At 35.4% G+C, this 72,089-nt stretch overlaps 1 protein-coding gene and 1 long non-coding RNA gene across 2 annotated transcripts in view; both read right to left on the reverse strand.

The window, feature by feature from the left end:
* Positions 1–43,032: 43,032 nt before the first annotated feature.
* Positions 43,033–46,888, reverse strand: LOC110658860 (transcription factor bHLH95-like). Its single transcript, XM_021816625.2, has 3 exons — positions 46,356–46,888; positions 44,206–44,661; positions 43,033–43,382 (listed from the first exon to the last, which is right to left on the reverse strand). Exons 1-3 carry the CDS (start codon positions 46,749–46,751, stop codon positions 43,287–43,289), a joined length of 948 nt encoding a protein of 315 aa, XP_021672317.2. The 5' UTR covers positions 46,752–46,888; the 3' UTR covers positions 43,033–43,286.
* A 23,237-nt stretch (positions 46,889–70,125) lies between these two features.
* The window catches only part of LOC131173222 (uncharacterized), an 8,244-nt gene continuing 6,280 nt past the window's right edge, over positions 70,126–72,089 (reverse strand). The window contains exon 2 of the long non-coding RNA XR_009143446.1: positions 70,126–70,806. This is a non-coding gene — a long non-coding RNA (uncharacterized LOC131173222). The remainder of the gene's footprint in view (positions 70,807–72,089) is intronic.

The following is a 72,089-nucleotide window of genomic DNA, read 5'->3' on the forward strand; positions in this document are numbered from 1 at the left end:
GGGAGAAGATGAAGGGTTTTGTGTTTATGAAGGGTTTTAATGCTAGGGGTGCATTTAAAGAGCCGTTGGGACTCTTCGTTTCATGCGTTCTACACCCCAGGAATTGCGTCTGTGATGAAATACACGGGTCGTGTATCACTACACGGGTCCCGATATGTAGGGCCGTATAAATTTCTGCCCGAAATTTTCGAAATCTGTCATAGTACACGGCCCGTATAAATGAGCTCTGGGACCCGTGTAACTTTTTGTTTCTCGAGTTTCTTCACTGGATTTGTTACACGGCCCGTATAAAATACAAGAAGCCCCGTGCAACCTTCTGTGTCTTAGTTATTCTGCTAGAGACCATACATGGTCCGTGTAAATTGGGCTATGGACCCGTGTAATTTTCTGTCTCCTGAAGGGTTGAGATTGCATGAAATTTATGGGCTTCCAGAAAGTTACACGGGGTGTGTAAAACCAGTACACGACCCATGTATTTTTCCGATTTTTCAAATCTTTGGCAAATGAAAAGTTTTATCATCACAACACATGAAATGGATGTAAAGTTGAGTAATAGAGCTACTTCCCTGGTTTTCTCCAAATTTCCTTTTATGGTTTTGACTTGGTGATTCCTTCCCTCTCTTGATCTCTAGTCCCCTTTCTAAGAAATTCCTACAAATTGAAGTGCTAATGAGTACAAAATAAAAAATTCAATACGGAAAAGGAAAAGAAAAGGAAAGTTTAGAAAAATTTTGGGTTGCCTCCCAAAAAGCACTTGTTTATAGTCTTTAGCTGGACTTTGCTTCTTTATGGTCTATCAGTAGGAGGATCGAGAGTGTAATTGACTCCCGTTTCTATGAACTCTCCTTGAAAGTAAGGCTTCAGTCTCTACCCATTGACCTTGAATGCGCCTGAGGTTTCACTCCATACCTCTACTGCTCCATGTGGGAAGACTTGGGTGACCTTGAAAGGTCCAGACCATCTTGATTTCAGCTTCCCCGAAAAGAGTTTCAATCGATATTTGAATAAGAGGACAAAATCTCCTTCTTTTATCTCTTTCCATGCTATACGCCTAGCATGCCATCTTTTTGGTTTTTTCCTTGAAGATTCTGGCATTTTTGTATGCATCCTATTGAATTTCTTCCAATTCATTTAGTTGTAGGAGCCTTCTCTCACTAGCAGCTTTGAGGTCAAAATTTAGGATCTTAATTGCCCAATAAGCTTTATGCTCAAGTTCAACAGGGAGATGACATGATTTTCGATAACCCAGATGGAAGGGTATTGCGCCAATTGGGGTTTTATATGCAGTGCGGTATGCCCAAAGTGCATCATCTAACTTTATGCACTAGTCCTTTCTAGATCTGTTCACAATTTTCTCCAGAATCTTTTTTAGTTCCCTATTTGATATTTTTTCTTGACCGCTGGCTTGAGGATGGTAAGGTGTGACCACCTTGTGAGTCACTCCATACTTTTTTAGTAGTGTTTCGAATTATTGGTTACAGAAGTGACTTTCTCCATCACTGATTATTGTTCGTGGTGTGCCAAATCTTGTGAAGATGTTTTTCTTAAGGAACCTTGTGATAACTCTAGCATTGTTGGTTGGTGTCGCATTTGCTTCTACCCATTTTGATCCATAATCAACTCCAACTAGAATATACTTGTTTCCACGGAAAGAGGGAAATGGGCCCATGAAGTTTATTCCGCATACATCGAACAATTCTATCTCAAGTATACCATGCAGTGGCATTTCATTCTTTTTTGAATTTTTACCTATTCTTTGGCATTGATCACAACTTAGCATAAAGGATCTTACATCCTTAAACAGATGTGGCCAGTAAAACCCTGCTTGCAAAATTTTTGCTGCGATTTTTGTGGTGCCGAAATGTCCTCCATATAGTGATGAATGGCAGTGATAAATGACACTTTCCATATCTTCCTATGGTATGCATCTTCTTATCAGCCCATCATTACGTCTCTTGTATAGTAGAGGTTCCTCCCATAAGTAATATCTTACATCATATAGAAATTTCTTCCTTTGCTAATAAGTCATGTTTGGAGGTAATATCCTGCATACAAGAAAATTAACAAAATCAGCGTACCATAGAGCTTTGGAGAATGCAAGTAATTGTTTGTCAGGAAATGAATCATCAATTGGCAAATCTTCGAAGTCCTCCATGTACTCCAATTTTAGTCTGGAAAGATGGTCAGCTACTACATTTTTTGATCTCTTTTTATCCTTTATTTCAAGGTCAAATTCTTGTAGGAGTAGGATCCATCAAATCAGCCTTGGTTTTGCTTCTTTCTTGTTCAAAAGGTATCGAATTGCAGCATGATCTGTAAATATAATGACTTTTGACCCAATGAGGTAAGATTTGAACTTGTCCATTGCAAATACCACTGCTAGGAATTCCTTTTCTGTGGTGGCATAATTGATTTGCGTTTCATCTAATGTCTTATTAGCATAATAAATAGCATGGAGCTTTTTATCCTTTCTTTGCCTGAGCACTGCTCCAACTGTAAAGTCGCTCGCATCGCACATAACCTCGAATGGTAGCTTCCAATTCGGTGGTTGCATTATTGGTGTTGATATCAGGACTTCTTTTATCCTGTTAAAGGAAACAAAGCAATTTTCATTAAAATCAAAGGGCACATCTTGGGTTAACAAGTTAGTAAGTGGCTTAGTTATTTTGGAAAAGTCCTTGATAAATCTTCTGTAGAATCCTGCATATCCCAAAATGCTTCACATGTTGGTGGTGGCATGTTTTCAATGATCTCAATTTTTGCCTTATCTACTTTAATTCCTCTTTCTGATATCAAATGTCCCAGAACTATGCCTTCCCTTACCATAAAGTGGCATTTTTCCCAATTTAGGACCACGTTTGATTCTTCACATCTTTGCAACACCTTAGATAAATTAGCTAGGCAATTATCAAAAGTAGTTCCATAGATAGAAAAATCATCCATAAAAACTTCCATGATATCTTCAATATAATAAGAAAAGATAGCCATCATGTATCTTTGAAAGGTAGCAAGGGCATTACAAAGGCCAAAAGGCATTCTCCTATATGTAAATATTCCATAGGGACAAGTGAATGTTGTCTTTTCTTAATCTTCTGGGTGAATAGGAATTTGAAAGAATCTCGAATACCCATATAGATAACAGAATTAGGAGTGTTTTGCCAATCTTTCTAACATTTGGTCAATGAAGGGGAGAGGGAAATGGTCTTTTCTGGTGGCACTGTTCAATTTTTTATAGTCTATGCACATTCACCAATCAGTGACTACTCTAGTAAGGATTAGTTCATTGCTTGCATTTTGGATAACAGTTGTCCCACCTTTCTTAGGAACTACATGTACTGGACTAATCCATTTACTATCAGAGATTGGGTATATGATACCTGCATCTAGTAGTTTTAAAATTTCTTTCTTGACTACCTCTTTCATGTTTGGGTTAAGTTTTCTTTGGTGTTCGATTGTGGGTTTACTGTTTTCTTCCATGGGTATCCTATGCATGCAAATCGAAGGATTGATTCCCTTCAGGTCTTCTATCTTATATCCTATGGCTTTGCTATGGATCCTAAGTTCTCTTAGCAATTTTTTCTCTTCTAGCTTAGACAAGCTAGCATTGATTATAACAGGATATTTAGAATTTGAGTCCAGAAATGCATACCTTAGCGAGGAAGGGAGAGGTTTAAGCTCTACCTGTTTGGCATTTTCCTGAAGCTTACCTTTGGTTCGTTCCTCCTTCAACTCCTCCGTCTTGGAAGCTTTAGCTAATGGTAAGGGTGGGTGAGCTGCTAACTGTTGTGCACAGGCTGCTATTTCTATATTTGCATCATCCATCGTGTGGCTATGCACAATACATGTTCAAGAGGATCTTTAGGATGTGTCTCATGAAATTCCTTTTCAATTTGTTTGTTAATTATGTCGACCTTGAAGCATTCATCAGGTTTAAATTTGTGTTTCATTGTGTCGAACAAGTTGAACTCCACTTCTTCTTCTCCTACCTTGAGAGTTAGTCGCCCATTTTTGACGTCTATGATAGCTCCAGCAGTTGCCAAGAATGGTCTTCCTAAGATGATAGGAATTTTAACATCTTCTTCCATCTCAAGGATAATAAAGTCCACTGGAATGAAGAATTTCCCTACTTTGATAGGAATGTTCTCCAGTATTTCTACATGATATTTAACAGATCTATCAGCCAATTGCAATGAGATTGTTATGAGTTTCAATTCCCTGATCTCTAGCTTTTTGCATATTGATAGAGGCATTAAACTGACGCTTGCCCCAAGATTACAGAGAGCCTTGTCTATTTTCTTGTCACCAATGAGGCAAGGTATGAAGAAGCTTCCTGGATCCTTCAACTTTGGAGGCAGTTTGTTTTGAATGGCACTGCATTCCTCTGTTAGAGCTACTATTCCATAGTTTTCTAGCTTCCTTTTCTTTGACAGAATTTCCTTAAGAAATTTGGCATAGGATGGCATCTGAGAAAGTGCTTCAGTGAAAGGGATGTTGATGTAAAGTTTCTGTAACACTTCCAAAAACTTTCCAAACTGCTTGTCCAATTTGGCTTTTTGAAATCTCTAAGGAAAAGGTAGGGGAGGCTAGTATGGCTCTGGTAATTTCTTTGTCTTCCTCGCTTCCTCTTCCTGATCTTTCTTAGCTTCTTCCTCCTTTTTCTCTGCTTGGTCTTTAGATTTTTTTATGGTTCCCTATGTCGGTTCTACCTCTGGTTTCACCAGAGTTCTCCCACTCCTCAGTGTAACTGCCTTACAATGCTCACTTGGGTTCATTTCTGGTTGGCTAGGCATTTTGCCAGCAGTCTTACTTGAAGAGCTTGCTTGCTGAACGATATGATTCTCTAGCATCTTGTTGTGAGTAGCAAGTTGGTCCACTCTGGAAGTCAGTTGTCTAATCAATTCAGTTTGTTCTTGTTGAGCTACTAGGAATCCTTCCATCATGGTTTTCATAGTCATCTTCAGTTCAGGTTGTTGGTGCTAGAGAGGTAGTGGTGGCTGTGCAAAGTTTTGATCTCTGTTCTGAAATCCAGGGGGTGCTGGTGGTTTATACCCTTATTGCTTGTTTATTGGCTAGTTCTGCTGATTAGACCATGAGAAATTTGGGTGATTCCTCCATCTAGGGTTGTAAGTATTTGAATACAGATTGTTTGACTGCCTCTGGTTGAAGTTTCCTTCGTTATTTACATAATTCATCTGTTCTAAGGAGGGTTCATTAAAATTGTTGTATTCTGAACTCATGTATCCTCCTCCATAGCTGTCTTCATGTTGACTATTTGTACTAACTGCGTTGGCTTGCATCTTCTCGAGTTTCCTTGTGAGCTGATCAAATTGAGCATTTATCATGCTTAGGGCGTCTACTTCTAGTACCCCTGTAGTTTTCCTTGCATTTCTCTTTCATTTGACCACTCATAATTATGGTATGCCACCCTTTCTAGAAGTTCAAGTGCTTGTGGCACTGTTTTCTCCATTTGATCACCTTTTGCAGCTGAATCAACTGTGCTCCTTGTAGAGGATAGTAACCCATTATAGAAGTTTTGCACTAATAGCCAATCTTCTATACCATGGTGTGTACATTCTCTTTGTAGGTCTTTATATCTTTCCCATGCGTCATTGAGTGATTCTCCCTCCTTTTGTCTGAAGGTGTTGAGCTTAAGCCTTAGTTTTGCAGTCTTTATAGGTGGAAAATACCTTGCTAGAAAAGCTTGTGAGAGATTCTCCCAATTAGTGAATGTTCCAGCTGGTTGAGAAAGTAACCACTTCCTTGCTCTGTCCCAAAGGGAGAATGGGAATGCTCTGAGTCTTATTGCTTGATCAGACACTCCATTTATCTTGAATGTATCACATAGGGCAAGAAAGCACTAGAGGTGATAGTGTGGGTCTTCTGTGGGTGAACCTACAGACTGGGTTTATTGAATCATTTGGAGCCATGCTGGTTTTAATTCAAAGTTGTTGGCTTCCACTGTGGGTCTAGTGACACTGGGCTGAAATCCTTGGACAGATGGAGCTCCGTAATCTCTCAAGAGTCTTGGTCTGTCATTATTATCGCCCATAGTTGGAAATTTAGGATCTCCTTGACTGTGCTCTTGATGTTTCCTTTCTCTCCAGAGTTCTGTCTATCTTCGGATCACAGTCCAAAATTTCTTCTTCTGGCCTTGTTCTGGTCATATACCAGATTGAGTACCTGAGAGAAAGGAGAAAAAATATAACCAGCAAAATAAAATTAAATAATAAATATAATTGCTTAAATTAGCTAAATTCCCTATCGCTTGATATCACTATAGCCAAAGCAATCCCCGGTAATGGCGCCAAAAACTTGTTTGGCTGGTTTTACAACCCCGCAAGTACACGGATCACTAACAAGTAATAAAGTGATAAGTAGAGTATCGTTCCTATGAGAATTTTTCATTTAGCAAGTACCAATCAACACATTAATTTTGACTGTCTAGGCTTTCGAATATTTAGTGAGTGAAGTTGTTAACTTTAAATACTAGAATGGTAAACTTAAAATGAAGGAATCTATTTTTGGAACAATTATGGAGTTAAGATTTCACACTTGAATCTTATTAGGGATTTTATCTCGTTTATTTACTGAATTGAGGATCATTTTCCTTGATGGAAATTAGCCATAAGTTATCCTAAATCCTCTCTCAAGGCATCTAGGGTGTATTAATTAATTCAAACCCTACTTTCGTGGCAATCAAATTAATTAAAATCTTTTAAGACCTTTGACCAATTTTTAGGTTCCACAAAGGTATCAGCCTATGTCTAGGTCAGAATTCCTAGGTTCAAGATCTTGATTTTCTAATGTTAATTTTCACCTTTCAGTCCTTCAATCAACATCTACAATCATGTCTAAGTGGGTACCATCACATAGCATGCATTAGAATCACAAGAAATTAAATCAAGAAACGAATCTCAAATCCAGTAAATAAAACCTAATGTTCATCCATAATAATAATTACAAGCATTACTCTCCTAAATCCAGAATAAGGAAACTACTCACTCATGGTGAGTTCAGCAAACATCATGATAAAAAGTAAAGATAGTAAAAAGAAAACCATGTAAAGAAATAAAGCAATAGAAATCTGTCTAGGGAGATGAAATGAAGGAACCGAAGATAGTTTGCAGCTTTGATCTTGTGGAGCTTCAGCTGGAAAACTTCTTTTGGTACTGATGCAGAGCACGACAGCAACAGCCTTCAGCAACACTCCCGGCGACCGTCCCTCTTTTCTTTCACCCCCTCCTTTTGATGTTTTCTTTTCTATTTATATTGGTTGCTCTAGGGTTAGGTTGCTTTGAGTCCAAAGGGCCTTAGGAGTCTCATTTTTATCCGAAAACAAGAGGAAAATTCGAGTTATAAAACTAGCTGCGGCATAGTACACAGCCCGTGTGTCACTACACGGGTCCCGCAAAATAGGGCCGTGTAACTTGCTAGAGGAGAATCGCGTGGTCTTGTTTTAGCGTAGAAAGTTACACGGGTCTATGCCAACTACATGGGCCTGATTACACGGGCCGTGTACTATTGTTCCCATAAGGTTCTTCAAGCTTACGCTTGGCAGAGACTTACACGGGTCCCTGCAGATTACACGGGTCTACTTACACGATCCGTGTACTTGTGTTTCTCATTGATTCTCTTGGCTTTCTTCTGGCAGAGAGTTACACGGGTCTTAGGCTTGGTTTACACGACTCGTGTACTTTGTATCAGTAGCAATTCTCTGTCTCTTGACTCCTCCAAGCTTTCCTTTGTACTTTTATACTTTTGGGGCTTCACCCAAACACCTGAAATGATGCAGAAAACATGGAATTAAGGGCTTTACAATAGAAATTACTAAAACTATTGAAATCAACTATTATGCATGAAAATGCTTGCCTAAATGCTATGAAATAGTATGCAAATGTGCTTAAAAACATCTATACAATTCAAGTGTATCAGAGTTCAAGAAGAAGTATATTAGTCACGTGTATTTAGAGGCCAGAAGGAGAGAGTTTCTAACATTGAGACAGAGATAGCTGATGGTCTCTAAGTGTGAGAGGGAGTTTGTGAGGCTAGGTAAATATGCCCAGGAGATAATGCCTACAAAGGCAGATCGGTGTCATAGGTTCGAGGATGGATTAAATGATAATATTAGACTTCTGATGATGGCACATGGGTATACAGACTTCTCACAGTTAGTGGCTACAACTCTCAATGTAGAGAGAGTATGAAATGATGAGCAAACTCAGAAGGATGGGCAGCGTAAGAGGGGTTCTAGACCAAGCCAGTCTAGTGCAAAGAAGTCCAAGGGCCAGAAAGGTCAGTCTGGAGTGTCTATGGCTAGTTCTCCTAGCACAGTAACTAGGGGATCAGCCCCAGTGCCAGAGTGTATTCACTATGAGAGGAGGCACAAAGGAGAGTGCCGATTATTGACTGGAGGATGTTTTAGATGTAGATCTATGGATCATCTTTTGAGAGATTGCCCACAGAGGGGGTGCTTCCACTGTTCTACCACCGACTGAGAGATTTGCCCCTGTGGCCCCCGGGGGGTAGATGACCCACGAGGCCAGAGGTGACGGGTACCTCATAGAGACCAGCTTCTGAGATTATTGAGCGGCCTGAGGCTCGAGTAGCACCTCGAGTATATGCTATGGTTCGGGAGGAATCAGATCCAGCAGATGTTAGAAGAGGTATATTTTTATTTATAATGCTTTAGCATATGTATTAATAGACCCTGTAAATGAGATGAGAGAAAATAGGTGTAGAATTAGTTGAGAATAAGATCGTAAAAAACCAAAACTAGTAAGACAGACTAAAGAAATAGTAATTCCTTGACTATTTACACTGAGTAAATTTTGAGGACGAAATTTTTATTAGAGGGGGGGAATTGTAACGCCCTCACTTTAAGTAGTCCGTACATTCTACTGTTCTGACGACTAATGTCTTTTCGGATAGTTAGAATATTTGGAATTACACTCAAACTAGAGTGAAGAAACATAAATTGACTGAATAAAGACTAAGCAAAATTAAAGAAAAGTAAAAGAAGCAAAGTACAACTCGACTAAAAGAGCCAGGGTCACGGAAGTGGGTGATTGTATTGGGAAGCGACTGTAAAGACAGTTGCTGACCTCAGACCCGTGAAGAACCCTAAGAAATAATTTTTGGGACTTAATTAAAGGTCTACTGAGGCATAAATGACATTAGAAATGCAAAAGAAAATTCAGAGAATTTATTTATCGGTACAGATAAAAAATAACCCGATAAGCCTAATTAAGGGCATTTTGGTCATTTCAACCTCAGAGTTGGATTATGACCTATATGTCAATTAAAACGAGAGAGATTAAAACACACAAAATAAATTAAATCATGAATTATGGTATGAAAAATGAGAAAAGAAAAAGAAAAGAAAGAAAATCAAAATATATATGAGTTATTACATGAGCATGATGTCATAATGACATCATTAAAAGTTCTAACTAATTACAATTTAACAAAAACTATAAAGGGATAAGAAAGAAGTAAAATAGGATAACAATTTTCATCTTCTTCTTTTTTCCTTCTCCATGGCCGAATCCCTTTCATGGTGAACTCCCACCATTTTTGATCTTGCAACCTTGAAATCCTCCCTTTTCTCACCATAATTCCCATAAATTCCTTCATTAAAAATTATCCTTACACCTGGTCAAAGTGATTAGCAACCAAGAAAGAAGAGAATAGTGAGGTTTTGGCAAAATGAAGAAGTTGATCAAAGAGGTTAGTGCCTAATTCTTCTCTTTTCTTTTATTAAACATTGAATTAGAGTTGAGATGAGTAGGAATTACAAGAAATTAAAAGAAATTGATAAGTTTATGAAAGAGTTGAAATTTCGGCAGCTTAGGGAAGCTTAGGAGTTTGAAAATTTTGACTTACCTAAATTTGATTAGTGATGTTGATGAATGAAATTAAATGTATTAGAAGTTAATTTACATAAGTGTGCTTGAGAATTGAATCTTGAAATTAGGGTTTGATCATAAATTAGGGCTTTTGTGAAATTGTTTGAAATTAGAAAATTGAGATTAATTGATGATATTTAGAAGTGCTATGTATGCCAATTGAAGTAAGAGAGTTGGAGGAAATTGAAAATTTGGTAGTGCTCTCTTGTGCAGGTTATGGGACTCAATGAGTCCATTTTGGTTTTTGACTTATAACTGAAATTGTGTGGGTCAAATTGGTATGAGGCTAATTGAAGGTGAAACTAGACCCAAAACACTCCATTTTTTTTATGAAGAAACCATACTTAAATTCTATCCAAAACTTGACCAAATTACTGTTCCAATTCGGATGACCATATAATGAACCCATAAAAATGACCAAATAAATAGTGCCCATTCATTTGGCAATAACTCCCTCTAGCCAAGTCCAAATGACCTGAATTTTATACCATTGGAAAGCTTAGACATAGGACTACAACTTCATGAAGGACACAGAGCCCAGAAATGCCTCTAACCAAACCAAATTTCTAGCCCAATTTGGGACACAAAACTATTCAGAATCATATTGTCCAGAAATTACTGGACATAGGTTTACTCGACCAGTTGTGGAAAAAAGGCCATAGCTTGGTCTACAAAAATCCAAATGCAATGAAATTAGTGGAAAAATTTCTATAAGAAATAGATCTATAATATTGATGTTTTGACCAGAATATAGAACCTAGGGGAACTAGGCCAAATTGCTAGAACAATTCAGCACATCAAAACCTAGAATTTGACTAAACCTCCACTTGACCCTAGAATAGTTTTTATAGCATATCTCCCACTAGGAAATCCCAAATGAGATAAGCCATACTATTATGGAAACCTAAAAGATAGGGCTTCAACTTTGATTTAGAAACATTTCTCAAAATGTGAGTGTAAGAACCCTAAAATGGGAGTCAAATTCACTGACCTGAACCTAGAATCCTGTAGACATGGGGTACTGGAGTTTAGGCTAGTTAATTGGTTATAACTAATTCTACAAAACTTGAAAAATTGTGATTCAAAATTCTGAGTGACCACAAGACATAGGGCAACAACTTCTATGAAGAATATTAAGCCTAAAAGTGACTGTGACATATCCAAATAATTAGGGAAAGATGAACTCCATAATCTGCCTGAATCTGGACCCAGAAAGAGACCATGAACCAGTTGTGGTTATTTAACAATAACTTGAGTTCTAAAACTCCAAATGACACGATTCAAAAAGGAAAACAAAGACAAGACATATTAGAACAACTTCTATGGAGGAAGTGTGGCCAAACAGTGGCCTCATCCTAAACAATTTGCTAGATGAATTTAGGACACCAAATCTGGACCTTGAGAAAGGTTCATAAAATGACTTGGTATATGACATGGAATGAATGAAAATAATTTGTTAAACATAAGAATAACATGAATAGACATGTAGTGGTATGAAAATGCCATGGAAACACAATTAGAACATACTATGAAATTATAAATACTTAATAATTCTATTTTGCCTAAAGTACACATAGACTTATTTATATAATGTAGATCGATTGATATACTAATGAGGATCCACAGGAATAATCATTGATAGACAATATATGTCTAAGATGGTTGTTATACTGGCTTTATGCCTGCCCGTTGGCCATTGTGCTTAATTTTATTTCTGGCTTTATGCCTGCCTGCTGGCCTTGTGCCTGACATGACAGATGTATACATGTTAGACATACGGATGTTTAACTAGTATACTCTCGTGTATCCAGTCTTTATAGTTTGTTATAGGTTACTTGGGCACAGATATCAATAATAAACCTTAAATTTTAAATAATTACATGAAGAGATCACAGATATGAGTAATAAGACTGAACATGAAATAAATGAACAGAAAAGATCCTGATTAACTTAATTGCTTCCAAAGTTCTATAAACATGTAAACGACTATAAACTCATGAAATCTATATTTCTTTATAAAGTTATACATAGAATAAATATTTCAATTATTTAGTTAATTTTATTTCAAATTATTACACCACTAAGTAGAAATGCTTAGCACAATGGATTGTTTCCTCGCGTAGGTACAGGAGACCACCACCAGTAGCAACAGTAGCAGTAGAGCGCGGATAGAGAGTTGATCAGATCTGCTCGAGTGTTGGTCACCTTAGCAGACCATTTTGGTAGGGCTCATGTATATTTAGGTTTTTGCATTTTGGTTATTGTATGTAAGTAAACTATGTACATCAATTTGTGAATGTAAATAAATTGTAAATTATTGTGTACAAATTTTATATGAATGTATGAAGTTTATATGAATGAAATCAAATTTATTTTGTTGAAATTTTATATGAGCTATGATAGGATATAATGCATGGAAATTGATATGAGCAACGAGATGATGTATGAGAATATAAAATAGATATAAAATGTTTTTAACAGGTAACAGTGGAATCCACCATACACTGAATAAAATAAAAGAGACTTTGTCTGGGTCTCCATAAAAATGAAATGGAAATAAAAAAAAAAATTTCTGCACGTAAGATAATATAATTAAATAGACATTAAATTAATATTGTACACGATAAGACATGATAAGGTACTCCGGCACTGAATGTAGCATACCTTGCTCGACTACACTATAGACGGGTGAGGGGTGTTACAATAATCTTAAACTTCTAGTAGTTAACATATATGAGTTAACTGCACCACAAGTTAACTGTCTCATTCTTTCTCATCTTATCTATGTATGCTGACTCAACAGTCATTACATAGATAGACTCTAATTTTTGTCCCTCTATAATGGGCTTGCCACAAAGTGACAAGCTTCTGAATACCTTAGCATGATCTGGTCCAAACACTACATAATTTTTAGAAGATGTCACTTGTAAAACTAATAATAAATTCTTCTTCATACTTGGGACATGGAGAACTTTCTGTAATTGCACTTGATTGGGGCTAAAGTGTGGCACAATCATAGTACTGCCAACATTTGCGATAGGCAACTTTGAATTATCCTCAGTTATAACTACCCTTCCTCTTTTATATTCAGACATGTTGCAAAGCTTCTTTCTATCTCCCATCATGTGATTGGAGCATCTAGAGTCTATGATCTAGTTTTTGTTGTAGTCAACTGCCTTGTCATTACAGGTGATGAGTGACACCTTTTCTATCTCCTTACTAGTGTCATCGAACATTGCATTTGCAAAGGATGCAAGGAAATCCCATTCCTCATTGCTCTCTTATGCATTGGTTGCTAAATTCTCTTCAACAGATTGTTTCTTCAATATACAATCTCAAGCTAAGTGACTAAGCTTACCACGGTTGAAGCAGCTTCTATCATACTGTTTATGATTTCTTTGATGTTGACCTCCTCTTCCAGGACTTTGTTGAGCTCCCCCTGATTGAGAGCTCCCTTGTTGTTGATCCTTTGATTGTTATTTATTTTTCTTCGGTCGCCTACTAGGGTGGCACCCTTGTCTACCTCTACCTCTTTTGCTGAACAAAGCTTCTCCTTCTTCTTTTGAAGAAGTCTCCTTATTTTTCTTGTCCAGCATTTCCTGTGCCACTAATAGATTTTCCAATTCTAATAATGATGGTTGGGTTGCCCAACCACGTATTGTAATGACAATAGGATTAACTCTTGTATCAAGTCATGAATAATAATTCTCTTCATTCGTGCTTCACTAATTTTAGACTTAGGATCTAATTTAAAAATTTCATGGCAAAGATACTTAATTTTTGTAAAACACTTATTTGCCATCATCTCTTTTTGCGAGGTAGATAGGAGCTTATTCTCCAACAACTATAGATGAGCATCATTTCTCCTCGAGAATAAAGCGGCATAGGCACCCCATATCTCCTTAGGCAACTTTGCATCTATGATGTGCTCGAGCAAGTCTTCCTCTACAAAGGTCTCGAGTGTAAACATGGCCTTCCCCACTTTGATCATCCATGCTTCTTTTTCCTTGTCGTTACTGGGTGGTGTTATCTCTGCTCCATCAATTAGGCTCTACAAATTATGGCCTTGTAAATAAGATTGCATGCATGTGCGCTAATACTTGTAATTGGCACCATTCAGCTTTTTAATGCTCCCTACAATGCCAGCTTAATCTGCATCGTGACTTGGTATAATCTCAATTATAATACCAAGCAAGTGTGGGCCCTGACCAATAAGAATCACAGTCCTAGACTGTACACGAGCAAAACTTTGAGCAACACCTTAGGCAATACACTAACCAACGGTCCTAGACAACCAGGCTCTGATACCAAACTATTGAAAAATTGGGAGCAAAAGAAATAAAAAGCCCAAAACTTAGAAGGAATTTAGTGAACAAAACTTTTATTGAAAGAGGACTAAAGTGATATTTTATAATTCATACTCACTTTTCACTCACTTACTCACTCACTTACTTACATGCGCATACACACAAGAGGCACCACTCACTCACACACTACTCACTTGCACTCTTTCACACTTTAATGTTTCCCTAACTTACATCTCACTCTGCTCTCTTCACTTGCACATAACACCTGCACACATAAACACCTATTTATAGCACACTAAATCAGCAATCACAACAAAAATGGCCACAAGTTAGAGATGGTGATAAAATCTTCTAGTATGGTGGTATGAGCTTTTCCTAGATTCTTGATAATTCTGCAATCTTATAGGATTTTTTAAAGGGAGATGTCGCAAGGGATTTTACGGTCGCCTGGACGATCACTCACCGAAGTGGGAAAAATGAGGAGTCGCCACCTTAGTTTTGAGGGAAACTAAAGAAAACCATTTGGGAAAATAAATTTAAAATGAAACCACTTCAAAACAGAGATTCTAGGTTCGGGGTCCGTAAACGGGTGGGGAAGGTGTTAGGCACCCCACCTCGCCCCTTAATAAGGGTAAGTAGATTTAATTTTGCGTTCTTTATAAATTAGTTAAGAGGGCTCGGATGGAAATGTTAATCCTTTTTTTTCAAAAGGAAATTTTGATCTTTCACTAAATTCGGATCACTCAGATACACAAGTAAATGAGACCACCTTAGTGAATTGACGTTACGAATTTTTTAGTTCTGAGATTATTTTGCGTACGGGTTCAGATTTGGTGTGAGAATCGGATAAGAACTCTCCTCTAATCTCTTTTAAGTTATTTATTGAAATTTTGGAGGGAGATCGGATAAGAACCCTCCTCCGATCTCCTCTAGATGTTTATTAAAACTTTTGAGTTGAGACCGGATAAGAACTCTCCTCCGATCTCTTTTTAACGTTTATTAAAATTTTGAGGGGAGATCGGATAAGAACTCTCCTCCGATCTCCTCTAGACATTTATCAAAATTTTTGAGTTGAGATCGGATAAGAACTCTCCTCCGATCTCTTTTTAACGTCTATCAAAATTTTGAGGGGAGATCGGATAAGAACTCTCCTCCGATCTCTTTTAGATTAACAGGAGCCTGAAAGGGACTTTTCCGATCTCCCGGATTTTAATTTCGGCTATATGACATAAGAGCCTAAAGCTAAGGATTCTGGCATTCAAAGATGCTGGGGATAAGGCTTCTCGATACCTTTTGGCTAGATGGGGATAACTAGGCTTGATTTACCGACCTTCCATGTATTCATTTTACCAATATCTATTAATGACCGATCTATTCTGTTTTGCTTATTTTGGTTTTATTCCACTTTATGACCTCTTTGTCGAATCGCTGTTCACGTCAGCCTAATAGTTTGGCTATCTTCTTGACGCGTTATTCAGGTTCTCTCTTTTAAAAGAGACCCCTAAATTGCAGTTACCTATGTCTTGCCTGACCATTTACACGCTACTAGGAACCAGAAAAACTTGCATGACGAAGATTAATAAAATGACGGACTAATCACTAAAGAGATAACTCGAGAGTAACATTCTTTTGGGTCCTTTTGCACAAAATGAACTTGGAGAAAATCACATACGTAAGAAGAAACAAAGAAAGTGCGAAAAATAAATGTAAACACTTAGTAAAAAAGCAATATGAGCTCTTACCTGTGAGGAGCCAAATCTACTGAAATAGCTACGGGGTGGCAAATAGAGATAAGACAGTGGGTGATTAGCTTTGAGAGCGATGTTCGTCGGGAAGTGAAGGAGCTCGGCTAAAATATAATCGATTAAGATAAAAGCCGAGTGGAATGAAGTTTAGCTTATACGATGGGAATGAAAGCAGAGATGATAAAGGGTGAAAGTGAGGTGTGACGGATAATGAACAAACTGGAAATGTGGAGTTCAGATTATCAGAATCCTTTTCAAGAAACACTTCAGAAAACTAGTTTCAAAAGTTTTTCCAATCAACACTTCAAAGTAGCGGAATAACAAACTAAATGAAGTTTTCAGAGTTCTTCCGCTATAATAACAACCTCTCCTTTTATGTCCGTCTGTCCCCTTGAACAGTTTTTCATACTGGTATTTATAGGAATCGGGTGCTCCCCATGAAGGGTCAGGATTTATTTTGAGGGAGATGGAGGGTCAAGATTTCGAAGGACATGATCGGATGTCCAGGAATTAAAGAGAATCAAAATGAATGGCTGAGATCTCTCTTCAGAATATTTGTCCTTTTCTTCTTTCGATCTAACGGTCCCAAATATTTTTGTCCGGAACGATCTGAGGGCTAAGAGCAAAAGGCGCTGGTATTGTCGTCTTCTCTTTTGATCCAAGGGTTCCAGATTTGTCCTTACAAGTGAGATCAACGATGGGGATTGGGATATACAGGACTGTCATGACATACCCTGGCGCTGTCGACGTGCGAGGCGATTCTTAGGCGTGCGGTGGAGATCTCGCCTGCAACGCTTTAACTACCTCGGCTCTGATTCTGACAACGGTTATTTGGGATTTGTCTTATTCCTTTTGTCTTCCGATCCCTCTTCTTGACACGCTCCTATTTCGATATCTCATGTTAATCTCCCGTCTTCCGATTTATTATTCCGATCTCTCCTTTTCTCTGGTCCGGTCTGGTCAAAGCATTAATTTCCCCTTGATTCTCGAGGCGTTCGCTTCGTTTTCTGCTCAGCAATAAATGCTCATTTTCCCCTATATATACCCCTGTCGACAGAGACATTTCCTTCATCTGATTTTCCTCTCTTCCTTCTTACTTTTCTTGTTCTAGCTGCTCCGGTGGAAGTTCCGGCCATGATGGTGGTTTTTGATCCCTTTCCGATGAGCTTCTTTAACCACCGGCTGAAAATTTACGATCCCGGTGATCGCATAACCCTAACTGACGATGGTGAGAGAACTGGATTTGACCGATCTGTATTGCGGACCTCGGTTGTACCGATCTCGAGTCGCTCAACTGAGTTCATTCGGCTTCTCATCACATTGAGTGTTCCGACAGCGGCTTTCCTCCACATTGGGTGTTCCGACAGCGCCTCGGTTACAGTGGTGACACCCCTTTGGATCAGTCACAATGTGACATTCCGATCCCTAGAGATCGCCCAAATGATGTATTTTATTTTCAATGCAATCCGATCTCTAGAGATCACAGAAATGATGTAATCCAATTTTAGTGTAATCCGATCCCTAGAGATCGCCCAAATGATGTAATCCGATCTTTTGAAAATAAAGACTTTATTTTGTCGATTATCATCTTATTATTTTTGCATTGATTATTTTTCGATCTCTAATGTGATTATCCGATCTGGTTCTTTACCCGAATGACACTTAACTAATCCTTTATTCAAAATATTTAACTTATTATGCCGATCTCCAATTAACCGATCTCGGAACATTCGAATATTTGAGAGAAGTGTCAGAACAGCTGTCGAGTCCCACCAATCGATGCGTTGCCTAGAGCCTCGCGAGCATTAAATGCTCGAACTAGTATAAATAGGGGTGGGAGGGTTAGCCAGTTGTTCTCTTATTCCATTTTCAATCCCCTGCTCACAACTTCGAAGTTCTCTCGTTTTCTCAAGTTCTTCCGACGACGATCAGACTCTGGTAAGGGCTTTGATCTTCTTTTTTAGTTTAAGTTCTTTATTTCTTTTGAAAATGAGCGGTGCCGAAGGTCAAAGAGCGGCGAGCCCTCCTTCCATTCAGTTCTCATGGTCGTCCGATGAAGAATATGTATTAGGTCCAAGCACGCAACATGAACCTCCTAGGGCTTACGTTCAGTCGGGCGAGTCATACCATCGGCGTGCACTGTTTGAGGAGGAGACTCTCCTATAGATGAGCTTCGTCGGTTCTTCGAGTATCCGATGCGCAATCGTTTAGCCAAGAATACAACATTCGGCCTGATTAAATGCGAGCTAATCAAGTGCCACGGCGATCTTCGTGTCGATCACTCCTTTGAAGAGAATGACATGGTTATGGTGTACGAGGAACAGTTAAAGGCGGTCTTCGGTTCCCTCTAGATGACTTCTATAAGGAGGTCCTAAAGCTTCATCGAGCGTGCATTGCTCAAATTCACCCTAACTCGTGGTGGATCTTGGTAGCCTTCCGAGGTCTATGCCGAGCTAAGGGAATCAGACCTACGGCTAAGGTGTTCGCCGAACTGCACAGACTAACTCGCCGAAAGGATGACGAACACTGGTTCTTTCAGGCGAAGCCTCATTGCGGGCTCTTTTCCGATCTGCCCTCATCCCTTAAGAATTGGAAGAACCGTTTCTTCATTCTGAGGAGCAAAGATCCGAGCTGCTTTGAGGACTTCCCCCGCAGCTGGTGGTACCAGGGGCCTTTGCTTCCGAAGCATATTACCCTGAACCAAGAGGAAAGCTTAATAGTGATGGATCTGAAGAGTCTGGCCGCCACTCAAAAGTATTCTTGTTTGGATGCGGTGACTGCCGAGTTGCACCATTGGACCATTCAACTGCTCACCGGCCAAGACCGCGAACTTCCGCTCTCTGACCTCGGCATTGGTATTTTCTATATCTCAGCTCTCAGGACCTTAGCGATCTCACTGACCTTTTCTTTGTGCAGGTATGGCGGGGGGTGAGGGTTCTAGGAAGCGGAAGAAGGACAAAGAGATCTCCCGGAAAATAAAGGAGATGAAGCGTTCGGAAATGCTTCGAACACCTGGTCATGAATCTGGGGAAGTACAAGGACCGCCTCAACCTTCGGATCTGCCGACCGGCCTGAAGCCGTCCGATCTCCTCCTAGATTGGAAGAGCGACCTCCGGCTCTTCCAGCTTGTTCCAAGCACGTAAAGGGGTCCTTCTCAATTTTACGGAGGGCCTCTTCTCGTGGCGCTCAAAAGCTAATCGAGTCCCTGAAGAATAACCGGACTGTTCGGGAGAACCCCGGTTTTGCCCAAGTCTTGGGGTCTTCCATCTTCCTTCGGGAGGATCGGGACAGGCTATCCTCGAACAGCCTTGATGATATCTTGACTCAATCCATGAGCCTGAACGTGGAGTGCCTGGTGAATCAGACCATGGTTTGGGAAAAGGTTCAGTGTCTGGGTAAGCAGATCGGGACGAAAAATCAGAAATGGCTTCCCTCGATCCCAACTCTCATCCGCTCAAGATTATATATCTCAAGTTGAGGCGGGCGAAGTTTTATGAGGACGGTGGCGAACTGAATCTTGTTCTGGCTGAAAGGAATCGGGTTCTCGGAGAAGTCCAGGCGCTACAGGCCAACGAAGCTGCTCAGGTCGCCCAACTCATCGAAGAGCTTAAAGAGAAAGACGGGGAGCTTAAGGAGAAAGATGAAGAGATGGTGACGGGAATAGCCGGGGCCTATGTGAATGCTCACAAGGACCTCTTGGTCGAACTCCAGAAGCGTTACCCAGGGGAGGACTTCTCTTGGATGGCCGACCTGGCTCCTGAGGGCGACGGTGAGGATAGTGAGGAGGAAGCCGAGGGTGAGAGAGAGAGTGAGCAAAATGTAAATCAGGCTGGGGGTGACCCTCCAGCTGAATAGCTTGTACAAAAAAATGAAATGAAATGGGCTGTCTCTTTTGTTCAATGAATGGATGTGATTGGAAAATCTCTGAATTGCCTAAGTATTTGATTGTATGGGCATAGCGAAACAAGAACTAAATGCAATTATTAATCTAAGTATAAGAGATCGGAAAGCACAATAAGCATGAGATCGGTGGGGAAGAAATGTTGAATGGGACTTGATTAAAATTGAAAATTTAACTTGAACACTTAAGATTGGAATCCTTATTAAACAGAACCAAAACCTTAACTCTTAAACTTTCGAAAGGGAGATCGGCAATAAAACTGGTAGGAAAAGATCTAGTGCCAGTTCATTTATCAGGAATATACTTGACGGGTCCTGAGTTTCGACAATGGGTTTGAGAGATCAGTGAGCGATAGACTGGTAAAGCTTTGACTGATGCGAGAACTTAACAATTTGATTTAATTCTTTGTGAGGAGAGATTGGAATTGTGACAGCCTATCAAAGAGGGATCGGAAATGTGATTAGCTGTCCGAATGAGACTTAGTACCGGGGATCGGTTTCAAAGTTTTATTGATTTTGAGGATCGGCCAAAATATGGTGTCGACAGGAGAGAGAGACGATGATGGAGTCTTCATCCAAATAATGAAATACATTCAAATATGAGAAAATTATAATCTCTTTAAACAAAAAAAAAAGTTATAAATATAGTGTACTCCATTAGAATGCAATGAAATCTCCAAGAAATTGTTTTCATTAAAAATGATATAGATATGTTGTGTTTCTTCAACATGTGATATATAGATAGATCTCAACATGTTCTAATTGCTAAGAAAATTTTAAAAATGCTAAAATACTTTAAAGGCATCTTTTCTAAGAAAAAGAGAAGTTTCAAAGAAAATGATATTCTCGATATTTCAAAACCTTAGCACTAGGGCCAAGGCGTAAAAAAGCCATTATCCATAAATATTGTTGACTCCATGAATAGTCAGATGCATGCCTTCAAGAAGCTATTCCTATAAAAGGTTGGTGGTTCCTTACATAAAACTAGAGCTGGCCTCAACAAAATGGTGCAAGGGTTAAGGTGTAATAAGAACCCTTAACCATGGATGATTACTATATAAAAAGTCAAATGCATGCCTATGAGAGGCTATTCCCATGGAAGGTTGTTAGTTCCTCACACAAAATTGAAGCTAGCCTTAGCAAGCCATCACAATGGTTAAGGTGTAAGAGGCTATTCCCGTGAAAGGTTATTGATCCCTTATACAAAACCAAAGTTGGTCTCAGCAAGTTGGTGTAATGGTCAAGGTGTAATAAGAACCCTTAACTGTGGATGATTGTTAACTCCATGAGGAGTTAGATGAGAGATTATTCCAATGGAAGGTTGTTAGTCCCTCAAACAAAATTGGAGATGGCTTAAACAAGCTGTGCAAGATTTAAGTTGTAACTAGAACCTTAATCTCTGGTGGTACTAAACTCTAATATAAATCAAATACATGCCTTTAAAAATCTAGTCATATGAAAACAATCGATTCCATATATGAATATGGTACTATCTTAATTGACCAACACTTAGCCTATAAATGGCAAAGATTTTATAATAACTACAAAGTGTCAGTAAAGAATGAGATCATTCAAATTCTTTTTCTAAATGAAAAGGAGGGTTTTTTTTTTTCTTCAAATAAGAATGACTTCTTATAATTCTAACAAAAAAAATGGGTCATCTAATCAGAGCTCTTGATAGAGGAAAACACTTAGAAACATGCCACCATCCAATTAAAAAAAAAAGAAGTCTTACCAAAGCGAAACAATACTACATTTTTCTAAATAAAATAGGCAAAAATGGTTATGTCTCCAAAGGAATTCCAAATGGTTCTTCATGAAACTACTCTTGAAATGCAAGAATAAGTGCCTCAAACGCAAATGACACTAGTCCGAATAACTCAATTTGAAAGATCAACCTTTAACGTTTGAATGAACATTTGAGTAGTCAACAAAATGATTTGTAAATGGTCTCATCATAAGGAAAATATCACCAACAATCTCCCACGTACTCAAATTTGATTATTTCAATATTTAATACTTGATTGAATTAAAATTCAATAATGTGATACCACTCCATTAAAAGGGAACAATGGAAAGTTCTTTATGAGAAGTACTTTCAAAGTAATTAGTACATAAGCAAAAGGTCTCTTTTATCATTAGAAGAAAACTTCATTACTTAGACAAATAGTCACCTAGAAGTGTACAATAATAATATTCCATTAAGAAACAATCGATATAAAACAACTAAATACAAAAGGATGAAAAATTCTTGGTCAAGCTCTTAAAGTTGAGATGAATACTAAGAGTATATTCAAAACGCACCATTATTAATTCATAAATGAGCCATGAGAAATAACAACCAAATGTCTATGCTTGAGATCTCTTTCAAAAATATGCTACGGGAAGATTTTTACTATGACATTAGAAGCATATGATGAAAAAGAACATCTCTCAAAACATACATAAGGAGATCTATGGCAACTCAGAATAGGCATATCATACAATATCACAGTGTTTGAGCTATGTTCAAAATAATTCTCTGATATAAACACACTACTTTCTCATTTAGTAAGAGCATGAAAAGAAGCAAATGTTTAAGTATCTCTAAATTGACCAACTCATGGTGATCAATTTCCTCTAAATACTCCATAAAGCATGGCACCAAATGATCTCCCATGGAATGAAAATAAAAAGGCTATAGGACTTTCATAGTTAGATTATGGCAATTCAAACATTGTCTCGATCAAACAAAAGTCTTATGAGTTATGAAGGCATGTAGGATTCTCAAAAGGCAACAATTTTCAAAAAGTTGATCCGAAAAATAGTGCAATAATGACATGCCATGCATGCAGTGTGTTGTGTATAAGCAAATAATTGCAAATTAAATGATTTCAACTTATGAAGTTAGAAAGGCTCTATAATACCCACCATTCTTCGATGTTAGAATATCTATCCCTGATGGAATATTCTAGTGAAAATTGGGACTTCACCGATAAGAAAGTGACAGTAAGATGTAAAGATATATTCATGTATCTGAGTTTAAAATGTTCAAAATGTATTTAAGAATGAAAGAATGTTTTAAGGGTTTTATTCTTTAAAAGTTTTAAAGAAGCATTTTGGGTAGAAGGAACTTTTACAGCCGAAGATAGATTTTTGACAGCCGAAATCTCTTTTTGGTTTGAATGCCCAATTGGGCAGAATTGACTCTGGCAGCCAAAAGTGTGAACTTCAGCAGTCAAAAGTCCCTCGACTATCTAGGGTATAAAAGAGACTACAGCTTATTTTCAACTCAAAATACTTAGGGTTTTCTTTTTTCCTCTTTCTCTTAACTATTGGGGCATACAAAGAACTCTTTGAAGAGGTTCCTTTGAGTTTTTTTTTTTATATTTAGAGGTGGATTCTTCCATTTAGGAGTGTGGAAGAGTTTATTCAAGTTTTGAAATTTGGAGCTCCAAGAAAAGAGGTGACCTTCTTTTCTTCTTGATCTAATAGATAGATATAAGAGAGTTGATGAGGAATTAGATTTTTAAAGCTTTAATTTCATGAAAAATTATTTTAAGTTTTTGATGAAGTTTATGCATGGGTTTGGGAGAAATCTAGGATTTGAGTTTTGATGAATGTATGTAGTTATTAAGCATGTTTTCTAGTTATTTTAGTCCCTAGAGATGTGTATATGTGATGAAATTGTGTTTTGGAACTTTGAAATGAGTTTTGAGGCTATTGGGAGAATAGATCTACAAGTTTTCGACTTGGAAATTCTAGAAATTCTCAGGTTTGGCTGCTAAATGCTAGAGGTTCTGGTTGAAGAGTATATCCTTTTTAGGGCATATAGTGTTAAAGAATGGAATTGAAATGGATCCTAAAAAGGTAGAAGCAGTAATAGATTAGCCAAGGCCAACGATGGAAATGGAGATCAAGAGTTTCATAGGTTTGGTTGGTTATTATAGGAGATTTATACTTGATTTCTATAAGATAGCTGCTCCAATGACTAGGCTGACTTAGAAGAATAAGGAGTTTGAATGGAGTGATGAATGTGAGGAGAGCTTTTAGAAGCTTAAGGAGTGCCTAATTTCAGCACTAGTATTGGCTTTGCCTGTAGGCAATGAAGATTTCACTGCCTACTGCTATGCTTCCAGAGTGGGTTTGGGATGTGTTCTCATGCAGAAGGGAAGAGTAATAGCTTAACCTTTAAGACAGTTGAAGAAGCATGAAGCTAACTATCTCACTTATGACTTAGACATGGCAGCCATAGTTTTTACTTTAAAGATATGGAGGCATTATCTTTGTGGAGCAAAGTGCAAAATCTTCTTAGGCTACAAGAGTCTACAATACATCTTTAACCAGAAAGGGCTGAATCTTAGACAAAGAAGATGGGTAGAACTACTAAGTGATTATGATTGTACAATCCAGTACCATCCAGGAAAAGCAAATGTTGTTGTAGATGCCCTCAGTCAGAAATCATTTGGCAGTTTGGCACATATATCCATAAAAAGACTATCCATCTTGAAGGAGTTACACTAGCTAATTAGAGAAGGGTTGCAGCTAGAGTTATTAGCCAAGGGTACTTGGATAGCTCAAATGAAGTTGACACCAGTGTATCTAAGGCAAATAACAGAGAAATAGTATGAAGACACTGAGTTGGTGAAAATAACAGAAACGATATAGAAAGGAAAGGGCAGTGAATTATTTTTCAATGGAAAAGGAGTGTTAAGGTATAACAACTGGTTGTGTGTACCAAATGATACCTAACTCAAGGGAGACATTATGAAGGAAGCTCATAATACTAAGTATAGTGTGCAACCTAGAGCCACCAAAATATATTATGACTTAAAGAAGATGTATTGGTGTCCTTCCAAAAAAAAGGAGATTGCACAGTTTGTGTCTACTTGTGAGGTCTATCAGAGAGTAAAGCTGGAGCATTAGAAGCTAGCAAGAATGCTCAACCCACTACTCATTCCATAATGAAAATGGAAAAATTTGGCCATGAATTTTATTGTGGGGTTACTAGTCGCCTCCAACAGACATGACTCGATATGGGTTAAGGTGGACAAGTTAACCAAGACTGCTTACTTCATTCATGTTAAAGCTAACTACTCAGTAGATAAGTTAGCTCAGGTATACGTGGCCGAGATAATAAGATTGCATGAAGCTCTAGTAACAATAGTTTTCAACAGATAACTATAGTTCACATCAAGGTGTTGGCACTGTCTTCAAAATGATTTAGGCACCAGGTTAGACTTTAGCACAGTTTTTTACCCTCAAACAAATGGATAGTCAGAAAGGACCATACAAACTTTGGAGGATATGCTGAGAATGTGTGTACTTGACTTTGGTAGATTATGAAAAAAGTACTTTCCTCTAGTTGAGTTTGCATATAACAATAGCTATCACTCTAGTATCAGAATGGCACCATATAAAGCTTTGTATGAGAGGAACTGTAGGTCTCCTGTGTGTTAGTAAGAAGTTGGTAAAAGAGCCTTAACAGGAATGGAGTTGGTAGAAGTTACCAATCAAGCTATGCCCTTAATTAAAACAAGATTGAAGACAGCAGCCAGTAGAAAAAAAAAGTTATGTAGATCTCCGAAGGAGAGAAGTGGTTTTTAAAAGGGGGACAGGGTTCTTCTGAAGGTATTTCCAATGAAGGGTGTCATCCAGTCTGGAAACAAAGGGCAAGCTAGCTCCAAGGTACATTGGATCTTATGAAGTGCTGCAAAGGATTAGCAATATGTCTTATAAGTTATCTTTGCCATCAGAAATGGAGAAGATATATCCAGTGTTCCATATTTCTATGTTGAAAAAGTTCGTGTCAAATCCAAATAAGGTTATGAGCGAACCAGACATGAAAATTTCAAAAGATCTTTCTTGTGTTGAATAACCTATCCAGATTGTAAACACTCAAGTAAGGAAGCTAAGGAACAAGGAGATACTGGTGGTCAAGGTATTATGGAACTGCCACAACATAAAAGAGTACACATGGGAAACCCGAGATTCCATAATACAACAATATCCCCATCTTTTTTAGGTATGTTCTGTATGTTATGTTTGTTATGTTTTTTTTTATGTGTTTGTTTTAACATTTGAGGATGAATGTTCTTAAGGGGGGGAGAATGTAATATCCGCCATTCTCTAATGTTGAAATATCTGTCCTTGAAGGAATAGTCTAGTAAAAATTGAGACTTTACTAACAAGAGAGTGGCGGTAAGATGTAAAGATATGTTTATGTATGTATGTTTAAATTGTTCAAAATATATTTAAGAATGAAAGAATGCTTTAAGAGTTTTGTTCTTTAAAAGTTTTAAAGAAGTGTTTTGGGCAGAAGGAACATCGGTAGCCGAAAGATAAATTTTTGGCAGTCGAAGTCCCTTTTTGGTCCAAATGCCCAATTGGGCAGAATTGACTTCGGCAGCCAAAAGTCCCCTGATTATCAAGAGTATAAAAGGGACTACAACTCATTTTTAACTCAAAACACTTAGGGTTTTCTTCTTTCCTCTCTCTCTTAACCATTGGGGCATACAAGGAACTCTTTGAAGAGTTTCCTTTGAGTTTTTAAAGATTTAGAGGTAGATTCTTCCATTTAAAAGTGTAAAAGAGTTGATTCAAGTTTTGAAGTTTTAGTTTTCCTGCCTCCAAGCTCTAAGAAAATAGGTAACTTTCTTTTCTTCTCAATTTAATAGATAGATCTAAAAGAGTTGATGAGGAATTAGGTTTTTAAAGCTTTAATTTCATAAAAAGTTGTTTTAAGTTAAGTTTTTGATGGAGTTTATGCATGTTGGGTTTGAGGGAAATCTAGGATTTGAGTTTTGATGAATTTATATGGGTATTAAGCATGTTTTCTAGTTGTTCTAGGCCCTAAAAATGTGTATATGTGATGAGATTGTGTTTTGAAACTTTGAAATGAGTTTTGAGGCTTTTGGGAGAATGACTCTGTAGGTTTTCAATTTGGGAATTCTGAAAATTCCCATGTTTGGCTGTCGAAAGCCAGAAGTTTGACAGATGAAGCTTGCATTTTCTCAAAAAATCTAGAAGTTTTCTAGGTTCAGTAGCTGAAGTCCCAAACTTTGGCAGCTGCAATGGTTACTGCCCAAAATTGGATACCTGATGTTCCAAGGTTCGGCAGCCAAAGTCCAAGGTTTGGCAGCCGAACTTGGTTTTGCCCACTTATTTTCTCCTTTGATTTTAAGATTCCAAAACCTAATTTCACTATTCCTAAGGGCCTGAAATAGAATGTTTATGTTATGTATAGTATTTTAAAGCCTTGTATAACAGTCTAGGATCTGATTTTATAGGATTGGGCTTGAGGGACTTATAAGAGTAAGGATCCGAGGATAGCTCCCATTCGAGTAAGGAGGTTGATAGGCTAAAGAGGTAAGTAACTCTAACCTTAATAAAATGAAAACTATTTATAGGTAATTAATGAGCATCTTCATACATCATATCATATTTATTTAGGATGTATGTATCTAGAACATGAAGATGTTGCATAATTACATAAATTATTGTTGGTGCATTGCTGGATATTGGATGACCCATTACTCCCCCCATGTTATGTTATGTAATGTTATGGATCCGTAAGTAAATCTTAAGGGGAGATCTTGACATTGCCCTTCAAGAAAAATCTAATAGTTACCCCTGGATACATAACACAGGTTATGTTTAAAAGGAAAGTTTGGGGAGTTATTGGTGATAATATCCATCTTACGTAAAATGTTTATGATGTGAAAATCCATGTAAATGATGCATTGCACATGTATGAATGAATGATGAAATTAATGACGGTTAGTTTACTCACTGAGATTGTGTAAGTTTACCCCATTCCTCTAACCCCCAAGTGTAATGGCCTAGCCCACTAGTGATATTGTCCACTCTGGGCCAAAGCCCTCACGGTTTTAAAACGCGTCAATAGGGTTTACGAACCATCAACTTATAAACCCAGCATCTCTCCCGTGTTTTGCAGATGTGGGATTTGCCTAGGGTGTTACAATCCACCCCCCTTATGGGACTCAGAGTCCTCGCTGAGGTTTGCCCCACCATCGTTCAAGGTTGCACGCGGAGCGGCTCTGATACCACTAAAACATGTCACACCTTATCCCTGGTAAGGCATGACATGTTCCCGTAGCATACCTAATGAATTACCGAACTACACCTACCGATAACCCATTAGTTATGCTACAAGGGATTTTAAAACAAATCATAGCTTTTTGTCTTATCAATTCTATTGCGGAAAATTGCATGAGAATAGTTAAAATTCAAAGTAAACATTCATTGGAAATAGTATTAGAATAAATATTACAAAAGTTACATTTTCATAAGTCTCAAAGTGAAATACAAAATAGTTACAAACTCAAAATGTGATAGCAATGCAGTGCTTTTAAATACAAACTGCTCAATGTCCGTACATCCATACATATAGGTACAAAATACATCAAAAGGAAATTATAGAGGTATACCTACTATATATACCCATAATCAAAACCAAAATGTTGCTTCCAAGTCTCTCACTCAACAGCCTTGAGGGAGTCTAGCTCTTATACCACAAATGTAATGGCCTGGCCCACTAGTGATATTGTCTGCTCTGGGCCGAAGCCCTCACGGTTTTAAAACGCGTCAATAGGGGTTACGAACCACCAACTTATAAACCCAGCATCTCTCCCATGTTTTGCTGATGTGGGATTTGCCTAGGGTGTTACACCAAGTGCAGGGTTGCAGGACTAGAAGAGTTCTTTGAAGAGAGAGTAGTTCAAAGAGAGAGCTTTAGGGGTAGTCTTAGCTCTTCCTTATGTATGATGTATGGGTAGATGAACATATAACTTATGAATGGATAGTATTATGCTGCTGGTGATTTAAGAAAAAATGTAGTAACCGTTTAAAGTATAATGATGTATATGTTGTATAAACCCCTTAAATGGTATGTATGTGAAACCATTACACTTTTGATGTTATGTATGTTAATATTCAAATTATGAACTATTATTATGTTAAGAATGATTATGTATGGATGAAAAGACTAAGGTATAATGGTTTGATGTATGTTAAAATTGTGAGATATAAGAATGTATGTATGTTTTTCAGGTTTTAGGCTTGCTATAGGTTTCGGCAGCCTTAAGTTAACCTGATTCCTAGTGCTTGTAACAGTCTCTAGTTTGGGTCGTTACAGGCTCTCCATTAAAAAACAATTCTTAAAGAAATTAAAAAATAAAACATTTCCATCCTAAATATTGATGGCTTTACATATCCATTGCAAATAAATAAATAAATAAATAAATAAAACACTTCTACAACAAGGGTGAGATTAGCTCTGATCTCCATTTTGATTTAAAAATGGCTTGGACCTTTATCGAATGGAAGTTTTGATGAGGGTTGATTAGTGGAAGAATTATTTCTTGAAGCACTAGACGAATGGGTCAGCAAGACGAAAAAGCCCAGAAAGGTCTAAATGAAAATATCTTTGTAGACCTCATCTAAGCACATACTCCAACCAGAATTGTCAAAACAACTGGCTTGGCATTCAAGTAAGTCTAGGAACTCATCAAAATGAATCCATTCATCTAATAATCTCACCTCCCATTCCCTAATGGTCTCATCCAAGCAACGTTATAACCACTTGGATTTGTCTTATAACTCACCATTTTTTCAGGATAATTGAGCATTCTATAATCATAGAAAATCTAATTGAATTCTTGAGTAGAGACTTTAAAGTCAAATTAGATTTCTATCTCGACGAGCAAAAACTCTCTTAAATTTCAAAGGTGAGACTCAGCTAAAGATAAGGCTTGTAAAATAGAGTCTTATGAAGAGGTTAATTTAGCAATTCTCTTGTTAATGACATTCCTCTTTAAAGCACACTCATCCTAGAGAAAAGCCTTTGTAACCCTTAGCCTCATTTGAAGATCGAATGAATCTACTTCAATTTACTAATAAAACTATTAAAAATCAAGGAGAAAAGGAAAAATAGTCTTTTGGCAAAAAACTTTATCTTGAAAGAATGGTCTATATGATGATTAACCAATGTTGTCATGTCAACTCTCTGGACCTTGGACCCTTTAGGTGTACCCCGGGTGATATGTCCCAGAATCGCTCTTAAGTATTCATCTTCTAAAGTGGCTCAAAAAGCAAGATGTGTCAAAGCCAATTTAGCTCTCCCCTATGAACTAATAGTCAAAGAATCGACTATGATAATGCTACTTGATATATTCGTCAAAGGCTCTAATGTGCCCCTTATATCTTTAGTCATCTAAGACCTTTGTGAAATAGGAATAGAAGTTCTCTCCTCAATAATGTCTATAGTCCTCCGAATTTTGATTGAAGGACTTATTGAAGTTCTGGGCATCTCCATCTCTACACTCTTTGATAAAGGAGAAAGACTTTCAACATCAGGATGAGTTTTAGGCGAGGAAACTCTTCCAGGACTTCAATTATGAGAGGATGAAGACATAAATTTCAAATTCAAAATGTCTCCATAACAAATTAATGCCAAAACTTCCCATATGAATTTCATTCTCTTTGATAAAAACAAGAGAAGGAAACATCTATGATAAATACTATTCTAGATGGATTTTGGAAAGCCAAAAATTATTCTCTTCCCTTAGAAAAATCATGTAAGCCATCATCACTCGCAAAGGTGTTAGTTCAAGATCTCCTTACAATAAAAGAAGATTGTACCTCAAGTGTCCTTTGAAATTGAACTCTTTGGTGGAACAATTAATATGGGTCAAAATAATTCAACTTCTGAGATGATCATAAGTGTCCATATCTCTGAATGATTTGAAAGCACTAGTAAAGTTCAATTTAAGAGAAAAAACTTCTTCAATATGAGTTATAAATTTTGACACTAAACCCAACTCTTGAATCCCATTGCAAGAATCCTTTAGGAAAACCAACCCAAAATATTAAGCTCATTCACTGAGTGTTAGAAACTTAGAATTAAGATCTCTTGGTTTGAAAAGGCATTTGGCCTCATGATCTCAAATGACAGGACATTGTCCTCACCTAATCTCACTAAATCTTCAATCATCACTGAATAAATTCTAATTTTAATAAATGTGCTCTCAATGTCTTCTACTTAAGACACAATAACCCCAATAAATAGTAGATCTTGGCAAAGTGTCCTATTACCTAGGAGCTATCCTAGGAATGAACTTGTAGTCAAAAGAATGACGAATCACATTGTAACACTCCACCTCTTGAGAAATTGACATTTGACCAATCATAAGAGAGATACATAAGTATAAATACTGCTAAGTTTCAAACTAGAGAGGTAAGGTGGAACAACCTTGATAATAGTTGTTATAACAAGTACGCAAATCTAAGGCACACACACAAATCGCATAATTACACAGTATTAAAAAGAGAAGAAGAATAACACAGGATTTAATGTGGTTCAATCGTAAGGTCTACATCCACGGGCAAGAGAAGAGAAAAAAGTTCCACTATGATGAAAAGAGCAAGATACAATCAATCAGAACTCTTAAACCATAACCCTAGTGTGTTTCTCGAATATCTCACAACTCTACCGTAAAGGTTAGAATATTACAATATTTATACTAGTCCATACCGCGGGGGCGTTGCCCCTGCACCCTTACAGAGATTAGTGGTGGGCTTTGGGCCCAGGCTTATCGGCCCGTGCCTTCCGCTATCACCACAGATCTCACTTTTTATCCCAATTGGGTAGCAACGTGAAACTTTCGGGTTAGATCACAATTCGAGCACATGAAAACATATCCAAAAATTTAAGCCACAAAAAATAACAATTCTTCCCCTTGGCTTGAATTCTCTCAATCATCAATAAAATAACCACAAAACACTATGTCTTGCCATTTGCCCTCGTAAGGGCACTACTAAGCACTACAAATACCAACCAAGTCTAGGAAATGCCTAAACTTGCTGACTGGGACTCCCTTGGTCATCATATCTGCTAGATTATTATGTGTAGAGACTTTTTGCATAACTACAGTCCCCTGAGATATAATGTATCGAACGAAATGATATCTGATATCAATGTGCTTAGTTCGCTCATGGTACATCTGATTCTTTGTGAGATGTATTGGTCTCTGGCTGTCACAAAATACTGTTGCCTTATTCTGTATCAACCCAAGATCACCCACCAAACCTTGTAACCATAGAACTTCTTTTACTATCTCTGCTAAGGCCATATATTCAGCCTCTGTGGTAAACAAAGTAACTGTAGCTTGCAATGTTGCCTTCCAACTGATAGCACTTCCAAAAAGAGTAAACAAATAACCTGTCAAAGATCTCCTCTTGTCGAAGTCCCCTGCAAAATTTGAATCCACATAGCCAACAACTGAATAACTCATCTTGGCCCTGTCAAATGTCAGACTAACATTTGTAGTACCCTTCAAATACCTCAAAATCTATTTCACTGCCTGCCAATGCTCTTTCCCAGGATACGCCATGTATCTACTCACAACACTAACTACAAGTGAAATGTCAGGTTGGGTGCATACCATAGCATACATGATGCTACCAACAACACTCGAATAGGGAACACTAGACATGTGCTCCATCTCCTCATCTATTTTTAGTGACATGTCTGCAGATAATTTGAAATGGGCAGCAAATGGAACAGTCACAGGCTTAGCATTATTCATGTTGAAACGCTTAAGCACTTTCTCAACACAGGCCTATTAAGACAAGAAAAGCTTCCTAACACTTCTATCCCTGGTAATTTCCATTCCCAATATCTTCTTTGCAACACCCAAATCCTTCATTTCAAACTCATCACTCAACTACTTTTTTAGAATGTTAATTTGTGACATGCTTTTAGCAGCAATAAGCATGTCATCCACATACAATAGCAAATAAACAAAGGAATCATTTGAAAGCTTCTTATGATACACATAACTGTCATATGAACTATGATTAAAGCCATTACAAATTATGAATGTATCAAATCTTTTGTACCACTACCTAGGAGACTGTTTCAGACCATATAAAGATTTCATAAGCAAGCAAACACGGTTTTCCATACCTAGAATGACAAATCCCTCAGGCTGACTCATATAAATTTGCTCCTCCAACTCACCATGCAAAAATACTATCTTCACATCTAGTTGCTCAAGCTCTAGATCATGAAGAGCAACCATAGCAAGTAAGACTCTGATAGAACTGTGCTTCACAACTGGAGAAAACAATTCATTAAAGTCAATCCCCTCCCTCTGAGTAAAGCCTTTTGCTACCAACCGTGCCTTATATTGAGGTGCTTTAACCTCTGGAGTGCCTTCCTTTTTCTTGAACACCCATTTGTAACCTACCACTTTTTGTCCCTTAGGCAATGTTACAAGCTCCCAAGTTTGATTCTTGTGAAGAGATTCAATTTCTTCACTCATAGCACCGACCCACTGATCTGTATCTGAACAAGAAATAGCTTCTCTATAATTGCTGGGTTCATGCACATCAACTATTTTAGCAACTGACAAGGCAAACGCAACTAGATCTGCATACTCATATCTCTGCGATGGTCTAATATGTCTTCTCTCTCTACCAGTTGCAATGCTATATGGTTCTTGTTGCTGTTGCTCAGGTGCATCCTCTTGTTGATCAGGATCTTGCAACTCATCCTCTGAATCACTGGACTGAACTGTTGAAGTATCAATATCAAGCTCCACCTATTCTCTGACACAGTGATCTGATTCTGCTATTGACTTCTCCCTCTAACTGTCTAATGAAGCAGACTCATTAAATGTCACATCACTGTTGATAATTAATCCTGGAGACTTTGGATCATTGCACCACAACCTGTAGCCTTTCACTCCAGATGCATACCCTAGTGTCGACACCATATTTTGGCCGATCCCCAGAATTAATAAACTTTGAAACCGATCCCCAGTACTAAGTCTCCCTTTGACAGCTAACCACATTTCCGATCTCTCTTTGCTAGATGACCACATTTCCGATCTCTCCTCACAAGGAATTGAATCAATACTAAGTCCTCACATCAGTCAAAGCTTTACCGGTCTATTAAATCACTCACCGATCTCTCAAACCCATTGTCGAATCTCCTGACCAGTCAAGTATATTCCTGATCTCTGTTGACAAACGAAATTGAACTGACACTAGATCTTTGTTACCATTTTTGTTGCCGATCTCCCTTTCAAAAGTTTAAGAACAATCAAAGGTTCCATTCCGGTTTAATGATGATCCCGATCTTAAATGTTCAAGCCAAATTTCTAATTTTAATCAAGTCCCGTTTAGCATTGGTTCCCTACCGATCTCATGCTCATTGTGTTTTCCGATCTCTCACACTTAGGTTAATAATCACTTTCAGTTATTTCAACATACTGCACAATCAAGTGTTTAAATAATTTAGAAATTTTCCGATCACAACCATTCATCGAATAAAAGAGGTATTCCATTTCATTTCATTTCAAAAATTTGTACAAGTTATTCACCGGAGGATCACCCCACTGATCTACATTTTGTCCGTCTCCCCTCACCTCACTCTCCTCGCCTTCATCCCTGGAGCCGTTGGCCATCCAGGAGAAGTCCTCCTCAGGGTAACGCTTCTTGAGCTCAGCCAGGAGATCTCTGTGGGCATTTACATAAGCGCCGACCACTCCAGTTACCATCTCTTCCTCTTTCGCCTTGAGCTCCTCAGCAAGGTGAGCAAGTTGAGCAGCTTCATCAGCCCGGAGTGCTTGCACTTCCTCAAGAGCATGATCCCACTCAGCCAGAACATGAGCTTGCTCGGCCAGCTTGTCCTCATAATACTTCGATCGCCCCTCAAGTTGAGATATGTAGTCCCGAGCGGATGATAGTTGGGATTGGAGGGAAGCTGCTTCATGACCTATCCTCTCGACCTCTTTACCCAGCCGATGCGCCTTCTCCCGGATCATGTGCTGATTCACCAGATACTCAACGTTCAAGCTCATAGATCTAGTCAAGATATCATCAAGGCTATCCGGAGACAGCCTATCCCGATCTTCTCGAAGGCAGATAGAGGACGCTAGCACCTTGGCGAAACCAGGATTTTCCCGAACCGTGCGATTTTTCTCCAGTGAACGGACCAAGACTTGGGCACCGCGAGAAAGGGGCCTCACCTGTTGTTAGGAAGGACCCCCTTCCGCGCCCGGAACAACTGGAGGAGGCGGAGGTGGCTCTTCCCTCCGAGGAGGAGATCGGATCACTTCCACCTCGGAGATCGGTGGTCCCGATGGTTGAGACGAGCCTTCTCGTATTTCCTCGGGCTCGTGACGAGGTGTTTGCATCTCCTTGGCCCGCTTCATCTCTCGTACCTTCCGGGAGATCTCCCTCTTTCGCTTTCGGCTCTCCTTGGAGGCTTCGCCGCTTGCCATAGCTGCACAAAGAAGAGGTAAGTGAGATCGCTAAGGTCCTGAGATCTGAGATGTAGAAATACCGATGCCGAGGTCAGAGAGCGGAAGCCCGCGATCTTTGCCGGTGATCAATTCCATAGTCCAATGGTGCGGCTCGGCAGTCACCGTATCCAGGCAAGAGAACTTCTCTCTGCTCGCCTGCTCTTTCAAATCCATCACCATTGCGCCCTCTTCCCTATTCAGGGTAAGGTGCCTCGGAATTAATGGCCCTAGTGCAGCCAACTGCGTGGGAAACCCTCAAAACCGTTTGGGATTTTGCTTCTCAGGATAAAAAAGTGGTTCTTCCAATTCTTAAGGGAGAACGGCAGATCGGTAAAAAGCCCGCAGTGGGGTTTCGCCTGGAAAAACCAATACTCGTCGTCCTTTGGACGAGTTAACCTATGAAGGTCGGCGAACACCTTGGCAGTAGGACTAATTCCCTTAGCTCGGCACAAGCCACGGAAGGCCACAAGGATCCGCCATGAGTTCGGGTGAACTTGGGCGATGCATACTTGGTGAAATTTCAGAACTTCTTTGAAGAAGTCGTCTAAAGGGAACCGCAGCCCGGCTTTTAACTGCTCTTCGTACACCATGATCATGTCATTCCCCTCAAAGAAGTGATCGGCTCGAAGATCGCCGTGACACTTAATGAGTTCGAATAAGTCAGGGTGAATGTTGTATTCTTGGCTGAACGACTGTAGGTCGGTTTCTTTAAGAATGGACGGTAGCTCATCCATGGGGAGGTTTTCTCTCCCTGAAGAATGTGTTCGTTTCGAAGATGTCACCTACCCCTGAATTGGGGCAGAGGCCCTAACAGGTTCAGTCCGAACGCTCAGTCCGACCACCTCTACCTCATCGGATGACCACGAGACCTGAACGGAAGGGGGGCTTTCCGCTCTCTGACCCTCGGCACCGCTCATTTTCAAAGGAAATAAAGAATTTAAAACTAAAAGAAAGATCAAAGCCCTTACCGAAGTCTGATAGGCGTCGGAAGAACTTGAGAAAATGAGAGAATTTTGAAGTTGTGAGCGAGAGACTGAAAATGACATACGGGAGCAATTGGCTAACCCCACCCCTATTTATACTCGTCCGAGCATTTAATGCTCACGATGTTCCAGGCACTGCATCGGTTAGCGGGACTCGCCAGCTGTTCTGACACATCTCACGAATATTCCAAAATTCCATAAGGAGGGACCGGATAGTTAGGGATCGGCTAATTAAAAACGATGTTTGGAAGTATGGATCGGATAAAGACTGTTCAGTTGGGAACCAGATCGGACAAACACTTCAGAGATCGGAAGCAACAATAATAAAATGATAACTGTTAAAATAAAATTTTATTTCCAAAAGCCAGATTACATCATTTGGGCGATCCCAAGAGATCGGATTACATTTCCAAAAGTCAGATTACATCATTTGGGCGATTTCAAGAGATCGGATTACATTTAAGGACCTAACTACATCAAAAGCCGATCTCTAGCGATCAGCGGAACATCCCATCTAAAGGGCCTATGTCAAAGCCCAGGCTGTGACTGATCCAAAGGATGTGTTAGACCAGAAGACCGGCCGATGACATCGGATAGATGTACAGCTTAGATGGCGGTGACAACGACTCTCATGAGAATGAGAGAGATCGTCACCAGATACCGCTCGTAACCGAGCCTTGCCGGAACACCCAGTGTGGAGGAAAGTCGCTGTCGGAACACCCAATGCGGTGAGAAGCCGAATAAACTTGGAAGGGCAACCGCCAAGGGTCGGCGGAACATTAGCAGTTTTCTCGGCCAAAATCGGTTCACCGGTTATACCGATCGAACAGCTCGAGATCGGCACGATCAAGGTCCTCGACTCGGATCGGTTAGTTAGTCCAGTTCTCTCACCATCATCAGATAAGGTCATCATAATTCCTCGATCACCGGGATCGTAAATTTTCAGTCGGGGAATAAAGAGGTCCATCGGAAAAAGATCAAAAGCCACAATCGTGGTTTAACTTCACGAGCAAATAGAATCGAAAGTAAGAAGGAAGAGAGGAAAATCGAATGAGGAAAGTCTCTTCCATCAGGGGTATATATAGGGGAAAATCGGGCATTTATTGCTAAGCAGAAAATGAAGCGGACGCTTCGGGAATCGAGGGGAATTAATGCTTTGACCGGATCGGGCCTGATTAAGGAAAATATTGGAATAATAGAGATCGGAAGAGGGGAGACCGGTATGAAAGATCAGAGAAGGATCATGTTAAGAAGATCAGAAAGGAAGAGAGAGCAGAAAACAAAAAGAATAAGGCGCCTACTGCCGTCGCCATGATCAGAGCCGAGGTAGTTAAAGCGTTGCAGGTAAAATCTCAACCGCACGCCCCAGAATCGCCCGCACATCGACAGTGCGAATATGTCATGACAAATACTGTACCTCCCAATCTCCACCGTTGATCCAACTTGTAAGGATGAGCCCAAGGCCCTTGGATCAAAGAAGAAGACGACAAAACCAGCGCCTTTCACTCCTAGCCCTTGGATCGCCCCGGACAAGAGAATTTTGGACCGTCAGATTAGAGGAGGAAAAAGACAAATATTCTGAAGTGGATCTCGGCCGTCTATTCTGATTCTCTTTAATTCTTGAACTTAGGATTATGTCCTTTGAAATCTTAACCCTCCATCTCCCTCAAGATAGATCCTGACCCTTCAAGGGGAACACCCGGTCCCTATAAATACCTGCATGAAAAACTGTTTAAAGGACGGACAAAAAAAGGAGGAAGTTACTATAGTGGAAGAACTCTGAAATTTAATTCAGATCGTTACTCTGCTTTCATAAGAAGAACTTTTGGAACCAGTTTTCTGAAGTGTTTTCTTAAAAGATTTTGAACACTGAAACTCTCCATTTTCAGCTCGTTCATTATCCCATAGCGTTCACATTTTTCAATTCCTTGTTATCTTTATTTTCACTTCCATCGCCCATGCTCAATCTCATTTAAACTCGGGTATAATTCTGACTCGATTGCATTTAGTGAAGCACTCTTTGTTCAAGGGCGAACCTTAGTCTCCCGGCTATCAACTTGCAATCTTATTACGTTTTGTGATTCCCGGTTAGTTCACTAGAATCGACTCCTTACAGGTCAGTATTCATGTTGCCATTTTATTAAGTTTAGTTCTTGTTTTACATATTTCCATTTTTCTTTCTTTACGTATGTTATTTTCTTTAAGTTCATATCACGCTAGAAAGATACAGAGAAAGGTTGTGCTCTAGTTTATTTCTGTGTCGATACCTTTGTTAATCTTTATTATTTCTGAGCGTAAGTCATCTAGTTCCAAGCAATACATAAGTGGTTGGATGAGATGTGGGTAACGGCAACTTAAGAGTCCTTTTGAAATAATGAAAGGTCTGAATAATAAGCCTGGAAAATGGTAAAGCTGAGTCACTAGAATGACTCAGTAGGTCATAGAGCAAGACGTCATAAGACAGAGTAAAACCAAACCCTGGATAACTAAATGGAATAGATCGGCTACCAAAAATGCTGGTGAGGCGACCATATAGGAAGGTCGGAGGATTCGGTTTGGAATCCCCTGCCCAGTCCTAAGGTACCAATAAGTTAAAGAAGTCTTGCGCAGACCCCCTGACACCTTTGAATGTCAGAACCCTTAGCCTTAGGCCCTCTCGATAGGTAAAATTTAGAGAGATCGAAAAAATCCTTATCCGACTACCATTTAATTAAAAGAGGTCGGAGGAGGGTTCTTATCCGATTCTCAATCTAAAATTTTAACAAATATTTTAAAGGAGATCGGAGGAGAGTTCTTATCCTGTTCTCAAGCTTAAAAAATTTAATAAATATTAAAAGAGATCGGAGGAGGGTTCTTATCCGGTTTTCAAACTTAAAAATTTTAATAAATATTAAAAGAGATCGGAGGAGAGTTCTTATCCGATTCTCTATCTAAAATTTTAACAAATATTTTAAAGGAGATCGGAGGAGAGTTCTTATCCGGTTCTCAAGCTTAAAAATTTTAATATATATTAAAAGAGATCGGAGGAGAGTTCTTATCCGATTCTCTATCCAAAAATTTTAATAAATATTAAAAGAGATCGGAGGAGAGTTCTTATCCGATTCTCAATCCAAAAATTTTAATAAATATTAAAAGAGATCGGAGGAGAGTTCTTATCCAGTTCTCAATCTAAAATTTAAATAAATATTTAAAAGAGATCGGAGGAGAGTTCTCATCCAATTTCAAAAATTGGATTCTAATAAAATAGCCCTTCAAACAAAACTAACATACAACAGTAACTCACTAAGGTTGTCTCATTTACTTATGTATCTGGGTAATCCGAATTAGTGAAAAATCAAATATTCCTTTTGTCAAAAGGATTAACATTTCCACTCAAGTCCTCGTAACTAATTTATAAAGAGTGCGAAGTTAAATCTACTTACCCTAATTAAGGGACGAGGTGGGGTGCCTAACACCTTCCCCACCCGTTTACGGACCCCGAACTTAGAATCTCTGTTTTGAAGTGGTTTTATTTCAATTTATCTTCACAAATGGTTTTCTTTTTTTCCCCTCAAAACTAAAGTGGCGACTCCTCATTCTTTTCCACTTCGGTGAGGGTTTGTTCAGGCGACCGCAAAACACCTTGCGACACCTAGAAATATGCATTTTCTTGCCCTCGGCTCAAGCTTACCATCTCTCACATGAGCATAAGCAGGGCAACCAACTACTCTCAGCTGAGAGTAATCAATAGGTGAATCAGACTAGATCTCAAAAGGAGTTTTGCACTCAATAGCTGTAGATGGAGATCTATTCACTAAGAAACAGGCTGTATTAATTGGTTCAACCCATAAATCCTTTCCCAATCCTGAATGTGAGAGCATGCTTCGTGCTTTATCACAAAGCATTATGTTCATGCGTTCTACAATACCATTATATTGTGGTGTCCTTGTACAAGTGTGATGTCTCACTATACCTTCATTACTGCAGAATGCATCAAACTCACGATTGCAAAATTCCAACTTATTATCAATTCTAAGATGCTTAACCTTCTTTTCTGTCTGCTTCTCAATCATCGTCTTCCACTTTACAAAGGTTGAAAATGCCTCATCTTTTGTTTTCAGAAAATACACTCACACCATCTGAGAGTAATCATCAATCAAAGTCATAAAGTACCTGGCATCGCTCCTGGAAGGGATTCTGTTAGGACCCCATAAATCTGAGTGGATATAATCCACTGTTCCTCTGGTCTTGCACATTGTCTTTTTGTCAAACTTCACCCTGGTCTGTTTGCTAAACACACAGTGTTCACAAAAGTCCATAGATTCTGTTTTCTGCCAGTCTAATAAATCCTGCTTTCTTAATACAGATAATATTCTTTCACTCATATGACCAAGACGCATATGTCAAAATTGAGTTTGATTATGATAATTGCTTCTGGATGCTACTACAGCTTCCCCTGAAACTGTACTGCCCTGAAGAAAATACAATCCTGAAACCAAACTGCTCTTCATGAGTACCATAGAGCCCTTGCACACTTTGAGAACTCCATTCTCTGCATGGTATCTGAATCTATAAGAGTCAAGTATCCCAAGAGAAATCGGGTTCCTCTTTAGTCCTAGAACATGCCAACACTCTAAAGTTCTGACAGCGCCATCAAACATCCTCAATCTGATGTTACCAATTCCTTCAATAGATAATGCACGATCATTGCCCAGAAACACCTTGCCACTCATTTGTTTATAAGTGACAAACTAGTTTCTGTGTGGACACATGTTATAAGTAGCACTAGTGTTAATAATCTAAGAATTTTGTCCATGATGTGAACTCAGATAAAATTTCTCTAGCACTGTCATCACCATTAGAATCAATAAAACTATCAACCACATTCGCAGAACTTTCTAGTTGCTTTCCCTTTTTATTTTTCAACTTTGAACAGTATCTCCTGTAGTGACCTTGCTCCCTGCACTCAAAATAGTTGGCCTTTTTCATTATTGACTTAGATCTGGCCTTAGATTTCTTCCTGTTGGAAGAACCCTCCCTTAAATGTGCTCTTCCTCTACTCACCAAACCTTCCCCCTCAAATCTTTCTCTATTATCTAGAAATTTCTTTTTCAACTCCTTCGATTTTAGAGAATTACTAACATTGTCTAGTGAAATATTATCTGTCTCATACAACAGAGTATCAACAAAAGTTTCATAGGAGGGTGGTAAAGAACATAACATAATAAGGGCCTGATCCTCACTATCAATCTTAATATCAATATTCTTCAGGTCCATAATGACTGAATTGAATTCATCCAGATGTTCTTTAATGGGCGTACATTCGCTCATTCTCAGATTGTAAAGCCTTTTCTTCAGATACAGGCGGTTGGTCAATGATTTGGCAAAGTACAACTCCTCTAATTTCTTCCATGCCGCAGATGCTGAACTTTCACCAGCAATCTCATGTAGGACATTATTAGTTATGCTCATGAAAATCGCACTCAAGGCTTTCTCCTTTAGATTAGCCTTTTCCGTCTCTTTCATACCTTCTGGAAAGTTATCCTCGATTGCCTTCCATAGACCTTGTAGGATCAAGGAAGATTTAATTTTAATCTTCTACAGACTGAAACTCGGTCCACCATCAAACTTCTCCATCTCATACTTTATTGAACATGACGCCATCTGTAAACCCTAGGTTTTACACACAAAGCTCTGATACCTGTTTGTTATAATAAGCATGTAAATCTAAGGCACACACACAAATCGTACAATCACACAGTATTGAAAAGAGAAGAAGAATAACACAGGATTTAACGTGGTTCAACTGTAAGGTCTACGTCCACGTCCACGGGCAAGACAAGAGAAAAAAGTTTCACTATGATGAAAAGAACAAGATACAATCAATCAGAACTCTCAAACTCTAACTCCAGTATTTCCTGAATATCTCACAACTCTACCGCAAATGGTAGAATATTACAATATTTATATTGGTCCATACCGGGAGGGCGTTGCCCCTGCACCCCAAAGGAGATCAGTGGTGGGCTTCAAGCCTGGGCCTACCGCCACAAATCTCATTTTTTATCCCAATTGGGTCATAGCGAGAAAACTTTTAGATCAGATCACAATTCGGACCCATGAAAACATATCCAAAAATTCAAGCCACAAAAATATAACAATAGCTTTCAATATCTTAGAAGGGACTAGAATTTAGCTAACCCTCTAAAGGGAACGGACTCCCTTTTTATGTTCAAAGCCACTTTTCTCCAATAACAAATTTATAACTTAATTCTTGGAAGCCCTAGAATGGGAAACCTTCTTTCACACCATAACCTTCGTTAATTTGTATGCAAGTTCTACACGGCTATCATTCAATGGTCCACCTAATTCTTGGAAGCCCTACAATGGGAAACCTCCTTTCACACCATAACCTTTGTTAATTTGTATGCAAGTTCTACACGGCTATCATTCAATGGTCTGCCGAAAAAGAACCCATCAATAGGTTTCAATCCACCCAATAAATCTTATTTACTTGCTTCCACTTGGTGCATCACCAAGCCTAAAATGAGAGAGCTTCCATTACATAGTTTTCCTCTCTCCACCTATTTTAGAAGATTTAACAGACTTTTTTATTTTTCATATATTTTTTTCCATCATCTGCCTACTTTCTTCTAGTTATTTTTGGATGCAAGAATTGAGTATTCAATCCATGAACTTGGCTAAGATTTTCTTAGGTGTATATACTCACAAGATTGATCAATATCAATTTTTTTTTTCTTATACGAATCAAATAGAAAAAGAAGAAAATTGAGATGAATAAATGGATTTGAATGAAGTTGAAGTTGTCATACATTAAAATTTCATTTGCATAATATTGTTCAAAACTGAATGATGCTAAGAACTGTTTCGCTGAAACTTTTATGATCATATATCATCAAGATGCAACTACATATATTGAAGTACATAGACCAACTGGCCTCCAAGGTAACAAATTAAAACCCTAGCATGCTACCTACTTCAAAGTATAAAGGCTTACATATATATGTATATTTGCTACTGTATATATGAAGAGTTCTTGCTTTCCTTTGGAGAAAACAAAACCCACGCATAAGAAGATCCAGGCTTGGGCAATACTCTCCTATGAAACAGTTTTAGGGTTTGCGTTTCCAAGTAATGATCATGAAGATACCCAGCACATTATCTCACCTGCAGCTTGTCTGTATATTTCTTCTACTGGCATTGCCTCTGAGAAATGATCAGAAGTTCTGTTTACCTGCATTAGTTTTAAACATGTAAGTTTTTTTCTGCTCGAATAAGGTAAATAAAATAGTACATGATTACTGTTTTTAAGACACAACAGATGGATTAATTACTAGTTTTCTTGTATTTTTTTTTTCCTTTTAATTCCTTCATTCATTTCTTCAAAGAAACTTCATAAATGTTTTGATAATTAGGTTGATATATAATCCCAAAATTTGAATATATTATTCATTAATTATTTTCTAAATAATTAAAAATTTTACCTTATATGACTTGAAACTCATCAGTGCTTGGAGGAAAAAAACCTACAGGTTGGGTCATTATGATTCACAAGTGCACTGCACGGATGCAATTCCATTCACACATATATAAAGGACACACATATACACAAAAAATTGAAAAAAAAAAAGTTCAAAAAGTACTTCTGCTTATATATATACTTACCAACTAAGAATTGTACTATGAAAAGTAGAAATTTGTTTCCAATGGGACAATTAGAAAATTTTTTTTTCCTACAACTGGTTCTGATTGGGAATCAAATTTAAGATTTCACAACTCTGAAAATGAATCTGGTACATTGAGCTAAAGATGAGAAAATTATATCCCATTTTGTACCTCATCCAGTTTGGGAAAAAATCAGGTAGTCTAATTAAGTCCTTTCTTAGTTATATAATTACAATTATTTTCTTGTCTTGGTTTTGTTAATCTGTCTTTTCAATAGTAATACATTCTCTTAACTTTGATATTTCTGGAACTAGTTAAAAACAATTCATAAGCAAGTGCTGCAACTGAAAAACAAAAGTAAGAAATTAACTAAAAATATGACAGTAACTTACATGCGCTTGAATCATGTACATGCTTTGATTGCAATCTGAGGAAACATGAGCAGATAGTATCTCAATGTTATGCTTTTCCAGCACATAGCAGATAGTAGTGAAGAGACAATGCTTCTTGGAAGAGCATATGCTAATTTGTGCTTCATCACCACAAATGTTCAAGACAACATTAGAAGAAGTCCATGTTTGGAAGAGCACAGGAAACCTTGCAACTGAAGGTACATTATTTGAAGGTTTGGTTGAAGCAATTGCTAAGTTATTGGATCCCTGATCTGCTAAGAATGCCTCCCTTGAGTCTGCTAGCTTTTGTGGGCAAATCAAAGAGAAAGTTGGGTCATAAGAGAAAGCTGTGGCACCTTGAAGCCTTTCAAGTTTTTGCTTTTGTAGCTTCTGTAGTGTTTGCTGTAGGGTTTTGATGTAGTTCACTGCCTCATCAACAATGGTGGACTTGTCAGCCTGCAAATTAATTTACCTTTAATTAAAATCAATACACGCATGGAAAAGGGAGGAAAGGTTAATTATTAAGTACATATTGTGTACTTTGTATATATGAAAAGTAAGGCTTGTAATATCTCCTCATGATAGTTAAAATTAGAGAGAGAGAGAGAGAGAGAACGTAAATTACATCTTATTATTTGAAGAAGATATATAGCATGACAAAATTGAAACATTATTATTCATACTTTTGCCATCTATATAAATTCAATGTGTAGGAAAACATATATAAACTTAGTTTTTCATTGATTTAAGATACAAATATATAGATCCCTCCTATTTTACAAGTAGATTCCATCCTATATATATTATGTTTAGATTCATAAGTGCATATGAATTCAGTTTAGACAAAAAATTTTATATTGTCTTATTATCACATTTAACATGGCATATTTTTATTGGTATTAGGTTAGTAATATGCCCTGAAAATTCAAAGGTGGATATAGATTTTTATGAATAGATAGAGAAGATAGCAAACTAAAAGAGATAATTAGGGCAATAAAAATTATTAGGCAAAGTAGCATTTCCTCATTCTAAATATTAAATTTGGGATTTGGGAGATCTTATATTGTTGGATTACAAAATATAGTATGCAATAAATAGAGATCTATCGTAAATTTGGAAAGAAATCCATTGATAAGTGTATATATATAAAATCTATGACAACAATTAAATTTTAATTTTAAATTAATTGGGGTTGATTATATAGATGCTTATCCCGTTCTAATAGATATGACTCCTCCACCTATAAGTGAGCTTAGTAAGCATAATCAGTTTCAAGCCTAGATAAAAGAAGATTGCTGTTGACTGATGACCAATGTAAAATTCAGTCACTTTTCATTATATGAATCTTATGATATATATTTTCTAATATATTAAAAATAACAGCTTTCTTATTCTTCCCTTTTTTAAGTCATATGCTCGTATAATTCAGTGAATATATGCATATCTTCTACTAGTGTTGAGGGTTAATTAAGGTTAAAACTTCAAACCCAGCTATAAGTTCTCTCTCCTTTTCCCTTTGTTCTCATTTCTTAGGTACAAAATCGAGGGTTTCTACTACTGAACAAATGGATGAAATCCACTGAGGCATGTAAAGAACATATATCCTTAGAGAAAGTTAACCTAGCTATGGAACTTTTGAGGACTTTAAACTGGACAGCGAATTCTGAAGTTTATCAAGAGCTTAACCGTGCATTTCTTTAAGCACAGTCACCAAAAAAATAAGAGAATAATTAAGCAAATATATTAAGGAATTTCTAAAACCCTCTATAAGCTTCTTGCAATAAGAACATACATGTGTTACTTAAATTTAATAGAGAGTTCTTAAATTTAATAGAAAAACCAACGTAAAATGAGAAAAAAAAAGTTAAGCAATATCAACCCTTCTATCTAACTGCCCATGAAGGAAGAGAACAAAAACGATTCACCTTTAACCAAAAAACTTCAAGTATCAAAGAGGCAAGATAAGGTATCCCTTCATTCTTAAAGATAAAAAGTTAATAGCTTGCTCTTCAAAGCTCACACCCATAAAGAGATTGCATCAAATCATGAAAGAAGAAGAGAAAAATGGTAATTAATTAAACAGGCTATGGCTAGCTACTTAGCCTTTATTTTTATTTATATATAGAGCTTGAAACTTGTTGGTTCTTTACCTTTGGAGGAAGTTGAGGAAGCAAAGTATGAAGATTAGCAAACATATTCCTCATCTTCTTTCTTCTTTCTCTTTCTGTCCATATATGTATCTCATGATCCGATTCTCCACCGCCGCCGCAGCCACCACCACCACCACCACTTGCTTTTTCGTGTTTGGCCCCACTATCATCGCTTCCCTTGCCATTTTTATGCACATCACCTCGACCTCGCTTACTCTTAGCCAGTTCTTTCCCTAGTTGTGTTTGGCCATTAAGAGTGTTGGAACTCGGAAGCACCTTCTTCTCTGATTTCTCATGGCTGCCGCCTGAAGTATTGTCGGAATTGGATAGAACCCATTTTTGGTTTTCCCATAAGAAAGCTTCATGATGATGAGCTTCTTCTTTAGACAGGGCCATAGACAGATAGAAGAATGAAGGGGGTGGTGATATGAGGAAGAAGAATAAGAGAAAGGAAGGGTTTAAAAAGGAGGCAAAGCGAAGAGAGAGAGAGGGAGAGATGATTAGGGTGGCAATAGAAGATGGCCAAAATACAATCATAAGGCAATGCCGTTACTAGGCTCGAAAACAAAAACGGAAAATATATATACATATATATGTATGCTAACCGCGTTGCTAGAAAAATAATAAATAATGGATTTCTTTGCCTTTTAATTGGGTCCCACTTGTCTAAACTAAACATATCCTTTTGGATATCACTAGCTAGAATTAATAATATCATAGCCCTTCTTACAAGAAAAACAAATAATAATATCAAAGCCAATATGGTTAATCTAGTTTAATTATAAGGATTGTTGCTCCTCTTCTTTATCAACGTGGATTTAACTCCCTGAAAGAGGATAAATTATATAGTATCACCCCGATTTCATATAAAATATCTTAATATAGAATAGCAATTTAATAGTTGGTGGATATATATATATATATATATATATATATTTATTTATTTATTTATTTTTAAAAAAAATGTGAGGTGGCTATATATATATATAATTATGATATATTTACTATTTCATGTTATAATATGGAATAACTGTTTTATTATATAATTTATTTTAAGATAAAATATTTAATAATTATTTATTTAGAATGCACCGAGTTGATACGAAGGAGTCAATATGAAGAGTGTGCTTTTAAAATTATTAAAGAAAAAAAAAATAATTTCGATGTCACCAAAATGGACTTAAAAATACTGTGACAATAAGTAAGGAAAATAATAATATCATAACCCTAGGGTTGATTTTGCTAATGAGGTTATTATTACCCTATTTTTCTGGCTTCAATTCTCACTATTCATTTCATATATATTAATAAAATTCTTTTTAATTGAGTGTTTGGGAGTTAATAATATCTTATCGTCAGAGGGCGGAGGGAGAGGACTAGGGGAAGCCTTTGGCCTCCAATCTTTTTAAATTTTTCCTGTATATATATGTATATATTTAGAGAAAAAATTATTTTATTTTAGATATTAATTTCCCTAAAAAAATAATTATATTATTTTATTAAGATATAAATAGCGTAAAATATTAGAATTATTTATTTTTTATTATATATTCAAAATTTTTTTAAAGTATTAGTACCTTTAAAAAAATTCTAACCTAATTACACTCTATTATGATATTTTTGAATATACAATATTGACCCTTCAAAATATGCAAAAAATAAGAAATTTATAGGGAAAAAATGTAATTAAATAAAATATTAAATTAATTTTATGTATAATGTTGACTGCTCGAAAATAATTTTCTAACTCCACCCCTACTTATCATTGATTTTGATGTGTTTTTTTGATAAATTATTTAAAATTAATATATATACGAAAATTTGTATTCAAATTTTAGTAAAAACCAATTATATAAAAAAATTAGAATATTCAGTATATATTTTTTTACTATTTAATCATTGATTATTGACCACTAAAATTAACAAACTACTACTAATCACTAATCACTAATAATTAATTATAGTTACTAAATTAATCATAAATCAATTAATAAAAAAATTAAAAAATTAATTTATGTAATTATAAGCGTGTTTACTTTTTTTTATTTATATATTAATTTAAATTTTGAGACCAAATCATAGGATAATATTTTTTATTTTCTTATAAATAATTAAGATTTAATTGGAATTAGAAAGATAAATATCTAATAGAGCGAGGGACATTAATTCATAATAATGCCTTAATCAATAAAATATGTAACATAAGAATTTTATACGGGAGGAATTATAAAAAAGAGAAGGGTAGGCATAATATATGCAAACGGCTCATTCAAAAACTTTATAAAATGAAGTAAAAATAAAATTGTCATTTTTTTTTAAATTTTTGTTAGGGTAACTACACATATATTCTCAGTTTGAGTTGCAGTATGTGTTGTCTCCCTTTATTATTATTATTATTATTAGACAATTAATTTCTTTCACGAAGCTACTTACTATAATTGAGATTACTAAGAATGAAATGAAAAGAAAATCATCCAATCTCAAAATTAATTGCTCAGAAATTATATGGAACCAATTATATTATTATTATTTTATTTGGGTTTAATGAAATAATCCACAGTTTTGCATAGTTGCTCATTGTTTTCATATAAGTTTTAAAGACAAGAAACGACAATTTATTGTAATTAGTAATAATTAGAATATCTTGTGACTGACAGTAATTTTGTCCCTCAATTTAAAAAGATATACGAGCGTTACGTGCAAATGTAATCATTAAATGGCAGCTTTTCTTTAGGATACGTATAACACCCTTCCTTAAGTTTGTGTGTTTATTTATTTAACTGATGAGATACTTCTTACCTAAAAAGCAAAAAAATTATGCTCCTTCAATAAATAATTTCGAGGTAAAATATCAATCGAAGTTAATACAATCAAGAAAAGAAAAATACTTCTTAATTTAATTGTTTTGGTTAACAAATAACCTATTTCTAACAATAACATTTAAAAAAAATATGTGAAAATAAAATATCTACGTTTAAATTCACATAACATATATGTCATACATATATATATATATATATATATATATATATATATATATATATATATATATATATATATATATATATATATACACAACATATTGCGTTTCAGATTAATAAACAATGGAAAAACTACTCAAAGTCACTATTGCTCAAACTCATAATGAAACATCTTTGAGATTCTTGAGTGGTAGTAATAGATTTTTTTGGCTGGATTGTCATAAGTCATAAGCCATTCACTTGTATTATTTTTTCTTTCACCTTTTTAGATTTAAATTATGAAAAATATAAGAAAATACAGAGCTTTCATGTGTCGTTTGCTTTTCATAGACGGCGCCACTGATGTTGTTTGTAAATTTTTTTTGCTGATTCGGAATAGTGAGACAAGAGAGAAACATTAGATGGGTTAGCTTGAGTAATATTTCTTATGCTTAAGTCAATAATAGTACTAAGCAAAGTATAAAATTGAACAGAGACAGCAGTATACCTGAATAGAGGCTTGAGCTTTTTATATAGGCAATAGATAGACTTAGGTTGATATGATGATTGTGATAGATGATTTCTATTTTAGAGGAAGTAGTCTCGCATGTTGTGTAATAAAAATTTAAAATTTTTTACCTTTTTAAAAAATGAATCAAATGAACTTCAATAAGTTAAATTATTTATTTTCTTTATATATTAGTAAAAATTTTAATTATTATATTAATTTGTACACCGATATATATGGGTTTGATATTTAGTTTAAATCAAAATTATCGATTGAATTAAAATTTTGAATTGATAATTTCCTTATTCACTAATACAAACATTTGTTTATACTGGGCACATGGGTGTCAGAAACTGTGTTTACTATTTAACCTTGCTCAAATTGGATGGCTCTATATTGTAATTTTAATATTAAGAATAAACAACTAGTTTGCCATTAAGATATTCCTAAAACATGTAGTGTCAAAGAAGACATTCACTAAAAGAAAAAAAGCATAACATCTCAAATGGAAAAGGGAAGAAAAGTGGAAGATAAATGGGGCCTTTGGATTAAATGAAATTGCTATCATACCTCCAAAGAGAACTTTTTGGCTTCTTTTTCTTGGACCCTTATTACAGGGCCTTGCAAGTTTTATATTCAAAACCTACGTTTCTAATTTTCCTTTGATAGCACTTAGCTTCTGTACTTCATCTGTCTTATTACAAGCTTCCTTTAAGTAATCCAAATGATCGTCTACATTTTCTTCCACTTTTAACTTTCAAATTCTCTTCTCTTTTAAGAAAGGTTTATTTCTTGCATAATGTCCTAAATCAGCTTCTGTGCTTCCCAAGATTACCTCATCCAAATGTATAATATTTGAAATTGGTGATACATCTAATTCTTTAGTTATTTGAGCAAACTTTTGAGGGTTTTTATATCAATAATTATAAAGATAAAATTATTAAATTAAGCAGTATCTAATATCAATAATTAAATTTATGACTAAAGGAGCATTTGATATGAGGTTAAAAAGGGGTAATTATTACCCTTGTAACTTTTTACCTCTTATTAATATTGTTTGAATATTTAAAATAGATACTTAAAGAGAATAGATTAATTTTTCACTCCATTAATATTTATGACTTTTTTGGAGGTTAAATATTAACCTTAGAGACCTAAGGTAATAATTACCCTTTTCAAGGTTAACATTTACCCTTGATTTTTTAACCTTCTACCAAACACATCCTAAAAAGCACAAGTTAAAATAAAATTTCAAATTCAGTTAGATTTTATCTAACAAAATTGTGGACCAGGCCTAGGCCCAAAATGCATACATGCAAAGCTAAAGGCTTAGTGCTCTGCACTCACATGACCTTTTGGCCTAGTGCATGGCATGTGCCATGCATGTGCTCTGCTCTTATTTGTTGAGCTAGGGTTGTGTGTGTTTGCCACAAGCCGCCTCTAGCAACATCGAAGCCCTCCAAATGTTTTTCGATCAGGATTTTTGGGTCTTTAAAAATCATTTGGTAGGGGTCAATTTCTTGAAATAAGGACCCTAAAACATTGTTTAGGCATATCCAACCCACTATCACAATTGGAAAATGACCAAAGGGGTCATCTTTAACCTTTGCAAACCATATTTTTTCTAGATTTTAAATAAGTTTTCTAATTTTGAATAGCTAAACTTCTTCATTTTAGATCAAAAAAATTCATGCCATATAATATTGGAAAGCTTGACATACCTAGTTTTGTTAAGGTATAATTTTAGTACCTAAAAAACTTTATATAGAGAGATCTCAAGCTTCAAAGGAGGCCCCTTGAACATTTTTCTAATATTGTATAATTAAGGTATTCTAATGGTAAATCAACCTAAAATTATGTAAACACATTTTTTATATGCTAAAAATGCCATTTATGCCAGAAAACAAGCAATCAAGCGCTTACATCAATTTTAAAAAATATAACTCCATGGATCTTAACCCATTGGCATGTATAAACTCATAAAATCATACTTAAATCATTGGTAAAGGCATAAGCAATTAAAAATGAATTACATATGTAATTCCGTAGCCTAAATATACTTGGTTTGTAGAGAACTCACACAGATTTGCTCTAAGAGAAATGACCCATAAAAAAACCTAGCAGCAAAGTAGAGTTAAATTCACTTCTATCAAATTAATGGATTTATCATGCGAAGCTTGGGATGGTTTTAATGGCAACCTTAAGCCTCTGTCACTACACCAATTAATTTCAAGTTTATGCCTTATCTAGTAGCCAACCTGAGGCCCTCCACTAGTAAACGTCCTTGACTGTGTATTTAATTCAAAGACAGGCGGTTTCTACAATGGCCTTTCTAAGATCATCATTAAAGTAACTTTCTTGTTGTTTTCATTATGATATCTAAGGTCCTATTTCTAGCTCAAGCCAAAGGTATTTTGTATTTTTCTTTAACAATTTCATAAGTTATACCTAAGTGCACTTTCTTAACAATGAAATAAACTTTATCATACATTTTTCATTTTCCTAGGAATAAAATAATCCTTTATTATACATTTATTATAAGAGACCAGGATCTCATATTTCAGGCTTCTTCTTTCTATGAACTTGGGTTTCTTGATCAAGAAGTGTAGAGTTTCAAGGCTGTGCTAGAAGCTTCTTTGCTTTTCTTGGGCGTTGGTAGTAGTATATGTGTATTGTTGGGACTAGCAAATTTATATCAAGGCTATGCATGAGGCTGAGTTTTCAAGGCTATTATGGTTTTGCTTTTAGATCTTTCGCTATGTGGGGATTTTTCCTTTTGTTGTGAATTTTGCTTAGTTTGTTTGTTTGGGTTGTTTCTTTTGTTCCTGGATTTTCTCTTTTGATTTCTTATATTTCTCTATCAATAAAATTTCATTTTGCTTAAAAAAAACCCCTTTGTTAAATGATAGTTTAATAGAAGAATTAAAGCCTTTTTTTATTCTGAATTAAGTAGTAAACACCAAAAATGGAGTAAATATTTTTCGCGAATTGGCATTGATCATCGATTTTCTTGTCCATTTCCATGAAGAAAATGGGATTATTGGATGTAAAATTAGCATATTGTTAATAAATATCTTACTCCCTTTACTAATGGTGATCTACCCAAAAGTTATGTAATTTTGCTTTTGATCATGATGTTTCCTCTAGAAATTGTCTTCCTTTGTTTATTGTAGGTAAGCATTCTTCTTTAAGTTATATGGTACCAAACCCAATTTGAATTTTTTTTTTTAATTTTTGGTTGTGATATATTTCCTCTTCTAAGACCATATATAATAACTTTTAATTCTTTTCTTTTTCAAGCATGCATTTATTTAGGAGATTCACCATCTTACTGTGGCAAAAAATATACTGAGTGCTTGTATCTATGTACCAAGACATCTTTAGTTTATTGAAATTTTTTCCCTTCAAAACAATAAAATTTGGTTAACCAACTTCTCAAGTATTGCTCCTACCCTATTTTCATCTTCTAATTTTTTGGAGACACCTTTATGTCCCTATCACCTTTTCTCCTAATCTTACTCCTTCTTTAGCTTAAGTTTCTACTTCAATCTCTTCTCTTAATTGACTTGTGAGCTCTCCCTTCTACCTAGTTAATCCTTTTCTCATCCTCATCCTAATCCTTCTTAAGTTGGACATTATCTCTTTGTTAACTAAATATTCCACTGATAATAACCCTAATAATCAAAATCAACAACATTCTCTCTTTATGGAAAAAAAAAAAAAAAAACGCAGATTAGCAATGTATTTTTTTCCATTGCTAATGCATCAAAATTCATTGCTAAATGATTTAGCAACGGATTTGCAATTGATTTCTACCTATTGCAGTGAGTCTCATTGCTAATTCACTTAGCAACAAAATTTTTTGTTGCTACAATGTTTTCCATTGCCAATGTAATTAATTTTTTAAAAAATAGAAAAATTTGCAAAAAAATAATCCGTTGCTACTAGCAACATATAAAAATTCGTTGCGAAATAGCAACAGATATCATAATTGGTTGCTTAAGCATTTTAGCAATGGTTTTGTTTTTCCATTTCTAATTGATTTACTTAGCAATGGAAGTTGCAACCGATTTATAATATGTTGTTAGTTTGCTTGCTATTTAATGTTATTATGAATACATTATAAATAATGAATTTTAATATACATAATTTCTCACTAATTGTTATTATAAATACGTTATAATGAGAGTAAAAAAGTATTATTTGAAAAAAAAATTATGGTGAAAAAATAAATTAAGGGAAAATTATAATAATGAAAATAGAATATAAAAGGAAAATAATAAAAATAAAGAAAATGATAGGAAAAGTGAGAATGAGAGAAATGATAGAAGAAAATGAGAGATAATGGAAGAAAAGTGAAGATAATAATAAGAGAAAATGGAAGAAGATGAAAGAAAATGTGAGAAAATGGTAAGAGAATTAGGAAGAAAAGGGAAGAAAATGAAAGTAAAGGGAAGAAATTAATGATAGAAAATGAAAGAAAAATGAAGAAGATGAAAGAAAAGGAAAAAAGAATTATAGATTTGGGAAGAAAATGAAAGAATATGAAGAAAAATTAGATATTTGGGAAGCAAAGGAAATAAAAGAGAAGAAAGTGATGAAAAGCACAAGTGAAGAAAATGAAAGAAAAGGAATAATAAAAAAAAAAGAATTGGGAAGAAAGTAAAAGAAGAGAGAAGAAAGATTGGAATGGGAGAAAAGAAAATGAGTGAATGAATGCTATGAGAAAGGGATATGTAGTATTTGAAAATATAAATACGCAAATCAGTAATGAATTTAGCAATGGATGCAAATCCACTGCTAATTAGCAATGAATTTCGGAATCTGTTGCTAAGTATTAATTAGATACACTTTTAAGTTTTTAATAGCGAGATTTTTCCCTCCTAAAATTAACAACAAATTGCAAATCTGTTACTAATTATTTATGTAGGTTCTTTATGGTTTCAAAATTAGCAACGAATTGCAAATCCATTGCTAATTTTTCACGTAGGTTTCTTAAGGTTACAAAATTGGAAAAAATGTCAAATCAACCCTTCTACTTTCTAGCGAAGACCAAATAAGTCCAAAATTGTGTTTTTAGCCAAATAAGGCCAGAAATTTCCATTAATGGCTAGATTACTTCAAATTTTGTTAAAATTGAAGCGATTGTCTTTGACACCTTGCTAAAGATAGTGGATGATTATTGTATTATTTTTATAATAGGTCTTGAGATAAAAAGATATTAAATATATTCAAATGGCAGGATTTAGTTTTTAAGTGGTAAAGAAATAAGAAGAAGAGTAAAAATCAAAGATTCCTAATCCCTTATTTCACGTAGCATTAGAAGTCCCAAAAACCTATTGCCTACAAATCATTCGACGACGGCCCTCATTCTCACTCAATTATGCATTTTCATTATCTACAAAGCCCCTTTGGTCTGTTTTCTTACTAAGCAATCAATGATGACCCCCATTCTTGCTCATCTCTCTGCCACTTGTTGTTACAAAGGATTCGGGTTCTTTTCTCTTTTTTTGCTTGGTTTTTTTATTTTCTTTTGAGTGGAGAACTCTTTTAGGTTCTATTTGGTTGCATAGAAACTACTCAAGTAAGTTTCAAAATTTTAATTTGAAGACCCTTTTATCTATTTTTCTATTGTAGGTTGATATGCAGTCTTGAAATAAATATAAAAATGGAGCATTTGGTGGTTAATTTGACAGTTTTGTAAATAAAAGTTGTCCAAATTTTTGGGTTTATCCTTAGGGACCTGAGAAATATGGAGTTACTAATTTATGCTTCATAGCTTTTGAAGATCATCTGTAAAATAGCATTAGAATCCCACCTTTGGTGTGTTTTACATTTTTTTTTTTCATAAGATTTCCTTTTTATTTTTTTGTCTCAATTCTAATTGTTAGTCTTGGAAAATTTGAAAGTTGGCAAGATATACATTCTTTGATTAAGAAATTTATGAAAACTAAGGAAAATAGTCAATTGTTAGTATGCCTTGAATCCTTAATTTTGTTTAGCAATTGCATGGTCTTTGTTTGATTTTTTAACCTATTTCATGTACTGTTGTCTTGAATTATTAATCCTTAGTAATGACATTCATTATATTGAAAGTTACATGAGGTGTGGTGATAGTTATACCTTTACAACATATTCAATTTTACCATTCAGAGGATATCTTTGTTTCCATGCTTCCTTTCACTTGGGTGTATTTAGCTTCCCTTTTGTTATGTTTTATATAAACTATTATACATATTTTATTTACTGAAATATTCAAATATTGGTTAGTTTGTTTTTTATTATTAAAATATCTTGCAAATCATTTACTTTGTAATGCTGCATTTCTATGCTTTCAATGTGTAGGGAAAAGGGCAATACCTGTGAATCTACGAGTATACCATGGGGGGGGGGGGGTGTTTGTTAGGGACCCAAAACTAAGACATAATAGTGGGAAAGTATAGTTATTTAATGTAAATGACATAGATAGGCTTCATTATGGTAGGATTTTGAAAATGGTTGATTATCTATCCTACAAAGATAAAGTAACCAATTATCAGTCAGAGTTAGGGTATGATTTGGAGCAAGGGTTGATAGTGATGTATGAAGATAAGGTTATCTTTGAGATTTTATCCCTATTTGGTGAAAATGATTTTATAGATTTTTTATCTTGGACGTTTAATGTGAGACATTCATATGTTAAAGTTAAATTCTTGTTATTTTTGTGGCTTTCAATTTTGGATATGTTTTTCATGGACCCAAAAGTTTCGTGCTGTGACCCTATTGTGATAAAAAGTGAGATCTGTGGTGGTAGTAGAGGGTATGGGCCGATGGAGGCAACACTCCCACGGTATGGACCAGTATAAATATTGTAATATTCTATCATTTGCAGTAGAGTTGTGAGATATTCGAAAAACACACTAGAGTTAGGATTTAAGAGTTTTGATTAATTGTATCTTGTTCTTTTCATCATAGTGAAACTTTTTCTCTTGTCTTGCCTGTGGACGTAGACCTTACAGTTGAACCACGTTAAATACTATATTATTCTTCTTCTCTTTTCAATACTGTGTGATTGTACGATTTGTGTGTGTGTCTTAGATTTACGTGCTTGTTATAATAAACTGGTATCAGAGCTTTATGCATAAAACCTAGGGTTTATAGATGGCGTCGTCTTCAACGAAGTATGAGATAGAGAAATTTGATGGTAGATCGAGTTTCAATCTACGAAAGATTAAAATTAAATCTTCCTTGATCCTACAAGGTCTATGGAAGGCAATCGAGGATAACTTTCCAAAAGGTATGAAAGAGGTAGAGAAGGCTGATTTAAAGGAGAGAGCCTTGAGTGCGATTTTCATAAGCATAACTAATAATGTCCTACGCGAGATTGCTGGAGAAAGCTCAGCATCTGCGGCATGAAAGAAATTAGAGGAGTTGTACTCTACCAAATCGCTGACCAACCGCCTGTATCTGAAGAAAAGGCTTTACAAATCTGAGAATGAGCGAAGGTACACCCATTAAAGAACATTTGGATGAATTTAATTCAATTATTATGGACCTGAAGAATATTGATATTGAGATTGATAGTAAGAATCAGGCCCTTATTGTGTTATGTTTTTCGCCACCCTCCTATGAAAATTTTATTGATACTCTGTTGTATGGGAAAGATAGTATTTCACTAGACGATGTTAGTAATTCTCTAAAATCGAAAGAGTTAAAAAAGAAATTTCCAGATAATAGAGAAAGATTTGAGGGGGAAGGTTTGGTGAGTAGGAGAAGAACACATTCAAGGGAGGGTTCTTCCAGCAGGAAGAAATCTAAGGCCAGATATAAGTCAAGAATGAAAATGGCCAACTGTTTTGAGTGCGGGGAGTAAGGTCATTACAGGAGAGATTGTCCCAAGTTGAAAAATAAAAAGGGAAAGCAACCAGAAAGTTTTGCGAATGTGATTGATAGTTTTATTGATTCTGATGGTGATGATAGTGCTGGAGAAATTCTATCCGTGAGTTCAAATCATGGACAAAATTCCTGAATTCTTGATACTGGTGCTATTTATAATGTGTCCACACAAAAACTGGTTTGTCACTTACAAACAAATGAGTGGCAAGGTGTTTTTGGGCAATGATCGTGCATGATCTGTTAAAGGAATTGGTAACATTAGATTAAGGATGTTTAATGGCGTTGTCAGAACTATAGAGTGTTGGCATGTTCTAAGACTAAAAAGGAACTTGATTTTTCTTAGGACACTTGACTTTCATGGATTCAGATACCATGCAGATAATGGAGTTCTCAAGTGTGCAAGGGCTTTATGGTACTCATGAAGAGCAGTTTGGTTTTAGGATTGTATTTTCTTCAGGGTAGTACAGTTTCAAGGGAAGTTGCAGTAACATCCGAAAGCAATAATCAAAATTAGACTCAATTGTGGCATATGCGCCTTGGTCATATGAGTGAAAGAGAATTATCTATGTTAAGCAAGCGGGATTTGTTGGACGGGTAAAAAATAGAATCTATGGACTTTTGTGAACACTGTGTGTTTGGCAAACAAACCAGGGTGAAGTTCGATAAAAAGGCAGTGCACAAGACCAAAGGAACGGTGGATTATATCCACTCAGATCTATGGGGTCCTAACAGAATTCCTTCCAAGAGCGGTGCCAGGTACTTCATTACCTTGATTGATGATTACTCTCGGATGGTGTGGGTGTATTTTCTGAAAACAAAAGATGAGGCATTTTCAACCTTTGTAAAATGGAAGGCGATGATTGAGAAGCAGACAGAAAAGAAGGTCAAACATCTTAGAACTGATAATGGGTTGGAATTTTGCAATCATGAGTTCAATGCATTCTGCAGCAATGAAGGTATAGTGAGACATTGCACTTGTATAAGGGCACCACAATAGAATGGTATTGCAGAATGCATGAACAGAATGCTTTGTGACAAAGCACAAAGCATGCTTTCACATTCAGGATTGGGAAAGGATTTCTGGGCTGAAGCAATTAATACAGCCTATTTCTTGGTTAATAGATCTCCATCTACAACTATTGAGTGCAAAACTCCTTTTGAGATTTGGTCCGGTTCATCTGTTGATTACTCTCAGCTGAGAGTATTTGGTTGCCCTGCTTATGCTCGTGTGAGAGATGGTAAGCTTGAGCCGAGGGCAAAAAAAATGCATATTTCTAGGGTATGTATCTGGAGTGAAAGGCTACAGGTTGTGGTGCAATGATCCAAAGTCTCCAGGATTAATTATCAACAGGGATGTGACATTTAATGAGTCTGCTTCACTGGATAGTCAGAGGGAGGAGTCAATAGCAGAATCAGATCACGATCTCAGAGAACAGGTGGAGTTTAATATTGATACTTCAGCAGTTCAGTCCAGTGATTCAGAGGATGAAGTGCAAGATCCTGATCAACAAGAGGATGCACCTGAGCAACAGCAACAGGAACTATATAGCATTGCAACTGGTATAGAGAGAAGACATATTAGACCACCGTAGAGATATGCATATGCAGGTTTAGTTACATTTGCCTTGTCAGCTGCTAAAACAGTTGATGTGCATGAACCTAGCAATTATGGAGCAACTATTTCTTATTCAGATGCAGATTAGTGGGTCGGTGCTATGAGTGAAGAAATTGAATCTCTTCACAAGAATCATACTTGGGAGCTTGTAACATTGCCTAAGGGACAAAAAGTGGTAGGTTGCAAATGGGTGTTCAAGAAAAAGGAAGGCACTTTAGGGGTTGAAGCACCTCGATATAAAGCATGGTTAGTAGCAAAAGGCTTTACTCAAAGGGAGGGGATTGACTTTAATGAAGTGTTTTCTCCAGTTGTAAGCACAGTTCTATCAGAGTCTTACTTGCTATGGTTGCTCTTCATGATCTAGAGCTTAAGTAATAGATTTGAAGATAACATTTTTGCATGGTGAGTTGGAGGAGCAAATTTATATGAGTTAGCCTGAGGGATTTGTCATTCCAGGTATGGAAAACCATGTTTGCTTGCTTAAGAAATCTTTATATGGTCTAAAACAGTCTGCTAGGCAGTGGTACAAAAGATTTGATACATTCATGGTTCGTAATGGCTTTAATCGTAGTTCATATGACAGTTGTGTGTATCATAAGAAGCTTTCAAATGATTCCTTTGTTCATTTGCTGTTGTATGTGGATGACATGCTTATTGCTGCTAAAAGCATGTCACAAGTTAACATTTTGAAAAAGCAATTGAGTGATGAGTTTGAGATGAAGGATTTGGGTGCTGCAAAGAAGATATTGGGAATGGAAATTACCAGGGATAGAGAAGTGTTGGGAAGCTTTTCTTGTCTCAATAGGCCTATGTTGAGAAAGTGCTTAAGCATTTCAACATGAATAATGCTAAGCCTATGACTATTCCATTTACTGCCCATTTCAAGTTATCTGCAGACATGTCACCAAAAACAGATGATAAGATGGAGCACATGTCTAGTGTTCCCTATTCGAGTGCTATTGGTAGTATCATGTATGCTATGGGATGCACCTGACCTTACATTTCACATGTAGTTAGTGTTGTGAGTAGATACATGGCGTGTCCTGGGAAAGAGAATTGGCAGGCAGTGAAATGGATTTTGAGGTATTTAAAGGGTACTACAGATGTTGGTCTGACATTTGACAGGGTCAAGATGAGCGATTCAATTGTTGGCTATGTAGATTCAGATTTTGCAGGGGACTTAGACAAGAGGAGATCTTTGACAGGTTATTTTTTTACTCTTTCTGGAAGTGCTATCAGTTGGAAGGCAACATTGCAAGCTACAGTTGCTTTGTCAACCACATAGGCTGAATATATGGCCTTAACAGAGGCAGTAAAGAAAGTTTTATGGTTACAAGGTTTGGTGGGTGATCTTGGGTTCATACAGAACAAGGCAACAGTATTTTGTGACAGCCAGAGTGCAATACATCTCACAAAGAATCAGATGTATCATGAGCGAACTAAGCACATTGATGTCAGATATCACTTCATTTGGGACATTATATCTCGAGGGACTGTAGTTGTGCAAAAAGTCTCTACACAAGATAATCCAGTAGATATGATGACCAAGGGAGTCCCAGTCAGCAAGTTTAGGCATTGCCTAGACTTGGTTGGTGTTTGTAGTGCTCAGTAATGCCCTTGCGAGGGCATATGGCAAGATAGAGTGTTTGTGGTTATTTTGTTGATGATAGAGGAAATTCAAGCCAAGGGGAAGAATTGTTATTTTTGTGGCTTTGAATTTTGGATATGTTTTTCATGGACCCTAAAGTTTCATGCTGTGACCCGATTGGGATAAAAAGTGAGATCTTTGGTGGTAGCGGATGGCACGAGTTGATGGGGGCAACACCCCTATGGTATGGACCAATATAAATATTGTAATATTCTACCATTTGCGGTAGAGTTGTGAGATATTTGGGAAACATACTAGGGTTAAGGTTTGAGAGTTCTGATTGATTGTATCTTGCTATTTTCATCATAGTGAAACTTTTTCTCTTGTCTTGCCCGTGGACGTAAACCTTACGATTAAACCACATTAAATTTTGTGTTATTCTTCTTCTCTTTTCAATACTGTGTGATTGTGCGATTTGTGTGTGTACTTTAGATTTGCGTGCTTGTTATAACAATTCTTTATAAATCTATACTTAAATACATTATTCACTCTGGTGTCTAATGATGGTAATAATATAGCCCGATGTTGCTAGTGAGAGATTAATGAAAACTCCCAATCCAATCCCTCAAGAGCAACAAAGAGAAGTTGGTGCTATAATGCCTCCACCAACCAGTCTTGGCAACCCCCAATAAGGTAGATTTTAGGCATTAGGTCTCCAATGGAAAGGGAAAGAAGTTGTCACCATAGGGCAGTTGCAAGAGCATAAGCAGAGGAAGAAGATGCATGTAGGCATAAGTGGACTTTCTAATAATCCATATCAAAACCAAGTTGCAAATTCAATTGAAGTTGAAAATAATCCTCCACAATCCAAAACAGTTTTAAAGACAATTCCCAAGCAAGGAAAATAGCAAAAGAAGAAACCAATATGAAGACCTTAATTTGTTATGTGCTCTTTTTGGCATTGTATAGATATTAGCATGCTATAAATGGCATATGAGGAATAGGTGACAAAGGTTGGATTTTTTGTTGTTCTTTTTTTTTGTATATATGTGGTGGTTAGTTGGTATAGGAGGTTGATTTTTGTCTATCTTTTGTCTTAGGTTAGACAAATAGAAGTTAGTCAATATGTAACAGTCAGAAAGCTCTTCATATGAGCAATTGTATCCAACTTTACATGAATATAAATGCCAATATGAAGATCTTATTTACATTATCTATTGGCTTTTCAATTTACTTTCTTAAAGTGACTTATTTATTACCATTTCAAAAAAAAACTTACACTTTAATCTATTAATAGGTACTACTTGTCTTATGAAATATGAAAACAATTTTTACATAGTTGGAGCATTTAATGGAAATACTATAAAACTAAGACTACACGAACTCAACTTTTTTTAAGTTCTTTATAAAATACAGTCAAGCTTTTGCCATTATCTATAGAAATGTAAATGAAATGGAACAATCGATTTCAGTGCAAATATAACTTATTTTTCTAATTAATAGCAGTCAATTTTTACATCCATTTACAATAATAACTGCTTGATTGTAACCAAACTTAAGTAGCTACATATGTTACAAAAAAACATTTCAACTACACAAAAGCAAGCCATCTACATAGGATTGCCATTCATTCCATCTACCAATTGTCATTCACTTTCACTATAAAATAGGTTCATTACAACCTACATATTTCATATGACGGGACCTTCCAAAAATATTGAATTACAACAAAAGACCTCTACAGACTCAGTATTGCAATCGATCACACTATTTCAAAATGCCCATATAATTGAACCTTCCTCTACTTCTAGTGAAACACTTAGCAACTAGCACAACAATGATAATCACCCAAGTTGGAACCAGAACAAATTTCAACAGAAAAACATTCTTCTTAAATTTGTACACATCTTGAACTACAATTAGTAAATCCTTCTTCATATCCACCAAATCAAATTCCAAGTTTAAAATTGGGCCTTAAAATTATTGCTCCTCTTACTGGTCAACTCTCTCAATTCATTCTCTTCTTTCAGCTGCTCACATTCATTTTTTAGTTTGTACACATAATTTTGGATTCCACGAATTTGGTTCCTTTGCTCATTAATCACTATTTTTGGCCATACTCCAAATTTGTCATTGTACCATAAGAAAAAAATAAAAAAAAATCACAACCCATGCTCTATAATAATAATCACAGAAAAATATGTCATACATAAATATAAATGGATGTTAACAGGTGTTGTCATGGAGCATATAAAGGGATGATCAATGGCATAATGGATTTATTGCTGATTAAAATTCCCAACTAGCTTTTTTATTTGTCCGATTGTCTATTGGACTTTTCAGTTAATTCTCTTATAATTTAATGCTTTTGTAGTTATAAGATACTCAAAATATTATTCGGGTGTAAATTGTGCTAAAATTGTTGTTATAGAAAGGTTGTTGCAAAAAGTCCCTTCAAATAACAAGCATTTTTATTTCACAACATCCTTCAAGTGATAAAAACCAACATCCTTGTACTTTCAAGTGAGGGCCAAATAAGCACTTTATTTTGTGTTATGTGAGTTGGAAGGGTTGTTAATTTAAGAGGCAGCTTACTATGAGGATAAAACAAAGATTAAAAAATTTACACCACTGTAGTGAGGAAAGATTTTTGTTTAATTTCTCAAGCATGCAATGCAATGCTATTATACACATCCATTTTGCAATGGGATCTCCATGATTTCTATCTAAATAAAATAATTTAAGGCTTTTGAAAATTTAAAAAAAAAACATTTTCCTAAAATACAACATTCCACATAAATTAAAAAAAAAAAAGCAGAGCAATAAAATGATCTAAAATTTAACACTTACATCTGCTTGACTGCATGCATATAGGCTCCTGCCTACATTTTGCTCAGTCCATGCAAACCAATTTGGAGCTTTGTTACCACACCCATAGATCATTACATCACCCTCATCATCATAATTAGGCCTATATATCTTTGAAGGGCACCTTGACATTACTGATTAGTAGTCAACAATGACTTGTTCATTGCAACAAATCACTCCTCCCTCTTCTCTTTTGAAATAAACAAAGAACCCTAAATTTCTTCAACAGTGGGTTTGTCGTTTCTACACAAAACAAACTTTTATATATATAATTATTTTTCTTTTATATTATTAAATTGCATTTCTGTATTTTTCATTCATAAATTATGCGCGTTTGTCTCACTCTCTAGATGCTGACAAAGTTTGGAGCAATCTGGCCACTAATGAAAATTTTTAGCCAAAAAACTCGATTTTGAGCTTACTTGGCCCTCACTAGAAAGTACAATGGCTGATTTGACCTTTCTTTCTTACAAAATTAGTAACAGATTGGCAAATCCATTGCTAATTAGCAATGGATTAATTAGCAATGGATTATGAAATTCATTGCTAATTTGACAAAACAATTTTAAAGACCGGTTGACAAAATTTGTAAAATTATTTTTTTAATTTTACGAAAATAGCAAAAGATTAATAAATTCATTGCTATTAGCAACAAATTTGTTAGTCTGTTGTAAAACTTGCAACGAATTTGAAAATTTGTTGTAAAATTAGCAACAGATTTATAAATCCATTGATAGTAGCAACAGATTTAGAAATTTATTACTAATTTTATATTCAAATATTTTTATAATGTCAATTTGCAAAAAATTTTAGGAACGAATTTTGATTTCGTTCCTAAAGTGTTACTCCATTTATTTTTATTTCAAAATTGCAATAAAATTACAAATTGATTACAAAATCTATTGCTATCAGGAAAGAATAAATATCAATTGCAAAGATCCATTGCTAATCTACCATTTTTTTGCAGTGTATGTTGCTGCCTGGCAAAAATGTATTCATTTTATGACCTATTGTCCATCAACTCTTACCAAATGGCAAGCTGACCTTATTAACAAGAAACCTTTCTTAGCCGATTACCTTATGTAACACCGTGAATTATTATTTTTCACTTTGTATTTTCTAGATTTAACTGGAAAATTTTAATTTAATTATAAATTATAAATTTCAATTTATTTTATTTTGTAATAATAAATTCAATTAGTAATTTTATTATTTATTTTTGGCCAAATATATAATTTCAACCCTGAATTTTACAATAAAAGTTTCATGGCACCTAAACTTTTAAAACATTTTATTATACACTGGAACTTAATAAAACATGAATTAAAGATAAAATTGCAATTCTCAAATCAAAGAGTGTGAACTATAATTACGTTGACATGGAGTAATTGTGCTAAAATGGATAAGTGACACAACAAAGTTATAATAAAATAATTTTAAGTACAAAATTTTCCAAAACTCTCAATCTTTACTACAAATCCCTAAATACCCATTTCACTAACCCATAATATTCCATGATATCAAAGAATCAAATTAAAACAATTGCTTTCAATTTTGACCCAAAACCTGGAGACATTGAAAGTGTTAATTTTACAATCTCTATTTTTTTTTTTTTTTTTTTTTTGAAGAAGATGATGACAAAGCTTCCAAAGTGTGGGCATGAATGGAATCATCAGCAACAACTTAGCTGAAATCCTTCCACTATTTGACACCCTCGATAGCATGTGAAAAGTTTATAGTGTGAACTAACCGATCCTTAGAGGCTAAAAACTACGAGATTAGCATATAATTAGCCTGTCTAATGTTGGAATCAAACTTCGATAGCTTGTTAAATAACATATGAAGGACGGTATACTATTAAGAATTTAGTTTGAACAATGTGATATAATTTAGTTTATATTGAGTAAGAAATTAGTGTTTTATGTTGCCTTGTCTATGCTATATATAATATTATGCAAATTGATGATTAATTAAGGATGGGTAAACATGTATAATTGAAAATAATTATAAGGTGAAATTTCTTGTGAACATTATTAATTTGATGTTACATACTATTAAGGGGATAGCGGATAATTGCGTAGGCGATACTGTTAATTAATTAATAATATATAAATTGGACAATATAGGGATGTGCACAATGATGTGTAATTGATTGTGGCTTTGCTTGGAAGTTGAAATGAAAATAGATTAATTTATATTAATTATGGGATAAATGAGAACAATTGATGTTATATTTTACTGCAGGCTAGCGTTGTGATTGTGTGTTGATGGTTTGAGACCTTACATGTGTGATTATGTGAATTGTTATTGTCTATCTTGTAGGGATAATGTTCTAGTTAGGGTAATTATCATACGCAGCAACTTAATTTTATAAGTATTTTCATAAAAGTTAATAAGTTTTACTTTATTTTTCATAAAACTCATTAAATTTCAATTTGATTTCATAAAAATCACTATAAATGAAAATTAAAGGTTTTCAGATTAATCTGCTAACTTGTTAATTATTTTATACATAAAATTACCTAAGTAGTAGTGTTGGCAGAGAAAAAACGAAGAAATGAGAGGAGTTTGATAGCAATCGGGGTAGTTGGATGCATTTTATGCATTCTATTTTCTATTTTCTTTTTAAGAAACAAATAAAATAAAGTAATTTTATTTGTGAAATAGTTGATAGGTCAGCATATTAACTTAGAAACATTTCATTACTGATACAGTGACTTTTATAAAATTAAACTGAAATTCAATGAGTTTTATGAAAAAAATTAAAGTTCAGTAACTATAATGAAAATAGAGTGATTGTATGTTATTTTACCCTTTAACTATAATGGAAATTCTATCAAATTTTCAAAAGGTTTTTTAATTTAGTTGTATTCTTAGCAATTTATTTTAGTAGTTCTTTGATAATTTCCTCCAAGTTTCTAATAAAAACATTATATGTAATTATAGGTGATTTAAGTCCTTTTCCTCTCAGTTTAGCTTTTTGGCAATTAGAACTCGTATCAATAGTCAAGACTATAAGAAAATATCGAACATCGTGCATTTAATCAATATTATTATATATTTGCCATGCAATTACTCATTTCTATGTATATTAGGTGCATACTCAAGGCATTAAATTGTATATTTGGAATAGGTTTGACTTGATGAGATTTTTGGCACTCGATAGATTACATATGATTATAGATAAGAAATTATATACTACCACTATGATTTCATGTAAGCATACTTACATGGAATGATAGACTAATGGATAGTTTACAAATAAATAAAAGTAGTTATTAAATCTAAAAAAAAAAAAATATAACTGTCTTTAAAATATAGAGATAAAGATGAGTAAAAATAACTATTTTTGCTTGAATGTAAATCACTCACTGGTAATCACGGTGATACCATAAAATTACTCTATTATAGATACGTGTGAGATAAATTTGACTTGACCACGTCGTTAGCACTTGACAAGTTATGCATATAGTTATGGTTAGATGCGGGATAGGTTCAACTTTATGAGGTTATTGGCACTCAGACAAAAATTGATTCAAGTGAAAGTCTAGCTTAAAATTTATAGGAGGAATGAGGATTTAAAATTGGGTCTGTCTGATGAGTTTAGGTCTTCAGCAACTAAACTAAGCTAAACTTGACAAATTGAATCCCTTAAGTGATAACAGAATAAGTATTAGAAATCAATTAATTTAGATAGGGTTAATTGCTAAAAAATCTGAAGTATGCTAATTTTTGCAATTAAATTTCAAAGTTTATATAATTTGCAATTAAATTGTCATGTTTAATTGATGTCTCAAATTAACTCTAACGATCAAAAAACTGTTACTATATTTAACGAAGTTCCACGTTAGCTATCATATCATTATTGGAAAAGCTATATTAGAAACCCCAAATTTGTGTTAATTGCCATAAAAAAGTAAAGTTCGCCAATTTTTGCAATTAAATTCTGAAATTTGTATAATTATCAATTAAACCCTCACATTTTATTGATATTTCAAATTGACCCAACCGCTAATAAATTATTAGTATATTTTAACAAACCATAAATTACGAGCCAAATTCTATTCTACAAATATAATTACCCTATCTCATTCTAATTAACCTACATATTCAAGCTAACATTAACAAAATTTATTCACTATTACTATACATATATATAACAACATAATGTAAGCTTAGAAACAGAGGAAAATAAAACAAAATCAAAATTTTCTCCCTCTACAAAGTCAACTCTCTCTTCAAATAAACTATTTTATGTTTTTTTTTTTTTTTTTTTGTCTTTATCAACATTTCAACACTACTTTGCATATCATTAATTAGTAAATCATTTTGATTAATCTTTTCACTGAGCTACATTTATTTTTCAGTAATTTTATTATAAATCTCATTTAACTCTGTAACTTTCTCCTTAATAGCATTTTTTTTTATTGAAGTAAATGTGTAAGTAGCTCCTTATTCCAGCCATTACAAGGTAGATCAAACCACTAGAAGAAAAAATAAGTCATTCTCCTAAATCAATTACTCATTGATATCAACTATGAACAAACTTATAAAGTACAGTTCTCAATCAAAATAGTCAAAAAAAAAAAAACTATTATAATTATTTGCCAAACATTACAAATTAATGGTTTATTGACGGTCAGGTCAATTTGAGACATTAATCAAACATAGGGGTTTAATTAGTAATTATGCAAACTTCATAGTTTAATTGTAAAAATTTACAAATTTCATAATTTTTTTGGCAATTAAACCTAATTTGGTATTTATGATGTGACTTCTTTAGTAATAATATAACAACAGACATAGAATTCTCATTAAATATACTAACGGTTTATTGACAGTAGGGTTACTTTGAGACATCAATCAAATATAAAGATTTAATTGGCAATTATACAAACTTCAGAATTTAATTATAAAAATTAATAAACTTCAAGATGTTTTTAGCAATTAACCCATTCAGTTATATATGATAATGTTTGTTTTTTTTAAGAAAAAAAAAAACCACTAACACCTATTTCATTTTCTCAGCATTTTTCACAAGTATTTTACAAACAAAAACATCCAAATGAGAAACCACAAAAAAACACCATTTCAACTTTTTATTTCTTGTTTACTTGTCAACGCCCAGAAATTTAACACTACAATCTTCCTCTCCAGCACTCCCTCTCTCATCCATCATGGTAGGCTAACAACACCTTCTTACGCCATTTTTCTCTTCTTCTTTTTTTTTTCACATTCAATTTTTTTTCCCATTTAACTTATAAATTTCTTTTTAAATTCAGATAAGTCTAATTTTTTAAAAAAAATAAAATAATAATTTTTCTAATTTTTAATAATAAAATATTAAATTTTTAATTACAAAAATATAAAAATTAATTAGAAAATTTGAGGAAAAATTAAATTTACTTAAATATAGACTAAAAGTTTGGAGGCAAAATTAAACTTTTTTCCGATTCTATTTCTACCATTAAATAGCATCAAGTTTTTTTTTCCCCTTCAAAATAAAGAGAGTTTGATTGAGATATAATTCTTATTTTTTGTATTCTCTTGGACATTGGGTGACAAAGTAAAAGTAGTTTAGTTTAATTTTAAAAATACAAAAGCTAACTAAAGAATTTAATATCTAAAAATTGACTCATTCAAGTCTCAAAATACATAAAATAACTCACAAATATTGTCCAACCAAAAGGACATAATTTACCCTAATCATATCATATATAGAATAAAGAATAAATATAAATAAAAGAATGTAAAAACTATATAAATAATAAATCCCACTTTTACTTTTTCGCCCAACAAACATTAATCTTCCCTCATAAAATTTAACCAATTACAAGCCTGTTTAACTTTCTTTCTTTTTTTTTAAATACCTTTTAGATGCTAGATATTAAAAAAAAAAATAAAAAAAAAAAATAAAAAAACCTAATTTGAAACTATTGTTTAACTGTTTTGAAATTCTTTATGATAAAATATTTCAAATTTAATTAATAGCTTTTAACAAGTTTATTCATGATAACATATTTTTTTAACGGTCACTAAGATATCAATGCCAAATAGACTCTACGTCTCTCTCACCAAGGAGGGAGAGAGAGAGAGAGAGAGAGAGAGAGAGAGAGAGAGAGAGAGAGAGAAGAAGCTGTGGAGAGTTTCTTCATTGGTTTACTGATATGGGTTCACTGCAGGAGCACACAAGGAATAATAGATCCTGTACTACTGAAAAAAGCCAGAACCAGTGGATAGACTGGTCAGGAAAGTATGCCCCATCACAGTTCATTCCGAGACCAAAGGAAAGCAAAAGTTCATCCAAAAGAAAACTAATATCTATTAAAAAAAAAAATCCAGTTTCAGTAGCTGTGAAAGGGAACAGTTGTATTTATAAAACAGCAAGAATACAGTGAAATAAAATATTCAGATATACTGCAAGGCATTAAAGATTATATACATTGCATTTACAGAATATAAGAAAGGCAAAGGTAAACCCCAGCACCTATGGTGATAAACAGTACATTTGTAAACACTGTACAAGTAATGTACTTGAGAGCAAACGAAAATTCAAGATGGAAGAGATCTTTTGATACCTGCTGAAAAAACCAGTCAACTTTGTTGATGTTCAACTCAGGCATTGACAAATGTTTACAAATGGAGGACCCTCTCAATGGCAGCAACAAAGAATTCCTTTGGCATTTTGCCAACCACCGACTCTCGCTTCTCTCCGTCTTTTAACAGCAAAACCACTGTTACAGTTTTAATTTCATAGTTCTCAGCAATTTGCAAGTCACTGTAAGTGTTAAGAACAAAGCATTTTAGTTTCCCATCGTACTCTCAAGCAATATCATCATTCCCTCAGTGAACCATCCTGCACAGCCTACACCAGCTTGCATAGAATTCAACTAGGACTGGTATATTACTTAAAATAAATTTTCCCATGAGTCCTTAGTGACAGCTGCAGCTGTACATACCCCAAAGATGTGAATAAGAAGGTAATCAAACATTATGCTCTAGTCTCTAGATGTTCCACCAAATTCCTAGCACAAAATCTTTATTTTGCAAGCAAATAAATAAGCAGAAATTAAATCAACACCAAATAAGTAGGCTAAATGTATCAGTTCACCAATTATTATCAAGAAATAAACTGGTTCATTTCAATTCATATATTACATTCTCATGAAATAATTATCATGCACCCAAAGCATGGATGAAAGACTAATTAGTTCAAATTAGTATATCTATTTAAAAAATAGGGAAAAACACAAAAAAAATACCTTGATTTCACGCCTTGACACATTAGGTGTCATAGTTTAATTTTTGTCAATTTGATACTGATAGAGTCCAAGTCCAATTGGAATTAGGAAGTACAATTAATTTAGGAAGTATAATTAGTTTAGAAAATTTAGTAGAATTTAAATTATGAAGTTTAATAATTAGAATCCTAAAAGGACAAGATTTTAGTGGCCTAAATATATAAATAGTTGGTTAGCCATTATATGGAATGTATTGTCGAGAGCCCATAAAGTAGAAAAGTGTGTTGAATTCTGTGAGTTTTATTTGAGTGATTTTGAGAGAGAAAAATAATTAGTGATTGTAATTATTTTTTCTTGATAGTGAATTTGTTTGGTAGAGTAGCTTATAGAGACGTTAAATTTTATGTTATTTATTTTGTAAGTGTGTGGCTTTTCACAACAGATACATGTGTTTTACTCTGTTAGTAAATACTATCTAAAACCACAATCTCTCATAATTTCAAAATTGAAATTACTAGTTATTTTTTTTATATTTTTCTTAAAAAAATATATATTAAAACATCCACAAGGTTATTAGTTTCAATGATAATATGTTGGTCTTTTTCTAAAACATTAACAACTGAATTGACTAAAAATAAATGAAACAACTTAAATGTTTGATAAAACCCAAATTTTTAATTTAATTTTTAAAATAGAGAAACAAAGTGTTTATAAAGACCGGGAATAAAAAATAATTTACCCGAAAACTACTGCTCTTTCGTGTTCTATTGGTTGTTTCTCCACTCCCACTGTATGGCTTCACAAGCATATGCACCAATATAGATCCAATTCAGAAAGCAACAATTCTCCACTTCACACTGTATGGCACCACAAGCATATGCAACAACACAGATCCAATTCATGGGCAAACGAATATGTGCAGAAGCTCTGTTTGCCTCAGCCATGTTATAATGAACCCATTCCTTTTGTCTCACAGCATTTCAACTCCCTTTGGCCGTATCAATTAATTCAGAACTTAACTTGAAAGCCATATCTGGACCCTGACGGCTGACGGTCACGCCCCCCTTCAACAGCCATCG

The sequence above is a fragment of the Hevea brasiliensis genome, chromosome 14, assembly GCF_030052815.1.
Source record: "Hevea brasiliensis isolate MT/VB/25A 57/8 chromosome 14, ASM3005281v1, whole genome shotgun sequence".
Classification (NCBI taxonomy): Eukaryota; Viridiplantae; Streptophyta; class Magnoliopsida; order Malpighiales; family Euphorbiaceae; genus Hevea; species Hevea brasiliensis.

Coding starts and splice junctions, on each gene's coding strand:
- LOC110658860 (XM_021816625.2), bottom strand. CDS start 46,751: ATGGCCCTGTCTAAAGAAGAAGCTCATCATCATGAAGCTTTCTTATGG. Junction 44,662..46,355: donor TTCCTCAACTTCCTCCAAAG/GTAAAGAACCAA, acceptor ATTAATTTGCAG/GCTGACAAGTCCACCATTGT. Junction 43,383..44,205: donor TGTACATGATTCAAGCGCAT/GTAAGTTACTGT, acceptor AAACTAATGCAG/GTAAACAGAACTTCTGATCA.